Source organism: Pempheris klunzingeri, chromosome 5, assembly GCF_042242105.1.
Source record: "Pempheris klunzingeri isolate RE-2024b chromosome 5, fPemKlu1.hap1, whole genome shotgun sequence".
Taxonomy (NCBI): Eukaryota; Metazoa; Chordata; class Actinopteri; order Acropomatiformes; family Pempheridae; genus Pempheris; species Pempheris klunzingeri.
In genome coordinates this window covers 17,639,304-17,711,392 of record NC_092016.1, presented here as the reverse complement: position 1 = coordinate 17,711,392, position 72,089 = coordinate 17,639,304, and positions in this window count along the sequence as shown.

Genomic DNA, 72,089 nt, shown 5'->3' with positions numbered 1-72,089 from the left:
TAAAATTTGAATAATCTCTTTTTTGTATATATATATATATATATATATATATATATATTGTCTTGATGTAATAAACTTCTCTTGTTAGAGAGCATACGAGAATACAAAAACACAAAGAAAAACCATTTGTTTGTGTCAAATCGCTTGTGTTTGGTTAGAGGCAATAATACTTGAGATTCCAACCACTCATCAATTTTCTGCTCTTCATCGTTCCTCCAGGGTCACATTGGGGGTTGCAGTCAAACCCAGCATGCACTTCGTGAAAAGAATGGAAGCACATCTGGTTGCTACGCTATCACAGGGTTCATATGTGAACAAGCACATTCACACTTATACCTGTGGGCAAATTCAAGTTCACAGCTTTTCACCTGACTTAGCTACATGTCTTGGACTGTGGGAGGAAACTGAGAGTTTATCTAACCCTAAAAGAGGACATCACACATATAACATGTTCAATGTTTGACCAGCATCAACACATCTGCACAGCACCAAGGATATTTTGGCAATTTATTGATTTAAAATTTAAAATTTAATTAAAAAGTAGATAATACTTGCACTGTAGGAATCGCTATGGAGAGCAATGTGTACAAATGGAACCAAACACTTCAAAAGGCCGTTCGAATTATTATGTAACTCGCTGTAATATAATTTAATGTATGACTCACTGCATTAAATTAAGAACGATGTCTAGGTGCATACAGAATAAGAAAGATTCCCACTGTTTGCTGTTTTGATGATGCCGACAATCTGCTCATTCCTCGAGAGCATTGGCAGCATTTTCTTGCTTGAAAAAAATGCAGTGCATGGTAAATTGTTTGGGTTATGCTCAAAAATAAATAAACACATCACAGCCTGTACCTCCAGAGCGGTGTTGAGGTGTTGAGGCCAATTCAATTACAGGCAAGCTTGTCCACTGGAGCCGAATAAAGCTCTTACCCCTGTGTCTGGAGGTGAAGTCTATGGAGAGTTGAGCTCATTTTGGTAGGTACCCTGAGGAGACCAGGTACTGAAAGGCATAGCTTTTCTTTTAGAAGAAGCCTAAAAACTTTTGCAAACAGTTTTCTTCCCTGTAGTTTATTGAAGCTATGATTTCTTCCAGAGGATGTACGGCCTCCAATAAAGGGGTTTCAGAAGATACAAAATATGAGGAATGACAGTTGTATTCTGTATTCTGTGGCTGTGTCTACTTTTTCCACATTTAACAAGTTGAACAAGATGGACACATCAGGAAGGATAGTATTGTAGAAACATTAATATGTGTGATACTTTAAGAAATCACTCTAAACAAACTTGCCCCGCTCATCATCACGTGCTCTGTAAGCCACTCTCACATGGTCCTTAGAGGGCTGAAGTGGGTGGATCATGTATAGTTCTCATGTCTGAAAGGAAAGTGTATATCAGTTCTGTATCCACTTTAATACTCTATCTTCTAACTGTGTTTCTGTGTCCAGCGGTTGTACTGCTGTGGAAACAGCCTCATTGATGATAGTACTGCAGCTCCTAAAAAGACACAGATGCATTTCCAAACACAGTTCCCAAACACTGAATCACGTTTGAAGCTCATACGAGTGTCACCTTGATAGGTCCAGCATTGACTGTAGGTGTGGATGATGAGTTTAAAGCAATTAATGAAATAAAATTGGGGTAAATCTTTTGCATAGTAGTAGTTGTATAGTGAAAATTTGAAACATATGAAGAAATGCAAAACCAAATGAATAAAGAAATAAATGACTGCTCACTGTTCTTTCATACAAGGTACTACCTTACAATTCCAAGTAATATATGAGTTTTCAGTATCAGATCAGAAAGTTCTATGACCTGGTCTAAGACCATTTACAATGTGATTGTGTTTTAATTCTGTAGAGCACTTTTAGAGTGGTGTAGAGAATTTTACTGAATAATAAAGCTTTATAACTCAATATTACAAAACCATTCAGATCCTTGTATTATAGAACCTTATAATTACAAGGTCACAAATTTTACTAGCATCTCAATAGACGTAATACTGCAGAATGTTGAATTACCTGGTATTGCACTGGAAAATGACTGCTTTTAGGGGATAACACATACTGTGTAGATGGATTATTGCCTTATTGGTAAATGTGCTATGTTATCAGGTATTGCAACAAAGTAATTTGTCATGACATTGATAAATGAAAGTTCTGACACACACAAGGGTAGCACATGGCGTCATACTTTACATGTAAACCTTGGGCCCCGATACTTCAGGGAACATTTAAACGATCTTTACATCAGTTTTATCACCATTAGGTTGAATTTATCTTTGATATTTACTGTAAGTTGGGTTAGAAGATGTACAAAAAACACGAAAAGTGCGGAAAAAGCTAAGGAAGCAGGTAAACACAACAAAAACAAATGTTCTGAACAAGTCACAATGCCTAAATGACTAAACATGATACGCCCAACAACCCATTGTGATCTCCCTTTTTTAATGGGATAATATTGCTACACTACTTCCACCTTTTCTACTTAGACTGAGTGGTCATTATTCACGCAACTGCAAGTTTGTCAGATGTGAACATAAATAATTATTATTCTGATGAAAACAGTCTTGTTTAAATGGAACATTTCAAGACACCCTTTGACACTGAGAGCTAGTGTTGAAAGCAACGAGATGTGGTTGCTAAAGTGAAAAGAAAATACAGTCCCACTAAAATCTGAGTTTGTGAACTTGTGTGACGTTTGCCTTTCACCCAGTTGTTGCTTGGATAGCCCTTGGGAGCAAAGACCAGTTATGAATTATGAATAGATGGATGAGTTAATGGCTTGATGATTATATGGGTCTTGTATGTCTTCTATTGTTGACGATTTAAACATTGCTAATGGCATTCTTTCCAGAGCCTTCACACCTAGTCCATATTCTTATGTGTTATGTCCTCTACTGTGTTCTAGTGACTAATCAATGAACTCCAGCGTTTAATTACTTTCCAATCTATAAACAAATAGAAGCAATTGCACCAATGGAATATTGGCATTTGCCTCTGTGTGACCTAATTGATCACAAGGTTGCAAAATTTTGCAAAAGCTTCAATAAACAATCACAAAAACATAGCTTTTATTGGAAAGATGTGACCTCTTAGCTTGATTAATGACTTCATTATGATGGGAGGCTTTAGTGATGACAATCCTGATTACATTACTGTGTCCTGTACATCATCATTTTCATCATTTGTTTTAATTAAAGTGAGTATGATTGCCTCTCATTTTCATTGGAGGGGGGAGGCGTTTTTACAGGGATGTTTTAACTTAAGTTTGATGTATGCCACAGACATTCTGCTGTTTGTTGAGTTTATGTGTTGCTTTAGTTAAGATTCAGGGATTTACCACACCCAACTGCCTCCTTAAGTTTATTTAAGTGTTTCATGAAAACCTGTTCTCTTGTTATTCCTGTAATACAGGTTATTGGTTTAGTAAATATGCCTTTGTAGTAGCAATGTAGCATCATTTATTCATGAATTTGTGTGAGGTTATAACTTGGGCCAGCAATTTCTGTCCATCTGCAGTATCTATTATTGTATCTCCTTAACCTACTGTAGAGATTGTTACACTTGAACCTGACACAGGTGCACAGAGGTGACTTTGACAGAGATATCTCAGAGGTTGGGGAGAAATTGAGGCTGCAGAGAATGAGATGCCAGCTGCAGATTTACACGCCTCCACTGGCTCACTGCACATCATTAAAGCCAGAGGCCGCTTGCAGTGGCTTCATCTCTGTCCCAGCCCACACAGGCTACATCGGGCCCCACACGCTGATTTATCTCAGCTGTCTTCCTGAACGGCTTTTCCCGCCAAGAGAGAGAAATGGGGGCTGACGAGATTTACGCATGTATATGAGATGAAATTCATTTTGGGAAGAGCCCATGCTTCGGTTGACAGAAAAGAACCCTTTCCATTCTCCGTTCTATGTCTCCCACCATGTACATTGCCACCATTCCCACAGGTTATGGATATCCATGTGCACAATATCTCTAAAAATACCTCAGTCACACCAACATTAATACCTTCTATTTTTCCATGATTTCTCTGCTTGTTCTTAGCATATTTACCATGCTGTTGTGCTCATAGGCTCTCCTTTTTGTCACTATTTCTAGCATGAGAACTTGCTATTTAGTTTAAATGTCAATTTCATATGCTGCACCAATTGTGACTGCCAGTGAACTATCTGTGGTACCAGCTATATATATAGCCATCAGGACCCTAGCCAGTCCGTGGTGGTTGAGAACAGCAGGGCTAAGATCCTGTGGGACCTGCTGATCCAGACAGATAAACAAGTACTGGCCAAGCAAGCAGACATTGTGATAATGGAGAAGGAACAGAAAACAGCGATGATGGGATTGGTTGTCCCATGTGGCCCAGCTACATCAACAAGAAGGAATATGAGAAGTTGGAGAAATATCAGGGCCTGAAAGAGGATACGGAGCACAAGTGTTCCCAGTGGTTTTCCATCCACAGCTCTTGAAAACACCACCTTTTCCTCTACATTATCATTGTTGACAGTTTAACTTGTCACAAAGTGTTGTGGTGTCTTTTACTGACACCCCAAGACTTACAGTCCAATAGAAATTACCAGCATGCCATGACCACAGTTTAGGTAGATGCTATTATATACCTGAGGGCCAACAAACTTAACAAGGTGTGATTGGAAAAAAAAGGTTTCTGGGAAAGATTTAATATGAAAATTAAACTCGAAAAGTGAATCATTTTGCAAATTATTTACTTATATGTGATTCTCATTGTCACACGACTTGTGTCACACACAACTACATCTCTGTTGAAACAAATGGCATTAATGGATAAGGTCCATCTGTTATTATCAATTGATAATAGTTTCTTTTTAAGACGCTTAGAAATTTGTTCTCCCAAGTCAAAGCATAAGTAATCTGTGTGAATTCTGAGTTCAGGTGCAAATCCCCACAAGGTCACCATGAAAGCAAGATTTTATCATTGAAATATTGCTAATCTATGGCCATTCCTGTCCCAACAGGCAGAAAAACTAATCCATGTGTTTGTTTCACACAGACTGCAATCATCTTTTTAGGAGATCAATGACAGCAGCTTCATTTAATCCAAAATTCTGCTGCCATACCAACATAGCATAACAGGGTCTGCTCATAAGTCTGTTCATGCAGTCACATTGTGCGGACTCCCCTCCCTCTCTGGGGACAAAAAGCGGTGCCTACAATGTAAATCATTGCATTTTAGGCTTAAGACTAATGGGTTAAGAATTGGGGTTAAGGTTAAGCATGTAATGGTTCTTGTTCATTTTAGGTAAATCATCAGCAAATGACTGTAAGTCAGCAAAATGTCCTCCTTAGTGATGGAAGCAAGTTTGTGTGTACGCAATTGTTTTCATATGTGGGTGGGTGAAATGGCAGTGGGTTTAAGGCTATAGTTATTATGCTACTTTTATTATACTCAGTTTTGAACACCCATCTCATGCATTGATACACTGATGTTGCTGTAGTTGCATCAGTTGAAGTATAAGAGGATAAGAACTTAAATCAAACTGTAATTTCTACATACTTAGCATTATGGAAATACTAAACATGTTATTCTTTTTATGTTGTGTTCCGCAATATTTCTGCCCTTGAACTTCTGACCATTATCCACTTAAATTTTGTCACACCAAATGTGTCATCATCTAATCGGACTGATTGTTCCTCAGTAATTGCTGTTACTGAATTTCATCTCATTGTCCTTATTTAGTGTCTGGGATGGGCTGACAGTAAAATGAACAGCCAGGTAGCAGGCAGTGGCCAGCTGGCACTGCTTTTATAGCAAGGCTTGCTGGCTCTAATGACAGACAGTCAAATGAGTCAAGCGCGAGCAGCACTCCTGACCTTTCCATAACCTGATTATGATGGGACTTTTTATGTAAATGTAGTAAGTGTATATTAAACAAAAAGATCTTTCCTTGAGATATAGTGATGTCAAGCTTTATGTGGACTGTAACTTACAAAAAAAAATGTGTTTATTTTAGTGCTGTGTGGTTTCATTCTTCATCTGTCAAATTAATTTTGAGGTTTTACTGGGATGCAGGGTCAAATATTGCACATCCAGATTTAGATTCTTGCCTCGTTCTTGTTTGTTTCCAATAAGCAATTGTAAACTTAGCGTTGCTCTTGCTGACGGGGTGGCTGTGGCTCAGAGGTAGAGTGGGTCCTCCATCAATTGGAAGGTCGGCTGTTCGATGCCCAGCTCTTCTAAGTCAGCATGTCGAAGTGTCCTTGGGCAATACACTGAACCTCCTGATAGCATAGCATCATCGTGTGAATGTGTGTGAAAGGATTGTCTCCTCCAACTTCGATTCCTCCTGTATTAATGATGTACGAATGGGTGAATGAGGATGTGATGTAAAAGTGCTTTGAGTAGTCGAAATGACTAGAAAGGCGCTATACAAATACAGACCATTTACCAATTCAACAAGGCTCGCCCTTGAAACAATTCAAGCCAACACATTTTTCTCAGCATATGTTTGCCTCGGTTACTTTACGCTGGGGGAATATTACAGACATTGCTTATTCAACTTTATCACGCCTTCATCTTGTTGTCTTTAATTGGTAATTAGTCAACATGAAGCATGCAGCTATTGGTCGGACTGGCCTAGAAAGTTTTTACAGACCTTTCATATATCAGTCCCAAAGTTTTAATTTGTCCAATACTTTGGTTAATGGATGCCTGCAAAATGTTTGACTTTGACATCTGACTCACCTGTCCTTTGTCTTTGGTGGTAATTACCACATGTTGGCATGCTAACATGCTTAACTAGGACGCAGGGTACAGAAAACATTGCTATATTGAGATTTTCATTGTTGTTGCATGTTGACATTCTGACAATAGCATTTAGCTCATGGGGACATTGTGCCTAACTCTTATACTTGTTTGTATCTGGTTTGTGTGAGATTTGGAGCAAAATAGTTTGCTTTTGCAGTTGTTGTGCAGTATAGATCGCTGGTCAGAATCAAATCCAGTCACATACAGTACTATGTACGTTGGACCACTGGCCTATCAGTAAGACTTATCTTGTTTTGCTTTAATTCAAACTAAAGATGCCTCACATACAGTAAATATACTTTCACATACACAGTTAAATTTGACTCTGTCAATATCTTAATAAACCTAATGTTCTTAGTGTATTAGTGTGTAATAGTTTGTGGTTACTTATAGTAGTGAACAATGGGTCTCATGCATATATTTAGTCTGTGGCGTACTCCTGCTCAACATTTATCTATGTCATTTGATAAGTGAAGTCAAATAATTAGGTTAATCTTGACCAAATGTCAACTTGGATTCATTTACATACTAATATGGAAAGAGTTTGATCAGCATATCAGATTATGCATTATCAGATTCAGTTCCAACATATACAGATGCAGATTTTGTTTCCTGAACTACTGTGAGTGTTTCTAATGTTTAATCAACACATACTTGGACACTTACTATCTGGTACTTGTTCGGCTTTACATTGATTACTCTCAGAGTCTTGATACAGTTGACAAATGACTTTTTCCTGTTACTGCTAGTGACATTCTGTATTCATGGTCGGATAATACTACTCTCAGGGAAGTGTCCCATGCAGTCTTTTTTCTCTACCGTGCCACTTTTTCTCATCCCTCAATTTCACTTTATCAACTCAAAGTACAAATTGGGGCTTAGTGGCTTTATGGTAAATTGAAATTCATTGAAGCATTTACATGACATTTAGCAATGGTTGCATAATGGGGAATAATAAAACATGTGTCAAACTGAACGGATTCGCTCTCTGCCTTGTGCCATCTCATCATTAGGCCAACGCATGCATGCAATAGCAAGAAAACATTTCTACATACGCTATGTATGTATATGTGTATTTTGTGTGGCTATGTTTTTGAGTACATAAATACATAATGTAGAGATGTGCTTGGGAAAATGTTAATGCTCCCGTGATGCACTGCATGCACATACATTATGATGCTGGAATAGTTGACATTTGAGAGAGCTGACGTTACACAGAGCTGGTGCACAGATCTGGTGGTTCCATGATAACTGCTGTTGCACAGTCCAGTTCATTTGTATTCTGCCGTGCCTGTAAAGAGTAGACAGCCTTAATAATGATGGCAGATTGGCAACTAGAGCTGGTAATCGAGTGAAAAAAAATCTATTGGCCGGTCCCAAAGGCCTGGGATGTCAATAGTCTCCACTGCATGTCTTTAAACATCCTTATTACTGCCAATTTCCAGCCAGACCAGCAAAAAAAAACTATCACTGCCTTGATTGCATCAAGGCTTAATGTGGCCTCAGTTTGCCTAATTCTCATCAGATTTCAATTGTGCAAAACCAATTTAGCCGTAAGAAGTTTTTGTTGTGTCGTGACTTGTCATTTCTGTAAATGAGGTAGACATGAATGTGTGATGATGAATCAATGCTCCATATGAAAGCTTTTCTTCTGTCAGTATGTTTCGATGTCAACCCCATCCAGTCACACAGACAATATCCCACAATTGTCCACTAAAATCCAAATAGAATTGAATAGCCTACAGCTATAATTCATACCCCTGCAATGATGAGAGGGTAAAAGGATATATTCATGTGGTTTTCATTTCTGTAATATAATTCTTGTATTAGTAGATGTTGTCATTTCATTCTATTTTCTGGAAGTATGACTTCCTCTATGTTTTTCATTTAATTTCATTTAAAATATTAATTGTACCCTACATGAGTATTTATACCATAGACGCTGGGTCATTATATCCAAAGAAATATTGGATATACACTGTTGCCCATAAAGTTGGAATAATTGTTCAGTACCCCCAATTTTGTTAAAGCCTGAATACACAGTTTGCAGAGGTTAATTGTGGTTTAAGTTTCACTGTGATATGTTTGGAAGAGTTTGATCAATAAAGTTGAGAAGATATACACTTTATTTATCAAGAATAAATCACATTGTCACAATCATTTCATGAGAAGAGGTAAAAAACATTTTATTCCAACTTTAAGGGTATAACAGTGTATTTGACCATTTACAAAACTTAAACTTAATGTAAAGTAAAGGTGTATTTGTATGTGCATTTGTTATATACAGTAATATGAGACATTTTTTTTCTGTTTTTGTAGGTCCCTGAAGTGGAAGGATCAGATGCATTGATTGATTTGGACTATCAATGACAACCACAACATCTGAAGTTTTGAAGAGTGAGTTGACCCATTTTTAATTGATTGAGGTTTAAGTATCAAAAAACTGAATGGAAGAACTGTCAATTTTAATGAATTGCTAATAAAATTTAATCTTTAGGTCAGTCTCTTTTTCAGTGAATAGTATATACACTATACAATAACACTCTTGTTAGTATTAAAGTGAATAACTTCCACATTAGTCATGTCTGATACAGCCCTTGATCTCCTCCTGCAGTTACTTTGGCTACAAAATTGAAAACATTTGCTATTTGTCCAATGTATTTATCTTTTTTTTGTGTGGCACAAAATCAAAGCCAATAAGCACAGTTTTTATTTGAAGAGTGAAATTATAAAAGACGAGAGAAGCCTTACATGCATTACATTTCCCATCAGTTCAACAGACATCTGTGGCATTGTTGAACATTTATTTTGGGAACAGTTTTGTATTCATCAATCACGAGACTCATTTCACCTCCCCTTCAAACGGCCTTCAGAGATTGCTGAGAACTGAGTATTTGCACCTCATGAATTGTGAATTTCTCTGCTGTGGTGGTCGACCTATAGAACGAAACAGAACATATGACAGTAGCTTTTACCATTTCAGAAGTCAGAGATGTACGAGAACACACACACACACATCCACTCAAAGGCACAAAAAGATGCACAAGACAGAAAAAATAAAGGACAAGAGGACACATGAAAAACTTGGTACATAAACTCAAAGCAATTTTTACACAGTGTTTGCAAAGCTTTTCAGTCCTTTGTGCAACAAATTGTTGAAAATTATTACACATCAGTATGAGGAAAAAAAGACGTGGAGAGGATTTGGAAATGCAGTGAAAAACAAGGAGATTAAAACTTATATTTCAGTAAATCAATCCAAAGCCAATATAAAGGGCTCTCCAACCTGCATGCCTGCAGAGCAAGCAGGTGTTTGTGCTCTTATCAGGCTGGAGTCATGCCATATCAACCACAGCCTTTGAAATATGAGATAACATTGCGCGATAAAGAACACTTGATGTCGAAATAGACTGATAGATGCAAACTGAGTGAAGCAAAGGAAGAGTCTTCAAATTTGCATGTCATATTCTGGAGATTAGGTTTTAAGGCCTTCAACCACCTGTGATAATTCTATGCGGAGGATGCCGAGCACTGTTATCTCTGGAAGCGGATGCTGCAAGTAGATTACTTTATGAATTATTTGGATTGGCATGCTTCAATTATACATTACAGTATGTCTGCTTGATAAGTCTTCAATAGAGTGTCAGTTGCAGTTTTTTTTTTTTTCTGAATTGTATAGTCATGACAGTAGCGACATAACTAGCACTTTAAGAGCACACATTTACATTTAAGAGTATAAATTAATGATACCTGCTGTAGGAAAGTAATGTTACACTTTTTCACATATTATTCTATATCTTAAAATTAAGGTCTAATTTTCTTTTGTGTAATACGCAACTTAACCTAACTTAGAATGATATAAAACACTAGTACATCAACATTTTCTTAAAGTGACCTTCAGTTCACCTTCAGGCTACATGTGCTAACACGTGTCTACAGTTACCAGTTGGATGAAATACATTTGTGACACAAACTGTGCACTATTGATGTTATGTTTGATGATACACATATTTAAAGCATCTTATGAGACAGGAAGTCAAATAACATGCTGCTGAATCAAACAGAGGAGCGTTCTATAACTCTATTTGGATCAGTTCTGCAACTGTCATTCCCCATCTGCTAAACTCTTTCAGTCAGCGTGCCTCCTCCGCTCTGTCTCTCCAACTCTATGTATGTTGCATCAGTGTGCATTGAGTACATTGAGATCTCAAGTATCATAAATCAAAAAAGAAATAGAAAATGAGGATCAGTGATACCGTTTTCTGTTACGGATTTCTGCATCCAACTTTATGTAGTTTCTTTGTGTATATACTAGTCAATGCATACTGAACAGACTTTTACATATAGCACCTTAATTACAGTGCTCATTTCTGTATGAATCAAAGGCACAAAACTCTACAAAAAAAGCCTCATATTATGTGCAACATATGCGCACATGAGAGGATCCAGGTGTTTGGTGTGTGTGCTTGTGTGTGAGCATGTGTGTCAATGTAAGCTCTGTTTGCTGCAGCTGTCTCACTGCTGTATGCTCCTCTACACTGAGGCACTCGGACAGACCCCTTCAGCATTAATTACTGCGACCATTAATCAGACCAGCACAGATAGCTGTGTAATCCCTCTACAATGCAGTTTTCTGGAGGGGGGCACAAGTGTTAATTGGATTTGATTGGATACTGGTATGATGCTGCACACAGAACATCTTAAGGTAATAATTAGAAGATATATCAATTGGTCCTTTGTGGCATTGAACTTATAGTGCTGGCTGCACTGCAGTTCTAAGGAAATAACGAAGTACAGGTATGATATAGAGTATGGGATGATTTTGGAGATACTACTCATTTTAAATGTTTAATTTCTCAGTTTACTGAAATACATTACTACCTGTTGGAACTCCAATATTTAGTCGAGACGGGATCTTTATTGTTATCTTAATAAATAATGGCACACTTTCAGCTTTGTTGTACAGATGTTACAGCAGAATGATTAGCAACGCTCTTTTTTTTCTGTTATTCCTCAATGTCCTACCCTATCCTGTTTTACAGACCTGAATTTAGGGCAGACGTGAGAGGCATTTCAGACATAGATGGTATGTTACCAGTGTCTGTGTTATTTCAGTCAGCCCAACCCAAAAATATTCAGTTTCCTGCATTGACGTTGCTCTCTGTGCATAATTTGCACCATATGACATAATATGGGGTTTTACACTGTGACTGCAAAAATGCAAATAAACAAACCTGATTCAATTTTGTGAAATATTTCATTTATTCATACATAGATGTCACAGTTTAATATTTGGCTCAATAAGTTATCCCGTCCATCCATCTATTGTCTACACCGCTTATCCTTCAGGGTCGCGGGGGGACTGGAGCCAATCCCAGCTGACTTTGGGCGAGTGGTACACCCTGGACTGGTCACCAGTCAGTCACAGGGCTGACACATAGAGACAGACTACCATTCACACTCACACTCACACCTACAGGCAATTTTAGAGTGACCAATTAACCTAACCTTCATGTCGTTGGAGTGTGGGAGGAAGCCGGAGTAGAGAACCCAAGCAAGCACGGGGGGAACGACGGGCAACCGCGCTAACCACTGTGCTGCCCACTTTAAGTTATTTTCCTCTTATTCTTCCTATGCTTTTATCCCAACTCTTTTTTTTCTTAACCAATTTCCAAATTAAGCATCAATCAGATGACACTGTGAAAAAACCTTGGAAGTCATTTTCAAAATAGGTGTTATAAATAAATCCACTATAAATGCAAAAAGACATGCAGTGAATATTTTCAACCCCAGAGGCACAACCTCCAAAACAGCTTTTTAGCTGATTTTGTTGGTAGACGTCCAGACTTTTTAGTCTCATGACGAAGATTTATCCTGTGCTGTCCTTCATCATCTCAAGAAAAGGCTCTCAACGAAAAAGAGCTCAAACTTTCACAATTGTCAAGTTTAACCTTGACTCCTTCATACAGTTCTTTTTTTGTAAGCCACTACCACAGGAGTTGTTTTTATTTGTGCCAAATTTCTGTATATTGAGTTTGGCAATTCTTGAGCCAATCGCAAGTGAATTTGGTTGCTTCACTGGTTCTCTTGGCTGTCAAGTCAGAGCTCGTACTCCTCCTGCACATCTCCGTCTGCCTCCTAGCAGAAAGAACAAACCAAATAAATGTCTGCTTTCTTTCAATAAACTACAGTCTAAACACAGTTGTTTTTTACCTTGTGTTAGGGTTCTTTCAGTCAGCTCAGGCAATGTGGAGAGACTGGCTAATTATCACTTCACCTCAACTGGAGCCACTGCAGCTTTCCTGCAAGGAAAAAAACCAAAAGACATGGCATGGATTTGTATGGAGGACCATGTAGTTCTACTGCAGAGTGACTCCATATAATATCTGTGCGAGGGGTCACAAGTTCGTCATATTTCATGAGGCAATATGACTATTTTTTATGACTTTCATATGAGCTGGCAATGATGAGCTGATGAATAAGTTGACTTAAAGGTTTCCTGGGGAGTTTTTGACCTTTAGTAGCACTATGGAGCTGTTTTTCTTTGTGTTGGTCCCCGTTTTGTTTATTTTGCGCATGTGCACAAAGATGCACATGCAGGCAACCACAAGCCAATGGTTTCACGCTATTTCAATGATCTACAGGTGGAAGTAATGCACCAATAAATGCTACAACTCGCCAGCTGAGGCACTTATGAAGAAGACTAGTGAACACGGATGTAAGCAATGCAGGATTTACAATGTTTTTAAAACAATTGACTTTGTAAATGTTTCACGAGGATACATTTGTCAGACCTCAAGGATACATACAAGACATCTAGTGTGGAACACTTAAATGTAAATGTATTGTATTTGTTCACAAGAAAACTTCACAGAGCACCTTTAACACATTAATGTGAAGTTGCCTTTAAGGTACTGTTTGAAATACCAAAAGGTGACAAATATCATAATGTTTTTGACAGCCTGAGTCATAAAGGCTGTTCACAAGATAAACCAAATGTTTGAGTTACAATATAATCCATACTGTAGGTGCTGTGTGTGAATATTGAATTGATTTTCAGTTTAAATGTGTCGTCAGAGAGCATTTTACAAATATATCCCATTTGAATGTTATGTCTGGTCATACAGGGGGGTTCTCAAATTTGTTTAGAGCCTCAGTCTAAGCCAACATACAAAAACTAAGGCTCCTTCACTTTTAAATGTTCCCATTTTCATCGAATACATTGGAGAACAATTGCATTGAAGCTCTCTCTCTGTCTGTGTGTGTGTGCATCGAATTATTTATATTGTAAGGTAGTCTGTGACTCAAACTTATGAAGCATTTATGAATATCAGCAACTCTCCAGAGACCAGATGATGACTAACACAAAAAATCCAAAGTTATTATCACCAGACAGCACCCAAGGGGCTCTCGCAGTCACCTTCACCAGACAACAGAGAACTGAACTTATATTGTTTTAAAGACTAAGCAGATGTTCTACTGAGCTACTGCACTGCACTACAAATGCCACATTTCTTCTCATTGAACTGTGCCACTTCATTTACAGGTTCAGGTTACAGTGTTGTCTGTAGTAGTGGGATACTGTTATTCACGTTGACAGATAACACATTAAAATGTTCTTTGACAAAAGCACCATAATAAATTTTTACAAGCAGTAATGTTACTCCTAATCAAATTATAGGGCTCTTTGACTTTCACCAATATATCTGCCTTAACAAGGTGACGTTTAGAATTTCAAAAAATAGTTTGCAGGGCAAAGTAGATTATTTGAAATTTTCATCATAGAATTCACATGTACATATAGATTTTAAATCTATTTTTGTTTTGGGAGCAGGAAAGGGATCACTAGTGGCACAATATGCTCTTCTTTATCCTAAGCCACTAAGTCCCCAGCAGCATCAATCAATGTGGAACACTTTCTCCAACAAACCCACTCGCATTAATGCGCGTGTAACCCTGCGTGAGCACACTGTGCACTGACACTGCATCAGAAACAGAACGCATTAACCGGCTATTTGTCTCCATCTTCCTCTTCCATATTGATTAATTATGATTAAGGATTAAGGATAGGATAGGATAGGAACAATCCTCACATACATGTACAGTAAAGAATAAGTTGTTATTCTTTTATTATGCTGTATTTAACTCTCTTCTTTTATTCTGTTTAGAAAAAATTAATTCTTGGCTAAAGGTGGGATTTGAAAACACCAAAGTACAAAAGTACAAATTAAAAAATGTTAAGACTCTTCTGTCACATACAACTGACAACAGAGCAGCCATTGAAAATAAACACGAGTATACTGTGCATACAATATGAGAGAATAAAGAAAGAAAAGTGTAATTATAACAGCTGCCTCACTGAAGTTAAAAAATATCTTGTGTTCGAGATACACTGAACTACACATGACCTACTCATAACTACATGTAGAGAAATACTGCAAAATAGTACCAGTGCAGAAGTCATCTCATGTATTAGCAGAAAAGTGAGTCATATGCAGCCCATGTCATTAGGTGTAGTGATGAGACCGTCCTTTTTAAATTTTAATCTAAAGCACTCAGTGATGGGCAGTGAATTATGAATTCAGAGGCTACAGGTGCTTCAGCCCTCAATCGGTTTCACAGAGCTTGAGATGTATTGTCTTTATTAGGCTACAACGTGCCTCTATGATTCCCCTCTTCCCCTTTAGCCTAACAAGGTCATCAAGCAGTCATGAAACTTTACAGGTGTGTAGTTGAGATCGCAATGAAGGCCAAGTTTGAAAATGTCTGTGGTCCTAGCAGGTGTAGGGGTAGATAAGGGGGTAGAAAATATAGAAGGGACCAAACGAACCTGGTCAACATCATTCAATCAATCATTCTCGTACATTGATCCAAAAAAATCTAACATTCAACTTTTATTATAAGCTTTAACAACAGCAACTAACTTGATGCATGATATAAAGTTTACACATACTAACATAGTATTTTGTGCCAAAGTCTGTTTACAGTGACCGTTACATTCTTAATGATTAATGACTATTAACTTTTTCACTGGCATAATTGGGGAGTATGATTTTTGGAAGCTTCCTCAAAAATAACTTTTGGCATACTGACTGAATTTGCAACAGTTTCACCTGTGTTCAAAGGCACCATATATGCCGATTTGGTGATGCGAATGGTGTGGTCCTTTTTTCTTTTTTAACACCAGCACACCATTACACAGAGCAGTGCACTTGCTACACAGGCTGATTGAACAAGTAGAAAACTGTGTTGCTTACACTGAAGGACATGAACCTCCTACCCTGCTGCTCTATCTTTATGTCCTCTCTCTGGAAGGTGACAGGTGTCACTGACTACAAGCTTTGTTGGAAACCTTCTACAAGATCTTTTATCTCCCTAATGTGGATTGGTCTTGTGGCTCTTGAGCCCCCACTACCTATTCCCCTCACTGATGTGTGTGTGCCACAATGGGCAATAGACAACTCATCCAAGAACTTCTGAAGTTGGCAGGATTTAGAGTTGAATCTGAAGTCAGAGCTTTACAGAACAAACAGCAATAGTGACATGGCCATTACTAAGGGAGTACCAGTCTTACTCTGCAGCATGTTGGACAGAGTGCTCTGCAACTCAGCAAGGTGAAACTGTTTGTAAGGTTTACAAGTTTAGTTTTACATTGCACAGTCTATAAGATGTTTTGAAATGGTCTCCAGTCACTTTTATTTTGAAATGCATTGATTGCAATTATGACTTTTTTTTTTTCAACCTCAACCTCATGCAGTTGTATGACTTCACAAGAGCACCAAGTAGAGTAGTTTTTTTCTTTCAGAAAATTATTATGATTATAGACCTACTCTGTCATTGTGTTTTATACTTGTAATTCCTCTTCTTCTTCTTATTATTATTATTGTACTGTGCTGTACTCCAACCCAAGTAGCTCCTCTAATGTTCCTCTACGTAAAAACTGAAGCTAGCTAAGTGAATTATAGGGAAATCCAAGCCAAATCATTGTACTTTCTGAATGCTCACCCGTAAGCCCTGAGAGTGAGAAGTTAAGTGAATATCTTCTGCAGGGTTTGACTGAAAAGTATTAAAATAACTGAGAGGGATCGATGGCTTTCCGTACCACATATTGCAGTTTCTCAAAAAGTGGAACACAAATGAAATGGTGAGATCCTCTTTTATCATAGAGGTTTTGATAGGTTCATACCACAAGCATTTGTGTACTCTGGCTCGTATGATATAAAAAGGGTTTGCACATTTATTTCCCAAGAGCGTATTGATCATAGACACACTATTAATTCAAGGCTGTTTAAGTGTAAAAATAAATGGTGTGCCATGTCGTACAGAGCCCATAATTCATCTTAGAAACTTTGATGATTGATATTAAAGTATATTGTTTTCATGATGCCATGCATTTTACCTCAAGTAGGAAATAAGCAACTGTGAATGTTCTTTATTATTACAGTGCAGTGTAGCCCTCAAGTGTACTCATCTCTCTCATATGCTAAGGACAGCTGGACTTGCATATTTATAATTTATTTCCATTACTGGAGCAGAGCTTGAGCAGTAATGTTGAGTGTAATTTCAATACCATTGAGTAAATAGAAATCAGATACAGAAATCCAGCAGAATAGAAAGTGACATCCAGTAAGTCTGATGTTAATCCCATTTGTCATTTACGCTTTTCGTCCAATTGTCTAAAGACTACAGCATTTGAGAACCTGTATAGTTATATTGAGCATCTATGTACGGCTGCTCTGTCTCAGGTGTGATTTACTCCCTCCGTATTAGATCATCCAGGCCTTAGGGGAATCTGATTGAGGTCTGATTGCCTCTTATCGAAACATGAAATGCTTAAACTCTTCTACATCTTTATCCTATGTACAAGTTACGGCACAATGATGAAGACATTAGTGTGATGTGCATGGCTCTACAGATTGCCATGCCATAGATATAATTATTTATCGAGCTATGTTTTTTTCTTCCAGTGTATTCATATATTTGTCAAATTATGTCATCATCAGACAATTCTGCTTACATGCTAAAACAAATAACTGGAAGCAAAATAAAATTTGTTACATGAGACATGGGTGCACTGATTTTTTTCCTCCCATGTGATGCCATTTATGAGGATTTTGAGAGACCGAAGTACAGCGTGCATAAGAGAGCAGTGTACAGACACAGCGTTAGTGATGTTGGTGATGTCAAGGGAGAAATTGCTTTTCTGGAACCCCTGCTGTACTTCAAGGGTCTTGCTAAGGGCTTATGTGATGACTGTTTTGAGAGGATTGCCTCCTGTTTGCCTGGAATTTGGGAAAATCTTTCAGTTTCGTAAGAGAAATTTTACTTAATGCAATTTATTTACTAAAAAATTAAAATGTGCTGAGGGTGCTTACTGTTGCCTAATGTAGGTCATATGATAAACACAGCAATGCTGCATTTAGTCTCTGAATGGGATGACTGAAGTTGATTTTTCAGAGGTTGGCTCATAGGATCCATATTTCAAAGTGACCCAGGTTAAGATATAGACCTTATCTTCTGCCATACTACTGCAAAGGCTAGTCTGAATCTAATTAGTCCATGCAGCAGCTTGAACTTTGTGATAAGAGTGATGATCATGTGGGATAGCTCATCTCTGTGCCAACTCGCTGGTTTCAAACAGTGGGGTTCCTGCTCTGCCTCCAGGACTGAGGATAAAGCAATGTGAGGAAAAGTGTCTGAAAAGTCACCTGTTTTTACAAAATGTGCCACTGTAGCAATTCTGCAACAGTTATTTCAATAACTCTTCTATTTGGCTGTCTCTCTCTCTCTCTCTCTCTCATGGCTAAGTTTGTTAGCCATCTGAATGTTTGCCCCTGTTAATTTTGATGCTAATCCATAATTCTACTGAAAAAAAGCGATGCTCTCTAGAGTCCAGAGTCCAGATCAAAGGCTCAGCTGTTCTCGGCAGTGCCCAGGTGTTTAGAAGGCACTGCAAAGGCAGGTAGAACACCCATCTCTTTTCCCCATTATGAAAGCCCCCTCCTGGCTTATCATAGGATGAAACGGTGATTGTGGTTGCGGTTATACAAATGGATAATGAAGTGCTGATGTTGAACAGGACAACACGGTTCTTCGAGGTGACCGTGGGCCTTGTTTTGTCAGCCAGACTCATACTTTATTAGTCGCTCTATACGCAGAAATGTTTGCACACTAATACATGCAGGAGCAAATAGCTTTTTGATGTATTCTCCATGTACACCTATTTCTGTTGCATGTTTTTAGCGCAGCGTGTATTTGTTGAACATAGAGGCAAATAAAAACAGGCAAGAAAAACATGTGTTCCCCCATCAAATAGAATTCATAATTTATTGGACCAACATATCCCCAACCCCAACTACTTAAGCTAACCCTGAAACCGAGTATGTATATGAGCTTTAAATCCTTCACAAGATTTGGTATTGTAATGTTACAGATATCTTCAGCGTTCTGGGTTGGGCTGGATTTGTGCCAGGGACATTTAAGCTGTATTTAAGTTTCTCGTGTCCAGGGTTAATTGTGTTTCTAAATCAGTAGATGAGGTATTGTTCTCATATCAAATTCACTGAATGGAACATCCTCAGCATAACTAGGTTGAATCTCAGCCCCACCACGGTATACACCTTAGTGTGTGAAATGTACTAATCTCTTATGTCATCAGTCACTGTCTGAAATATTCTCTTCTCAGAGGACATGGATTAAAATCCACACATTGGTTATCCAGCTTAATTTTCTCAGTACCACCAGCTGGGTACAAATTGTTTTAAATCCACCTAATATGTGTATGACTCAACCTCTTCTATCCATTAGCTAACACCTAAAAATCAATTCCCTCAATTAATGCATATGATGGAGGAAATGTGCATCTTTGTGTTGCAATTCTGAGTAACAATGAAACAACAGAGAGAAGAGAACAGCAGAGATTGTTATCTACAATCTATGCAGATTCACACTGTTAAGTTACCGACATCTTCGCTCAAATTGCTTGTTTGCTCAAATTACTATGGTGGCTGTGGTCTCACAGGGCTACTTATCTCTACTGGAACTGCATATCTGCTCATGATTACAGGTTTCAATCACAGTTTACAGATTCACTACAAAACATGAAAAAAGGAAAATAAGAAGACGCAAAAACGGAAGCACATCTTAAGCTTATCTTTGATGTTGAATAATTCTGTCTTGTTGCTAGTTAGACGTTGTTTCCCCAGATAAAAACCCATATAAAAATGAAATATGAAATGTTCTTACGCCAATAGCCACTTTGCTTTTGGCTGGACAGTGTATGTATTTATTTTTAGAGGTCCCATGAACTGCTTTTCATTTAACCACACAATATTGTAGAGGAATGTTGGGGGATCACATTTGAGAGATTGTACCTGGGGACGGAAATCGACACCTGTCTTTCCTTTGGACCACATGCAGATATTATATACAAGAAGGCTCAACAGCGACTCCACCTGCTCAGGAAGCTCAGGTCTTTTAATATCAACAAGGACATTTTAACTCTCGTTTACAAATGACTCATTGAATCCATCCTCACCTATAACATATCAACCTGGTTCAATTTCCTCACCATCAAACACAAAACAAATCTCTCCCGAATAATAAACCAGGCCAGTAAAATCACCCAAATAGCCCAACCCCCTCTGTCTGAACTGTATGGACGCTCAGTGATGATGAAAGCCACCCTCATCACTGAGGACCCCTCCCATCCCCTCCACCACTCCTTCATGCTGCTGCCATCAGGCAGACGCTATAGAACCCCACTGGCCAGGAAAAACATTTACAGAAAATCCTTCATCCCCCTCTGCAATAGCTGCCCTCAATAGCACAGGATAGACTGCACTGTGTTTTTAGTCTATTTTATGTGTTTTATTCATTTTACCTGCTGTGCTGTGTATTTTGATGCCTTTTAATGCCTGAATGTGGGTTTTTAAACCTTGTTTTTATAGCCGTGACAAAAGAAAAATTTCTGTTTTTACCTGAACAGACAATAAAGTTGAATTGAATTGAATTTGTAGTGTTGGGGCGAGACTTGTAAGCAGTGGTTTGAACTGATCAGTTATGCTGAGATGGATAAGTAGAACTGGGGACCTTAAACAACAACTGACTACATGACCACAGTGCAGTTAATACTGGGCTTTGCTTTGCTATGCTCCAGTTCATAAGGCATGGGTCTGCATGCTTAATTTAGCTGAAGACACCTTTCATGTATGAGTGAGTCATGAGTCTGATTCATTTCCCTTTTTTCTTTTTCAAATTTAAGCTTCTATAGTCTTGTATTTATAGCAGCCTGGGCCATCTGTTAAGACAAACTCTGTTGGTAAAAGCAATGTGCAGTGTGTGTACATCCTTATTTTCTATGATTGACTTTTCCTTTCTGTACAAATCAATAGTGATTTCATAACAGGCATACTCGAGCATTAACCAGCTGAAATTAACTTTTTAGTTTTTCTGCTTTGTCAGTCATTTCCTCTGTGAATAATATATCCTTCCATTTTTGAGGGAAAACAAATCCCTACCCATAAGCAATACACCTTTTTTTTTTAAATGTTTGGTTTCATGATCACATCCAAAATACCTGTGACATTCCATTTGCTATTAGAGTATGCAGATGAAGAATGTCTTTGCAAATATCTTATTGAAACATATCATTTTGAACAATGTATTAGGATTAGGCACTAGACCAGGAAGGACCCAAAAGCATGACACTGGACACTCTCAGACAGATGAACACTTTACTGAGGACTGGCAGGCAAACAACATTTACAGACTTTGACAATGACAAAATACGTAGCAATATACAATGAACTCCAAGGGCTTGACAAGATAGTTGGCAACTTGAACGCATGACAGGACAAGACGATCTGGCACAGGACACAGGGAGACGCAGACAATTTATACACCAGGTAATGGGGAACAGGTGGAAACAATCAGGGCGGGGCAGACAATCACACAGGCGGGAAACACACAAGGGCAGGAAGTCAACAGCCTGAAACGAGAGGAGAGTTTAGTTTTCACAATAAAACAGGAAGTGAGAGACAAGACTAAACGCAAGTGAACACAGACAATTTAACAAACACGACGAGACATAACACAATGTCTGCATAAAGCAGTGACTGTAATTAGTTAAGTGTAGTGTTATCCAATGCAACAACTATATAACAATTTACTTTTTTGTGGAGCTTAAAATACACATAATCCAGTATCAGTGGATATCAGTAGTTATTTTTGACACTATATACAGTGGGGCAAAAAAGTATTTAGTCATCCACCAATTGTGCAAGTTCTCCCACTTAAAAAGATGAGGCCTGTAATTTTCATCATAGGTATACCTCAACTATGAGAGACAAAATGAGAAAAAAAAAATCCAGAAAATCAGTCTGATTTTTAAAGAAGTTATTTGCAAATTATGGTGGAAAATAAGTATTTGGTCAATAACAAAAGTTAATCTCAATACTTTGTTATACCCTTTGTTGGCAATGACAGAGGTCAAACGTTTTCTGTAAGTCTTCACAAGGTTTTCACACACTGTTGCTGGTATTTTGGCCCATTCCTCCATGCAGATCTCCTCTAGAGCAGTGATGTTTTGGGGCTGTCGCTGGGCAACACGGACTTTCAACTCCCTCCAAAGATTTTCTATGGGGTTGAGATCTGGAGACTGGCTAGGCCACTCCAGGACCTTGAAATGCTTCTTACGAAGCCACTCCTTCGTTGCCCGGGCAGTGTGTTTGGGATCATTGTCATGCTGAAAGACCCAGCCACGTTTCATCTTCAATGCCCTTGCTGATGGAAGGAGGTTTTCACTCAAAATCTCACAATACATGGCCCCATTCATTCTTTCCTTTACACGGATCAGTCGTCCTGGTCCCTTTGCAGAAAAACAGCCCCAAAGCATGATGTTTCCACCCCCATGCTTCACAGTAGGTATGGTGTTCTTTGGATGCAACTCAGCATTCTTTCTCCTCCAAACACGACCAGTTGAGATTTTACCAAAAAGTTCTATTTTGGTTTCATCTGACCATATGACATTCTCCCAATCCTCTTCTGGATCGTCGAAATGCTCTCTAGCAAACTTCAGACGGGCCTGGACATGTACTGGTTTAAGCAGGGGGACACGTCTGGCACTGCAGGATTTGAGTCCCTGGCGGCGTAGTGTGTTACTGATGGTAGCCTTTGTTACTTTGGTCCCAGCTCTCTGCAGGTCATTCACTAGGTCCCCCTGTGTGGTTCTGGGACTTTTGCTCACCGTTCTTGTGATCATTTTGACGGGGTGAGATCTTGCGTGGAGCCCCAGATCGAGGGAGATTATCAGTGGTCTTGTATGTCTTCCATTTTCTAATAATTGCTCCCACAGTTGATTTCTTCACACCAAGCTGCTTACCTATTGCAGATTCAGTCTTCCCAGCCTGGTGCAGGTCTATAATTTTGTTTCTGGTGTCCTTTGACAGCTCTTTGGTCTTGGCCATAGTGGAGTTTGGAGTGTGACTGTTTGAGGTTGTGGACAGGTGTCTTTTATACTGATAACGAGTTCAAACAGGTGCCATTAATACAGGTAAAGAGTGGAGGACAGAGGAGCCTCTTAAAGAAGAAGTTACAGGTCTGTGAGAGCCAGAAATCTTGCTTGTTTGTAGGTGACCAAATACTTATTTTACCGAGGAATTTACCAATTAATTCATTAAAAATCCCACAATGTGATTTCCTGGATTCTTTCCCCCCATTCTGTCTCTCATAGTTGAAGTGTACCTATAATGAAAATTACAGGCCTCTCTCATCTTTTTAAGTGGGAGAACTTGCACAATTGGTGGCTGACTAAATACTTTTTTGCCCCACTGTACATAGTTGTGTTACTGTTCTAGGTTACAGTACAGAACATTACATCGTCATTATGTTACTGTGTCCAACCCTTGTGTGTTATAATGTACACAACAAGGACAGAAAAGTTAAGTGACCGGCTCTAGTTCTAACAACAAAAAAGAGAATTCAATATGTGCTTAAATTAATTTGTTACAATCTGTTGGAGAAAATATGCAGAGTACTGTAGAAGGGTAGTGGAATTAAACTGAAAATGGTTAAAGTGAACATTTGCACATACTTTACGCTACCTTTCAGATAAAATGTCACCAGAGGTGTTAGAAACTACAATGTCATTGTGTCTGTCAGCTCAGCGGCTTATATGGAAGAGATGGCGGCTTAGTGAGACATTCAAGGTACATTATTAATTAACATATTTATAGTCACTGGTACATTCACGAAAGCTGCGCACAGAAGCCTTAGAGTCTAATTTTGTTTAAAATTAGGGTCTTATGGTGCTTTTTTTTTTTCTTTTTTCTTTGTTTAACAGTTTTAGGGGACATAAAATCTGGTCTGCAGCATTGCAATTATCAGTATTGAGTCTAATTTAATTTATCCAACTGTCTATCATCAAGTATCCCATACCTCATCCAAGATTATTTCATTAATAGATCTGAGCATAGCCTATTCAGAGACTAAAATAACTTTTGGTCTCTCTGAGAAGAAGTGATGAAATGTAACAACATTCCCTTTAGTTTCCCCTTCTCCTACTGGTCTCTTTTGCCCTCATCCTTGAAGTCATTGTTAATCATTCCCCCCTCCTGTGATTTAAAGAGCTCAAATGCAGATGATCACATCATGCGCATTAGAACAGGGCCTCTCTCTTTTCAGATATCACGGAACATTTGTTGTGATGACAAATCCTAATGCAGTGAAAAAAAGTAATTGTTTCCTTTACAACAGCGTAAATTAGCTGTGTCAGGCTTTCATTAAGTCCAATTTTGGAGTTTTTCCTCTTAGAAATTCCCCCTTGAAAGTCACAATGCTATCAAGTTTTACATCAAGAGCAACAGAAGGGTAAACATTGTAATGAACCAAAAGAAAATGCCTCAGGGGAGCTATGACTTTATGATTTTCAAATTATTCATTTGACAATGATTAGAGTAAATCTTTGTTCGGTTAACTTTGACATCGGTCATTTAGGCAACTGATTACAGCTCAGTCATGGAAAAGTACAAACAAGCCAAAACAGACACCAGAGGGATAAAGACTTTTATTTTATTTTAGGAGTGAGACTAAAATTGCTTTGGTACAGTTCAGAATCAGAATCAGCTTTGTTGGCCAAGTATGTGAACACATACAAGGAATTTGACTTTGGTTTTTCCACTGCTCTTGTGTACTTACACACACTCAGACAAAAAGGGAGACAAGAGCAACAAAGCTGAACAAAGTAACCAGTATTTATGGTTTATATACAATGTAAATATGTGAATATATGCACGAGTATATGTGTAAAAAACTATGACAAAGAGTGTGAAAAGATAATTCTGCAATGATGATGCTGGAATATATATGGAATTACTGTGTACAGGTTCCATTATATACATAACATAGATAGGATATGGATGTATTCAGTATAGTAGATTAAAATATTCAATACTGCGATGAGGCTGTCATCCGTGGTCTTCTAGTTTCATGCGTCTATTTATCCGCTATACAATTATTTCACTTAAGTATCTATAGTGATGTGATGTGAAATAAAATATATTACACGAAATTGGGTAAATTTCTAATAAGTAAGTAGGGATGTCAGTTAAGGCCTATCTTTAAGAGGGTAATACCTCAATTTGTTAGTTTGACTGGCTTGTTTTAAAAAAAACTAATGCCTGTATAAATCTGTTATGTTGTGTCTACTTGTGTGACTCTCCAATCTGAATCTATTAACAGTAATTTACCACTTAACACATGCAATTTTCCTACTTTAAACGTTCAACTCAATGTTGGGTCAATTCAGGCCAGCAATATTTATTTCAACCCCTTTTTGTATGTTTGGCTCTTCAAAGGTACTTTGTATGGGCTCCTGCTCGCTGAAACAGACAGACAGAAGAGGAAATCAACACTCAGTCTGCCAATCACATACAATTAAAACAAAATGTCTCCTGCTCCCCGGGGTGATCTCCTACATCCATCGCTGAAAGATCAACAAGGCAAAGAGGAAAAAAAAACAGAACTAGGAATTGTTTGGAATTCAAATATGAGCCTTGGATGGTGCTGGATAACACATTGGCTGTCCATTTCCATTTAACTCTGATGCCATTCATCTGTTCTGCTCCTCTGTGAACTTGGGTTTTTCCATAGCAGCATTTGATGCCTAATAAATATTTATGCCCCAAGGTAGCTGATGAAAAGATGAGTAGCTTTGAACTGTTAAGAAAGAAGAATAGAAGGGGAAAAAGTATACATGTCTTTAAAATATACTTCCATCCATCCATCTTCAACCGCTTATCCGGAGTCGGGTCGCGGGGGCAGCAGTTTCAGCAGAGATGCCCAGACTTCCCCGGCCCCAGTCACCTCCTCCAGCTCGTCCGGTGGGACCCAGAGGCGTTCCCAGGCGAGCGGAGAGACGTAGTCCCTCCAGCGTGTCCTGGGTCTTCCCCGGGACCTCCTTCCGGTGGGATATGCCCGGAAAACCTCCCCAGGGAGGCGTCCGGGAGGCATCCGAAACAGATGCCCGAGCCACCTCAGCTGGCTCCTCTCGATGTGGAGGAGCAGCAGCTCTACTCCGAGCTCCTCACCCTATCTCTAAGGGTGCGCCCAGCCACTCTGCGGAGGAAACTCATTTCGTCCGCTTGTATCCGTGATCTCGTTCTTTCAGTCATGACCCAAAGCTCATGACCATAGGTGAGGGTAGGACAATACTTAAATAAGTATATTTGTATGTATTGAGAAGCATTATACAAGACTTGTATTAAATTAAATCCAGTATGACTTCAAACTAGTGATGGCATCAAAGCATTAAGACACAAACAAAGGGGAAGAGTAAAGCACCTGTAGTTGCTACAAAGATTTTCCTGAGTATTTTTGGAAGAATGCTTCTTTTGTATTTGTTTACATTTGTTCTGATTCTTCCTATTAATAGAAGGTCGATAAGGCCATCGGCCCATCAGAATTTGCCCCAATATGCCAAATGGCCAGTGCACCAACGCATAGCTCCAAACGATCATGCTACAGTATACCACAATATGACCCTTGCTATAGCTTTGCATCACTATGCGTTACATCTACAATAGATACCTGCTCTCTAAGTTATCAGCAAATGTGTTTTTGACAGTTAAAAGTCACAGCCAGGCTGTCTCTTTGTTGTGCCAAATTACAACCTCGAGCAAGAACCCGGAAGCTCAGAGACCAGAACTAAAGACCAGACATACAAAATGAAAATGCTTTTAAGTGGAAACTGTAGTCATAAAGTGACTGTAGCAATGGAAAAGTGCTCAGTGGGGACAATGTAGACTGCTGCACACAGGCCATGGCTCTGCTACAGCTCACACAGGGAGTAATTAACTATGAAATTCTTCTGGTTACATTATTCCTGGAAGAGGTTCACAGCCTTGTCATACATCCTCCAGGTGTCCATAATAAAACAATAGACTTTTTAAATTGCACTTCAGCCAAATAAACAGACTTTGTTTTCTAAAATCCGTGCACATAAGAAATTGCTCTTCATTCTGGCAGGTGTACATTATCCAGCAAAAACATTGCAAAGTATTGGAAAAGAATAACCTCTACCTCATATGGTTTGTATGCATGACGAGAATCATGTACCTGCTGGGTGCTGCCTTGTTCAGGCTCTGTTTTTTTTTTTTTATTGTAAAGCCCCAAGGTCTGGATGAAATCAGAAGAGTTCCACACAGGTCAGTATAAGCTGTTGGCCATGATGTGATTCAAAGAGTCCCCTACTGTGGTGTGTAGATCCATGCTGTGAGCGGCTATAAGTACGTGTCAAATGAAGAATAACACGGGAAAGATGGAAGCTGCAGCAGGGCACTTATCCTGGCCATGGCAAGCACTTCAACACAAACACTCGCATTTTATGAACTGTCACACACTCTTTTACATAAAAAAAAAAATCACATGCTGCATGTATATTACTGCTTGACAGGAAAAAAAAAAAATAAAGTGCAGCACTAACATATTTGTATGTGACGCTGACACCACCCGATTCCATCAGTTCAGACAGTGAAATTGGGCCACTTTTTTTTTTATTGCATTCCTGTGCCATATCTATTTAAATTAAACTTGTCACGCTCCAAATAAGGAGGCTGTCAAAATACCAGAGTGGACCAGCGATGACTTGACAAGGAAATAAATAAATAATAGCTTAGCAGGTTGTGGTCAGCAAAAGTCCCTGCTAGCACTTCTGCTCCCCTTTCCTGCAGCCTCTAAAAAAAAGTTAATACTTGCATGGACTCAGCACTGCCAGGCTTAAGTTTTAGAATTAGGTTGTCAAACACTTTTTTTTCTCCCCTCAGGGATAGTCATGTGTAAAGTGTAACTTATGGAGGCAGCTTGTATGGTAGCTTTGTACAGGTGTGAAAAGAATATGTTATGTGATTAGAGCTGTGATGACTGGTGAACATCCTCTGGCTCTGGGCAGCTGCAAAGTTATCGCAGTGCTAATTTCCCCTCCGGAGCAAGCATTGGTATCAGATTTGGCAGAGATTCAGCCCTGAAATATGGGAAGCAAGGGAACAGAGAGCACAGAAGACAACAAAGCACAAAGACTCCTTCTACCTTCAGTGAAGCCATTATATTCAAATCTATTAGCTGTTTTATCCATTTTTCATATTCATAATATGATCGGCCCGGGGATTAAAGCGCTGATTCCTGAATTAAAGTACTTTGGGTAATTTCTTACAAAATGGATTTTCAATGCCACATTTTAGAGTTTGAATATGAATTAAACATATTTTCGATTTTCGGAATGGCTGAGACAGTTCTGCTCTCTGTAAGATGCAGGTATTTAATGCAACTTTACAATTTATGGTCCTTCCTGTCATCCAACGCAAGATGCATTGATCGACTCAAGGATAAAACTTTCCCATTAGAACAAGCCTTTCTCAGAATATTTTATTTTGTACCGTCCACGGAGGGTAGAGATATAAAAGTCATGAACACAAAGTACACAAACCACAGAAGCGTAGATCAGAGCCATCAAAATTATGCAATTAGGCTGGAAGCGACCCTTGACGAATTTCCCTTTTATCATAGACAAAGTAAAAGGCTGGAGATTTTCAGACTTTCATGAAAAGGCAACACATGGAAAGGTTATGCTACAGCTGCATGCTGTCAAATGATATCTCATGAATCAATTTTTGCCATTTTACTCTTCTTCTTACTATTATTATTATTATTGATGGAAAACATTTGAGGCCAACAGTGATTTCTCATGCATCCCTTTTCCCTTCTAGCTTTCGTGCTTTTTCTCAAGTCTCGGACAATACCCCGGCTCCTGCAGGATTACAGGGTCTATTATAGCCTGCAGCCAGATACAGTTGTGCCTTAAAAATAATCTCTAGAATATGTAAAATCACTTCATGAACTTAAAAACCAGTGCAGCAGGGCCGTTGAAAAGAAAAGGAGGTTATGTAATCACATCTCCAAGTTGTGGTAAAAATATTGTTGCTGCAGAAAATAGAAAAGGGACAACTAAAGTAGAGAGGGGAGTCAAAAAACTAAATACATAGTACTGAGTATAAAGTATATTGTTCATAGATTAGGTCTCCTATTTTCACATGTAAGTGTCAATTTTCACCTGAAATTATTTGTCATGCAGTTTTCAAACTGTGAAAGATCTTCTGATCTCTGTCTCTTTTCAACAGAGATAGGTAGGTGTAAATTGTGTAACAATAATAGGTACTGCATTGTATTTTACAACAATCGGATTAAATGGAAAGACCAATGCAGTGCACTGCAAGGGATTAGATGATAATGGAGACTTTCTCAGGGTTAGAAAGTTTTGCTGCTGAATTGGGACATAAACAATTTAAGTGTTCTGCTGGTCCCATCCTCCCATGTTTTGAGGCAAAATGGCAGAGTTTATTGTATTGATTGCCACAGAGGTTTGAAATTATTAAATTATTGTCTAGCAGTTACTTATCTTAAAAGAAGACACGGCGATCAGGGCTGCCTGCAGGACTGTCTCAGAGACTTTAGATTTTCTCTAAAATATAGTGGCGGATCATAAAAGGTATTACTGTAGTTTTTTAAAGATTATTTTTTCCTCTAAAAATGTGATAGGAATGGGGATTAGGAGGTAGGCCCGTAGCTACTCTCCAAGGTTCAAGGGACAAATACTAGATTTATTAAATGTTTGAAGCAAAAAGGCATCAGGCCAGTGTTCAGAAAACCAAATGATGGAAAGAAAACATTGTGTAAGGCACAAATGCACTGTTTGCGTACATTCTTATTCAATAAGAGTGTAAAAATACCTCTCTGTTTGTATGTAACTTGATAACATATTTAATTTAAATGTCCAGGGATACAAAAAACTTTGCAATTCCATATATAGTATATTATATTGCTCTGCCTCATTTGAATGGCAAGCAACATTGGCCCCTGTTGGAGCCATATGTGTCATATTTGGAAATAATGTCACAGATGGTTGGAAAAATGTTGGATCTTTCTGTTTAATTTAGGAGTACTAAATATATAGAGCTTATGAGCTTTATTATTAATTAAGGCCAAAGTCAATTGTGAATCAAATGTTGAGAATGCTGTAGTAATACCTAAACAGAACAATTTTATTCATTGTATTCCTTCTGAAACATTTTTATTGTACAGTATCAGTGCAATGGTGCAAGTTTCTGTACTGGTTGATATAATGGAAATGTCCCCACATTGTCTGTCTTTGTTTTTTAAAAAAAGTAACAACTGTACATGGACTTCGTATGGTCGCAGACCTGTGAAACAGTGATACAGAGATATCTATCAATGCCGCCCCTTGTCACCTTTGGTTGTTTATTTTCACCTCAGTGAATTCTGCTGTAGAGAAAAAAAAGCCACTTCCCTTTTCACCTTCATAGTTGGGTGCAGAGATGGTTTTGGGGGTCTGCTTTCTCTCCTGCAGTCAGCACTGGTGTTTATACTTTGGCCCACTGGCGCCAAAGCTTCTAACTATCTAACTTTTACCTGAGAGAGCCTGAGGTTTGTGGCTGTTGTTGTGGCTGTGGTGTGAGACACAGAGTGAGTCAGACTCAAACTACAAGGGCTTTGCAAGGCCACTTTCCCAGTGGCAGGTCCTGGGGCATGAAGTCACATCACTTCTCTCCGGAGGCTGTAGGGTACTGAAGGAGAAACAAACAAAGGGAACAGGTGGTTTTTGGATCATTGATGTGTGTGTGTGGGTGGGTGGGTGGGTGGGTGTGCGAGCGTATGATATGTCTGAATTTGTGCTAGCCACATGATATTGCATGTTAGTCATGGTTACAAAATGGATCTGAAGCACTACTTGAACCCTGATGCTTTATCATATCAGAATCTACTTCGTTTTACAGCTACAGTTCCAGTTTGCGGAAACGCTTTTATCTTTGTAGACTGTGGCTTCTGGCCTAAGGGCATTCTCTCAAAGATGTTGTAACTGAGGCGAGGATAGATCATGGTCATCCCTGGACAATTCCTGATTCTGAGGCATGTAGAGCAAACAAACTGCAGCCAGTCACCTTCTCTGCAGACCAGATGATTGTATGAAGTCTGTACTAAGTGGTGGGTGTATATAATTGTTATTTTTAACTACTATTTTCTGAAGCAGTTTGAATTTCTTCAACTGACACAGGAGGGATATCCTCTGTTGATCTTTCTCAATGACAAAGCTGGTCTTCTCTGGGCTGAAGGCCGTAGGTGAGGCTTGGAGGCTAGTCAGTGGAAGTTTGGAAAACTACAGGAGCTCACAGATGGAGCACATATAGTCAGGTGCCAATTCAAATGTGAATTCAAATGTGATCCATCCATCCATTCATTCCCAACCACAGAACTGGAGTCTGTGTTGAAGTGACAGCAAACTAAACCAGAAATCCTTTACCTCATAGCCATATCCACTCATGGGGAATTCAGAGGGATTTCCGAGCCAGACTGCCTCTGCTGGAATGCCTCCATTGGGAGGTGCCTGGAAGGCATCCTAATCAATGCCTGATTCGCCCCTACTGGCTCTTTTCAATGCAAATGAGCAAAATCTCTTCTCTGGCTATTTCAGGATGTTTGAGCTCCTCACGTTACTTCTAAGCGTGAACTTACATAACCTGTGTAGAAAACCATAGGAGCTTGTCTCCACGTTCTTGAGCTTCTGTTCTCTACTGGAAAAAGGTTGCGCAAATTGGCAAGGGTAAGGACATACAGAAGATGAACATGGATGGTGTGGAAATATAATATGGTGTGGGATTTGTTTTTATGCACAGCTTCCTTCACCACAGTGGCTTGGCTTGCATGGCTGCAGCTGGTGCACTGATTTGTCTATTATTATGCTTCATCTTAACTGTTCTTATGATACTCAAAAGATAATTGTACACCAAGCAGAGATGTAATCCCGCAACCCCAAAACCGGACAATTTCTAATTCCTTACTGATGCTTGAAATTCTGCACGTGTAAGGCACAACGAGAACAGGTGACAAAGCACAACCTTGGCAGAGTCCTAGTCCCACTGAAAGTAGGCACGATCTATATGCCAATGAAGCAGTCACAGCAAAGATTCCACTATTGTAGCTCCTTGTCACAGCAAGAAACGCCAACTTAACCTGCTGTAAGTGATGCAGTGAATTTGAAACAGAGACAGTGATTGGAGCAGACAGCCATCTTCCCATTTTGACACATCAGTCAAGGTACATGCCGTGCCATTTAGCTGCCACGTAGAGTTAGGTAGACAAAAGGGCACTGCATCCTCCTAGAAAAGTTAAATAGCACACTCAAACACATATTCACAAACACAAAGGCCAGAGACAATATTCCAGGAGATTCTTTTCAATTATGTCCCAATTAAGACTCTAACAGTCAGTGAAATTTGACCTCCAAATGTTTTTCAAGCTGTTGGACGCTGACTGCTTTAAAATGATTCGTTTTTCGACAGTGATGAATTCACTGGTGATATTTTTTCTGATTTCCTATAACTAACTGCATGATGTTATACACTGAAACACATACACAAACATGGTCCAGTGGCATGGCACTAGTGATTGAATGTGGTTACAGTGGAGACTCAACCTTTATATTTGTATGGCAAGTGCTGCTGCTTATTGATTTTCTCTCGTAACAAAAGCCCTGTAAAAGGTGAAAGCAACATATCAGTGATTACTGATTAGGCCGAGTCAGATCTGGAGCTCCCAGCTACTGAGAGGCTGTCAGTTTTCCTTCTCTACTCCATCCTTTTATTCCTGCCTGTCGGCCAGCAGACTGGACAGAAGGTCAGAGAGTTGATCCGTGCCAAAACTCTGAGGATTTTACCCCCCCTCCCCCCTTTCTCTCGTTTTCCCTTTCAGATATGCAGATTCTGGACCTCCTAATGAGAATATGTTACTCCCAGATACCATCTGTTCTGCTTGCACTCTGTATGAGAAAATAAAGAACATGTGACATCATTCCAATGAGACTGATTAATCAAAGTCATGGGGTAGTTGCCCTTTGGAGAAGTGTGTCACAGTCTGTCTTCAATACGTTTCCTGTGTTCAACCAAACATACATGCGAATATGGATTATGAGTATGGAAAATGGAACATCTTAAAAATGTTCATGTTTAGTGGTGAACATTCCTGACACTGTAGGGTTTGTGTATGTAGTCCAGACTCAGACAAGCTGTCGGTACAAATGTCTAAAAACACACCGAAGAGGCACTCAAGTGACCACTACATTCCACAGAGTGAAAAGAGATTAGAAAACCCCAGAAATAATGAGTTTATCTTCAGATAGAGGGAGAATATTGTTTGAATGACGATAGACATTTATCAAGGGATCAGACTAACATTACAGACAGGGTTCAGTTGCTGGCCTCCGTCTTTTAATGCTGGTCATGCTATAAATATGCAAAACTTTTTCATTTCTTTCCCTTTGTTATCCAGTGATCACACACATTCACTCATGCACACACACAAATAGTCTCCACCATAGCTGGAATCCCTCTATTGAAAACCTACAAATTAATACGATGGAAACTAGGTTCCAGCAGAGAAAGCCATGCTTTGGGGGATGTGTTAGATTGTGTTTATTTTCTCATCTTTAATTCTCATCCTGTGTCTGAGTTTACATGATCCATATTGGTATTTATGTGTACATTCTCTGCCACAAATTCATCTAAAAAACCAGTAGAAGTCGATTTCTCCATGTGGCTGGCTTCTGTTGCGGCTGCATCTCCGGAAGCATTCTGCAGTCGCTGTCAAGATGGACATTTCTGCCTGCTCGGTGCACACCAGTGTTATTCCAATCAAATCTAGTCCTGTCTGTGGGCATGAACATCCTCTCTTTCCTAAATAAGAAATGACAGCTGAGAGTGCTGCTCTGGTAGGCCAATCAAAGAACAGCTCCAGGATGTTTTACAGTGATTACCAGGACAACCCATGCTGGACCAGAAACAGGCCAGGAGCATCAGAAAGAGAAAGGTAACTTAATAACACAGTAACTTAATAACAGCCAGCAGTCATACCTCTTAGTGCACAGCAGACACAATTGGGAAACAAATTACAGAGTTGGAGTTGGAGTAAGTTTCTACACTCATAGCTGGTACCTGTTGAAAACTGCTACATAGGAAAGACATTAACCAATATTTATGCCAGCGGGTGGAGTAATGTGGTTAAGGACAGATGTTGAGAAATTCAGTTCATCTTGCCCAAAGTCAGGTGAGACGACTGATAACAATTAAATCTCCATACATTTGGTAGACAGGTCTAGGATCCTAGCCAAGCTTAGAGGGAAAGCACGGAGAGAGGCAGCTGCCATTTGAAGAGAGAGAGAGAGAGAGGAAAAAAAAAACATGTCTTCTAACAGCTACAAAACTGTTCTACAAAGTTAGCTTACACATTAAAGTTATTTCTCGATCAAAGCCAGCTTGGTGCAGTGATTTCACAGCATTTTAAAGCCCAATGCTCACACTAAAGCTTCAACAAAATAGCTGACTCTTTGATGTTGACTCTCTAGTCTACATGAAATTAAACGTAATTAAAATACAATGTCATCTAATTGAAATATACAGTGTGTAAGGAACAAGGCGTTGGGGTTGTTGGCAAGCATTTTGCTTGGCTAGCAGTTTCTTTTTGCTTCCTTTTGTTTTAAGCTCACCAAGATCCGTCTGCTGATTGAACAGAAAGTGATATTGATCGTCTTATCTACAGTAAGACAGCAAGTGTATTTTCAAAATTACCACAGTGTTTGCTTAAAAGACATCGTTGAATGCAAATTATTGGATACACTCCCTAAATTGAGCTTTGGAGATTCCTTGTGCATCATCTGCAGGGGCTGCAAAAAATGACACATCTTCTGTGCCAGTTTATTTAATGTCATCACAGTAAATGTGAATGTAATAATATGACTACATTATGTCTTTGAAGTATTAGTGTGAATTGTGTGTTTCTTACTGTCAATGAATTCTATGGAAAGACAAAAACCAACAATATTTTCAGGCCTCAGTAAAACCAACTTCCCCTGACCCCTTTTCATCAGAATCAGAAGTGTGTGTGTGTGTGTGTGTGTCAGTTATCTATTAGGATAAAAAAAGCTAAAGAATCAAAGAAATGTTTTCACAGAACAATGGTGGGACACTGCTGTTCAGTCAATGTGCTTAGCCAAAGTTACTTGACATACTATCCAGATAAGTTTGAAAGGGTTAAAGTGAATTTAATGTGGTGTCAAATGCCAAGAGCAAGAACATTACAGGGCTGCAGCTAATGAAGCCCATGCCATTCATTTGGACAGTCCCATTTGTATTGCCATTTGGATTTGGATTCCATCCCACATTGGAGTAAACATCGGACAGTTCCAAACCAGTAAGCCAGTGTTGACACTAGACAACGTGTGTGGTGAATTGGAGAAAGAAAACCCAGAAATATAGACATTCAGAAATAGGCCCATTCACTGACTGCTGAGAATTTATTTGCTTGGGTAAGTCTTTGGATCTCACGTTTGTGGTTTTGGCAACATATCCATAAATAACCTTTTTTTTTTTTTAAAGATCCCTCCCCCATAACAAAGGCATTTTTATTCAGACTAGAAACGAAACACCCTCCGGCAAGCTACTCCTGTCTGTCTTGAAACATCTTTTCTGATGTTAGCATCTGATGAACTTTTTTTTTTTCTTTTTTTTATTACATGTACAAAAAATGTCTTGCAGTTCTAAAATGCCAACCATATCTTTAACCTTTTATTCTTAGTGTGTGCCTGCTGATAACGAATACTCCACCTTCACAGACAGTGATTAGCGAGTACCACCAACATTCTTGAAGAATTAAGCTAAGGAACTAACGACACAAGGTGATAACTTTTGAGAGTGGCTCAGCAACACACAGAAACAGGGACCTGGACTAGAACCGCCTGGCTTAGTGTGCAATTGGGCAATTTTATTTTTTTTTTTTGTCTCAGCAACCTGCAGTGGTTGTGTGTTTTCAACACTCTTCAAACCATTAGTCACAATAATGTTTCACATTCTCTGTTTCAAAACATTTTAGTGATTTTGCTGTGGTGCAGTTTGCTGTTTTGAAGAGCTGCATTTGCTGTTTCAGTACAGGAGAAAAGATAAGCATCAGTTTTAATGTGAAATATGTGTCAATCCTCTGCTGTGGTAAGGCAATTTGCTTTTTCTCCTGCATAACTCCTGTCAGGGTGAGGAAAATCCTCCAAAACCTCTATGAGTGCTGTGGTAGTTTCACATGATGGACTGCAAAGATGCCATTTTCAGTCTTCATATTGTTGTGACATGCTGGTGTGCTCCGGGCTGTGTCCTGCACAACTAAATTCATGATGTGCCCAAACACTGACAAGACTCACAGCTGTTGTTGTGCATCAGCCAGTATGTCTCAGACACATTAGCAGCACTATCAGGACATTGTCCTTGGCATTTTTGAATGAGGAGTGCATCAAAAGTACATCCGCAGTGATGTTTGTTAAATGCTATAAATGGCCTCCCTATATATACACATACACACACAAAGCAAATGGCGTTACTCCCTGATTGTAATGTCCACATTTACATTCATGATTCCAGTAATTCACATCAAGTCCTAGCCAAACCCTGTCATGTCACAAGGTAAAGCATTACAGTAGTCCCTCGCTATAACGCGGTTCACCTTTCGCGGCCTCGCTGTTTCGCAGATTTTTTTAGTGCGATTTTGCATGCTTTTTTTTTTTACAGTGTATGAACGCGCATTGTGTTCTGCGTCCTGATTGGCTAAGGGACTGTAGACCAATGTCAATCAATCTCCTCCGTGCTGTGTCTCTGTACAGTACAGAATGTGTTCGGCTTGCCAAATTTACATAAATGTTCAATCGCTAGCAGTGTGACTTTTAAGTGCTGCCTGTTTGCAAGACAAACAAACAAGTCAAACAAGAGATAAATGTGAAAAAATGTTAATGCCTGTCTGAGAAAAGTGTATAAACTGTATGGTGAGGGGTTTTACAGCCTTAAAATATATAGAATAATTGTAAAAAATAAAGCTGACTACTTCGCGGATTTCGCCTATTGCGGGTTATTTTTAGAACGTACCCCCCGCAATAAACAAGGGACCACTGTATACAAGCATAACAGGTTTGAACCTGTAGCAGTTTATTCATATTAGAACCGTTTGTTACTATGATTCCTGCCCGCTTCAGTCTCAGAGTTGTGTTACGGTATGCCTGTGCTCATTCGATTGATACACAGATTAATCTACTAACTACAGTTGTTTTTGACCATGAAACTTCAAACATTACAAAAAAACAGAAAAAACTGAAAACTTGACATTAGAAATATCTTCGAAACAGCACCTTGTTCGTGTGTGTGTGTGTGTGTGTGTCTGGTAGTGGAACAATCTATTTGAATTCTCTTTAAAGAACCTTTGAGTGCCACTTTACAGCAATGCCTCTCTCAGTCTTTTATCTCAGTGAGAATGTCTGGTTGAATGAAAATTACATGATGAGAATAAAACGCTCATGAATAGTACATATATTCATACTAGAAGTGTTATGTAGAAGCCTTGTCTTGTGAAGAGTTGCAGCATCTGTTGAGGAACTCAGACACTGTTGGTGTACAGATCTGTTCCGCTGTAAAATATTCATCTTGTATCAATAGCTCCTCTGTTGTCACCTTTGAAGGCTATATAACATAATGCACTCCTTGAATTCTCGAGATGATGCAATCCATAAGCAAGTTCAAAAGTGGGGAAAAAAGTAATGCTTAGGTTGCTTAAGCTATATTGTTCACTGCATATGCCAGTAGTACATCACAAGCTTAAGAAAATGAAAGCATTGTGTTGTTAAGGGTTTAGATATTCATGACTCATAACATGCTTCATATTTGAACTTTGCCATACACTGGGGGCCCAGTTTCTCGTTTGTACCGTTGAGTATGAACCTGCTGCAGCAGCCCTGGAGTAAAGACAAACAATTCACTTTTTATAGTGTGTCCTCAGCTTTTACTGCTTAGTCTCCATGGGGCAGCTATTCTTATATACACAAAGCTAGAAAAATACAGAGTGGGGGGAAAGGGGTGTTTTTCATTGGATTGGATTTTATGGTATGGTAACAACAGAAAGAAAAGGCTCAGTATGACCTTTGTTTGGCTTTATCTTTTGAGTCAAAAAGTCCCTTGTTAATCCAACAAGAAAATTCTGCAGGAATCCAATCAGAATCCAGCCTACTTGAAAACAAAACTTTATTACACTTTTTATTAAGTCCTTCACCATTTCAGAAGACATCCTGGAAAGCTTGCAGTATCTCTTTGGATTAGTCATATGCAGTATCTTTGACTCAGTTATTCAGTGAATGAAGTATAACACAGAAGGAAGCTCTATAATAGGTGTCATGTTTAAGTAGCATTTAATTTAATTTAACCATTTAATTCAACACACTCATCCTCTACTTTGCAAATTAAAAAAAAAAAAAAATCCTAATTTCTGGAAACATTCACATTCTGCATTGGCTTCCACAGTGGCAACCTTGGCAGCTACTTGGTTTGCACACAGACTTTCTCATATTCTTACAACCCACACCTAGACACAAGCTCATCACACACACACAACTTGAATCTTAAAGTAATCATTGAAACAGATGGCACTACTCGCATGCAAGGAGATGCCAAGAAATTGTTTGAACATGCAGAGTTTAACAGACATCTTGGGGACAGGGACCTGATCATTGAGCTGTGCTGTTTTTTAGTACTGACTTGCATGGTCAAACCACACAGCCACAATGCATCCCCTGCTACTTCAGATAACACCTGGCAATAACATATCTCGAGAACATGCACTGCATCACGTTGAGCATCTCAGACTGCACTCTCACACTATGATTTGATGCTGATTGTGTGAATCTCAGTAATTTAACAGAATATGTTTATGTTTTCTGTTTTCCGCTACATTGATGTAATACCTTTGTATCATTGCCACTGTGTTGCTGTGATTTATAATGTGACTTCCATTGCAAATTAATAGTAGTAAAGGAGTTTCAAGCATTTTAGTAATACCAACATACTATATGAAACTGGATTCATATTCTTACTTCTGCCAGCATTTCCTTTCATTTTTCATTTTTTGACACTGCATGGTGTATGATTAAAGGATAAAGGGACAGCAAACTATTCTCCCTTTATGTGCTTTTACTGTATTCTGAGATAGCGAAAGGACCTTTGTTATCAACAAAAATCAAGGAGTGTCCTTTGTGAGTGAGAATGGAGGTAATAATACAAGAGAGAATAATCCATGCATTAGCTGGAAACGTGCTTGTCACATTTGAAACATGAAGGTTATTTACTCAAAAGGGTAATATTGTAATGGGAGATGAAAGTGTTATGAGTGTAAGCCTGGCCTGCTTCTCTTGTATGCTTTAGCAAAGAAAGATTTATATCCTTCTCAAGCCTCTCGGAGAGTGTTTTGTTTTTTTTCTTCACAGACATGAGCATAACAGTATGCTCATGTCTGTCTGTCTATCTGTACATGCATTTACAGTATATGGTTCATTAAGTTGTTTATTGATGCCTTTCAAATGGTCTTATTGAAAAACAGAAGCAGGTATATGTATGGTGATAATGTAAGGTGAGCGCACCACCACTATATGCACTCATGTAGCCAAGGTGACCAAGACCAACCACTAACTGACACAGCACTCTTATGCACAACTAATCAATAAACTGACTCATGCATCCTGTTTTCTACATCACCGGCCAAATCTGCAGCTCCAGCAGAATGTGCAGAATGAATGTGTTGTTCACAAATTCTAGAAAGAGCTACTTAGCTTCTTTTTTTTTTTTTTTTTTGTCCAGTAAAGCCAGGACAATTCCAGTCCTATGATGTACAGTAAACATGTAATTACAGTTTTTTTTTGATTGCTTCGTTGTGTAGTTAGTTTGATTCACATTTCTCCAATTTGAACAAAACATTCCCTCCATTCACAAAAAGGCTGGCAGACACTTAGAAAACAACAACCAAATGACACTCTAAACAGAAATAAATTGTTAGCTGTCCAAAGGTATTTGATATAATTAAACCGACAACTGACTGGTGGCAGCTGTTCTATTGTTTGTGTGAGCCTAGGGAAAAAAAAAAAACTTGAACCCGGAGCCCTAAGGGTTAGGTTTTGTTTTGCTTCGTTTTTCCTGATTGTTAAGGTCTCCTTAAGCGATTTGCAAGGAATGAAAATACAGAAAGTCCCTATGATGACTGGTTGAAGCCCCACATAGATGCAACATGAATGGTGTAGAGGAAGAGCCTTGTTTCCAGATGAATATACACTGTTTCAGCATACATATAAATGCACATTGCAGTGATAAAAGCTTTCTGTGTTCCCAATTCTTACCAATCATTTCATCCAAAGCTGTGTAGCAGCAAGTTTATATCTAGCGACGTGGGAACCTCACGCATGACTTGCTGTGATCCAAGGATGGCAGGAGAATGTGCTTACAGCATTGACAACTGTTTTTCAAGTAGAGCAGCTATTGAAAACCTGATGACGCCAAATGATTATCATATATGAATCTGAATTTACATACCAGAGCATTTTCCACAGCCTCTGCTCTCAATAGGAGGACTGCTACAAAGTGTATGGAAAGCAGTGAGATCATCAGAAGACCTAGATTTGACATGAAACAGAACAAATCTGCATTTGCTGCACAGATTGGTCTCCAAATACACACCCTTCAAAACCTGAATGGTTTTACTCCATGGTCAAAAATAACCACTTTCTGTCAATTTGTTGAATGTTTTCATGTTATAAAGATGCCACTGTCTAAAGACGTAGAGAAGGCATCAAATACTCATAAATTGATTATAAAAGAGAGAATTTTGGCTATACCGTGCTTTGGCAAGTGTATTGCATCTTTTCTTTTTTCCCCATGGGCTATTTTACCAGCTATGATGACATGACGGTTTAAACACAAGCAAAATCTTTCACTCCAAAATGCTAACTGATACTGCCCACATAATCAGGGGTGCAGGGGCACACAAATGACCCCACATGTCATTTGTGCCATCATGTCAGCAGTTACAACCCCCAGCAGAAGGACAGAGTAAACCAAAGCAGCACCAGAAGACACTGAGATGTAGAGCTCGCTCCTGTTGTCAAACACACACAATGAAATGCCCAGAACGCCAGGTAAACTAATTTGTTGCCATGTCAATATTTGAACAGGAAGGGCTTCCCTGCAGTTTCAAAGACCACATGCACACTGGGGTCGGACGGATGGGTGGTTGGACAATAACATAACAGACAATGTGCAAGAGAGATCTGATCACTCACACTGAAAAAAAAAAAATCTGTTGAACTAACATAATAAAAATATTGAAAGTGGTTCCACAAAATAAAGTTATATTTTGGCAACTAATAAAAATCATGTGCATGTTTCATGATCTGCATATGTTACACTCACATAATTTTTTCATGTTCTTTTAACATGTTACATTTTTTCTTTCCTTATGTTAATTGAACAGAGATCTATCATATTGAACAATAAAGATTTAATAATTTTAATTTGATTAAATTTTAAAATGATTAACTAAAATAATTATTTCATGTTACTTTAAAAGTTACCTCTTTTTCAACCACTAAATACTAGTTTCGCAGACTGCAATCAAACCCACATCTTTCTCGTGCCACCTAAACACTGCACATCTTTCAGAGAATAAAGTGAAGAAAACAAAATATCTTGAACCACTTTTAATCCAAAAATGGATTACAGAATGCAAAACAGTCAAAAACACTTTGGTGCTACACACTAAAGCATTACAAAGATGCTGTAGTGGACAACATTTTTCATGTACCTCCCAAAAAATTGCACAGCAAAAAATTGCAATACTTTGCAAACAGGTCTTTAAGTAAAAATAAACAATAAAAAAAATGCAGATCACAAATTTTGCAATTTTGCAATCAGACACATCTTTCAGTACATAAACAATAAAACTGCACATCAAAAATATGCAGCACTGTGCAAACACAAATCACAGCACATGACATGGGATATTTAAAGCATTTCCAACACTCAGGAAAACCAAAGTTTGAAATCATCAACCGTACTGTTCTTGAATTCTTGAGCTGTCTTGCAGAGCATGGTGCCCTCCAGCTCTGAGACCATTTTACACAAAACATTACAATCCAGAGGTGGAAAAACACTCAAAAATGTGTAGTAATATGTAAGTGCAATCTTTCAAACACTGATGAAAGCCTAGATTTTCTCTGTAAACACTTTGAAAAATGCCAATCAGCCTTGTCAGATAAAACACTCATTCATAGTCTGTTCTTGAGCACTTGAGCTTTTTTGGAAAGAGTGGTGCCCTCCAGCTCCATGATGATTTTTTGGAGCACCTCAAAGGTATATTTGTGGCCACGAGGGTAGTCGAGGTTCAATGTGTATATCAAGCCAAACAACATGGCAACAGCTAACGGAAAGTTGTCCAGCTCCTGCAAGACCACCTGACCTTCAACCACTATGCCGATGTCATCTGGTTTTGAGTTGAAGTCTGCTTTCAGGACGTAAATGCCAACAGTGGTCTCCTCGATGGATCTTTCATTGGTTTCGTCTGCGCCCTTAGAAACACATATTGCCAAAAATCTGTTTCAACATACCCTTGAACAATCCTCAAGTAACATTAGTAAAAACAACTACAGTAACTTACAAAAGTGTTCGTCCCTTCAAGGATTTTTCACCTTCTCACGTTATAGCCTTATCCTAACATCAGTTATATAATTTTCCTTGTTAATCCACACTCGTAATTATAAGAGCAATTCATTAGTTTTTTTTATCTGTGTGCCCCTCCGACCAGCAGGTGGCCTTTTTTGTTTGGTATTCAATTGATTGACTATTTAAAGAAAGTAAAGGTGAGCAGACAGGTGCTGCTGATGAGAAGGAAATCACAGTTTTCATACAGTGTGTGTGTGTAAATGTGTTCCGGAGAGCTCTGGAGAAGCCTTTAAAAATAAAATGAATAAAAACATCTGCTGGACTTTAATTTTCCATGTGCACAGTGGCCTGCATCATTCTTAAGTGTAAAAACAAACAAAACGTAACACTTAAATACTCACCACTTACTCTTTGACTAAATTTCCTGGTTCCTCATTGAGGTACACACATAGTCCTTTGATGATACAACCTCGACTGAGGTCAACATCGTCACCCTGGCCAAAGGCGACAAGATTACCAAGTTACTTTTAAAAAGTACAACATACTGAATTAAAATTGATAATGCATTTATTTTTGTTTCTTACCTGAGCCAAGGGTGCCACAGTATCCTTAAGCATTCTCCCCATCTGTTCACCTCTTCGCTCAAACAGCTTCAGGAGTTTGTCGGAGAGCACGTCTATCTGAGATATAAACCTCGGCTGTAGTGGTATGGTGGTGATGTGCTTGAACTCTAAATTTATCTGTTTTAAAAATAAGAATAGTAAAATAGAGACATATTACAGAAAAGCACATCATAATGACACTAAATTATTCTTTTGCAAGCATCTTTCAGTGACTTAACTTCGACATGCACAGCTGCATTGTGTACACTTTATAAGATGTGTTTGACTATTAATCAGATCCTATCCTGACCCTATCCTGCACGGTTGTGATATGACCCATTTAAATGAATACGATGAATGTAACCGTGTTCACGGTAATTCACCGTGTTCCCCAGTGAACACGGTGAATTACATTCCGGACAATTTGAACGGGTCATATCGCAACGGTGCAGGATATTCACGCGGCTTGAGTTGGCTGACAAAAGATAGGGGAGACAAAAAACACGAGCAGAGTACACTCTTCAAAAGTGCGTCAAAGGACATAATTTGCGACGTATACGGTCGACATCCGCATATGAAGTAAATGCAAACCAGGAAAATATATTTCACAACTTAGAGTCGCTGCTTAACATAAGAATAGCGGACAGTTGGTCCTCAACAATTAGCCCGTTGTACGCCACAGCTAGCTAGCAATTCTAGTTGGCTAGTGAAGGCAAATCGACAAAAAAAATATAAAATTAAAACCACACAGAACCAACCATAAGGACAAAATGTATGTAAACGCAGAAACAATATGTTGGATCAAGTGTACAAATCTCCAATTCCCATAAACGTTTATAACATTTGAGAGACGCTTACCTTTTCAAAACAGCCCGGGGGTTACAGCCACAACGCGGAAATGGAAGTAAAATGGCGGCGAACTTGGCTGAGGAGTTGAAAATTTCACGGGCAGGGGGCATGGCTTCTGAGAGAAAGCATGACTGTTGTTTGTCACAAGGACATGACATTTTCCTAAAAAGTGAAAATCCTCCAAAAATGTGTAAAAGTCAAATGACCAAATCATGTTTACTCCTCAAACATAAAACGATCATGTCAAATGTAAAAGCTAAATTCATAAAAAGTGAACAACCCCCATGAGGCCTTTTTTTCAGTGCAGTGGCTCTCCCTCACCTCCTCTACTGTTTCATCGGTCCACACATTCATCCACTTTTCAATACACAACAAAAATAACCATGTGAAGATGTCATTCTCTCTCTATTGAGTCCTAAAAGATTATTTCCTTCAAGCAAGCAAAGATAACTGCCAGTGGGGGGAGATAATTTCACCTGTTTCCAATATAAATTATCTTTTTTTCCCAGGATTTCCTATGGCATCAAGTGCAATTTTCTTGATACCTGTGGAGCAATTGGCATGATTTGAAAATAAATTACAGTATTTTATTTTTTTTTCACATGACACCTGCAAATCTAGGAAACTACCATAGGAACATGTGGGTATCTTCACTACACTGCCAGATTCTGTCTGCTGTATGAGATTGTTATGTTGAATCCTAAGGTTGGAACAGAGTGGTGTGTTACACAAGCAGTTTTGGCAACACGCACATTTTAGTGTATATGAATGGTGCTAGGTCAGCAGATTGGCAACATTCCCTCCAGTGTGGAAGAGTGGGAGGAAAAGAAGTGAAATTGACATAAGAGGGATTCTTAGGGAGAGAGATAGAAATTTCTCATTGCTAAGGGTGAGGCCTTTGGTCCAAACATATCACTGGTACATTTTCCAAATTCCATGAGACATGAGTTTGCTTATACCACAATTATACTTAAACTCTATAAAGAGCAAAGTGAAGCAACAACTTTGCTTCTACTTTATTATTATTACTTTTTTTTTTGGCAGTTTCTAGGGGTTAGAAAAGTGGAAAAAACGCAAAGTTGTTGACATGCAGTTGTCTGAGCCTCCTGTATGCACAGAAATTCTTAATCACTTCACGCAGATAAAAGTAGCGAGAGAAATAGACGATAGCATTCATTAACATTCCATGCTGCACATCTGCTGTCTTTTAGCTGCTTTGTTTAGGTATACTTTGGATCTCCTCCAATTACCGGTCCATACCTTGGGTGAGAGAAGTTTTGCCAGTTGATAGGAAGGCAATGCATGTTCATGAAACACGGTAAGAGGCAGGCTGAAAACACTTGTTTAATGTTCATCCGTCTGGGCGAGCAGAGCTCTCTTCTTTGCCCGTGTCTCTGTCTAATTATGTGAGATCTGCACGCTGCCATTTGGTGGTATTGATTTGTACTACCTGTTACACACAAGGCTCTGGCCCCTCAGGATGATGTCTGTGAAATGTTTGCCCACGCCATGTAGTGATTATCGGCTCGCCAACCTTGTTGTTTAGGATATGAATAAGTGTCTACACTACAGGCAAGCCATTGTCATTCATGATGTGTCTCTGTTGAGGTTTTTGTGCGTGAGCGATGGAGCAGCAGAGGGAGAGAGAAAGACTCGTGGTCACTTCACGTATCTCTGTGAGAAGCGGTTGAAAGAGAAGGTACGGCGCAGTGAAGCGCATCAATTCAACATCAGGATGTTTTCAAAGGGTTTATGTGTAAGGGAGAGACAGAGGCACATGGTGAGGTGAAGTGAGAAATTAAGAAGTAATGTAGCACGTAATTCAGACATATGTTGATGTTCACCTTGGGGAAGAGGCGATATCAGAGGAACATATGTATTTAGAACCTCAAACTGTGAGTGATGTTTCAAAGGGCACAGTCAGCTGTGCCTTGCATCCTTGCAGTCAGGTATGACTCCTCAGAAAAATATCACGTGTCCCTCCAGTTCCCCTCAGCTCTACAGAGATGTTTTACTGTCTTTCATGTAATTGTTTTGGTTTTAAAGGCCACAGTTTTAGTCTGTTAGTTGAATGTCATAGGCTGTTTATGGTGATATCTTCTTCTTTCCATGTAGTAGTCATGTCGTGACTGATGTCAGAGGTGTCCGTATAGTTATGCTGATGACTAAATTAGCCTACAGTTGTTAACGGTGCTGTTTCTTACTGTCATGTAGTTATAGCTAGGAAATGTCATCTGGTGCTGTCAAATGTTTTAGGGCATTATGAAAGTGTCATTAATAAACTGTACTGCATTGAAGTGAAAACGTTTTGTGAATCTTGCTCTGGCAAATATGGAGTACACTACCAGCTCAACGCCAAGCAGAAGACAGACGAAGCTAGCGACCAGCCGGTGGACATAGTAAAGTAGTTAGCAGATAAAGATATTACCCTCAAGAGTTGATGGAGACCAAAATAGAGCTAAAGGAAAAGTGAATATTGTACTTGAATCTGAAGTCTGACTCCAAATTAATATTTTTCTAACATGTTCACCTGTTGTTTTTAGATATCTATCTATCTAACAATATATCATTGTTGTGTGTACATGTTGTTGCATATCCTGAGATACCAAAAATCAGTTAGTGCTAGTTTGAGAAAAACGACTCTGCAATGTATATTCAGTAATTTGCTATATTCTGTAAAGGTTTCGTACACAGTGATATAGGAATTTGCTATGTTTGTGTGTAAGCTAGTGTATTTGGAATTTCAGAAAATAATCTACCCACCTGTCTAGTTGAAAAGCTCAGATGTCATTAAGAAAGCCTTGTTGAAGTTGTTTTCAGGCAGGCAAGCATGAAATATGTTTGCTAAAAAATTGTTTAAATCTCGTGCATGCAGACAACTCATTAGATTAACATGATGTATCGTCAAAGCTAGTATTATTATTCCATAGTCTTGAAAGCATGATAAGACGTCAAAGAAGTAGAATAAGTAAGGGGAATAGAAAACATTTAGTTTGTCTTTTGAGTAACATCAACCTCAATGACAACCTACACAAACTATTCCCCAACATCAATGGCCAATTTTCCCTTTTTAGCTGGAAGCTGAGGCATTAAAATGTAAGTAATTATGACCATTGTGGTCATACATTGTGTTAAATATATGACTGAAACAATAATATGTGAAATTATACATTATTAAAGACATGATTAAAATTCAACTACTGATTACTAAATGTTATTTCATGATAATTTATGAAATACCATGAAACACACACAGCATGTTATTTTAAAATGCTCTATTGAACACTTTTAGGTCCCATACTCGTCTGATGTCTGATCTCAGCCTGAAACTACACAAGGGGTTTAGGATTTTATGTGAGGTCACCTCGTGGCATCTAGTGATACTAATTACGTTACATTTACATTTGTTTGATGTTGCAAAACATATGATTTAAATATAATGGTAGTCTATATGGAGCTCCCACCAGGCATAGAATAAAAACTAAGTACTGGTACTGGTACTGGTCGGACCAGAGGACTTTTTAGACCCACAAACAGGGGAGGACTGAGAAACCCTGAAACACTGTACATATTCCACTTATGAAAATAAATCAATCTGCTCAATTAAGTTAGTAGTTAGTTCCTAAGTAATAACTTTATTATATCAAGCACATACACTAAACTAAAAGCCAAAAATTGCCCATGCATATTGGAGCATACTGAGGCTGTGTTGTTATTGCAGAGCTACTAGATTCTAGCGAGGGAAAAGCCATGGGGCTGCTGTTGCAAAGTGATTCAGCTTGTGACTTAACAAATCTGAGTTCATTGCTTCTTTATATGTGAAAGTCCTACATGGTTGCAGCTGTGGCTGTGGGACAACAGCTAGTATTAAACAAATCTGCTTTCTTAAGTATACAATACTTAATGAGACGCGTGTGTGTGTGTGTGTGTGTGTGTGTGTGTGTGTGTGTGTGTGTGTGTGTGTGTGTGTGTGTGTGTGTGTGTGTGTGTGTGTGTGTGAGAGAGAGTCACTGTAAGAGAGAGTCAGAGGTTTGACTCACCTGCGAAACTGTCTGTGTTTATTAATGTGTGATTTTCTGCTTGCACTTAATGCGTTTCAGCCTGAGAATGATGGGAAAAAGATGACCAAATGGCCTAACTGTACGTTGAATATAGATGAATATAGATCATAATTGTATATTACTGTTGTGTTTTTGTAAATAGTATTACTATTAGACTTGTATAACCATTGTACTTTGTGTAATGTGTTTAATTAATAATGAAATACAATATTTTCATACTAAGCAGTTTCCGCTGCTGACCTTGCTGTTCAGGTTGTCCAGTAAGGTCAAAGGTAAAACACAAAACAGCAGCAGATAATGTCCTATAATTAGTCCTGTCCACCCACCCCAGCAGTAACATTGTACAGTATGAGAAAGAGAAAATATGATGCAAAGAAGATAAAAAACAATAATTCCAGTAGAAATGTAGAGAAAGTAGATCTATTATAAGTTCCTCAGTGGTTGTATGATATGTTTGACATTCAATCAAAACACGTAATGCCATGAGATGATTAAATACCATGAATCAGTACAAAGACTTTCAGTCAGGCACTATCAACAAATAACAATGATTTATACTGTATTGACGCCAGAGACTGGGTTTTGCACCACAGTGTTGGTTTTTGTCATAAACTCTATTTTCATCTGTATTTCCACTGGCTCTAGGTATCAACGTACCCAATCCCCAGACTATCTCGAGTTATCAGCATTATATTTGAAGTGATAGTACTCCGGGTGTATGAAGTCACTGCTTTTCATTGTTTTTCAAATCTCCTGCGTTATATCCTGCTCACCTATTTATTTGGTTGTGTGTAAACACGTGTGTAACCTGTGATCGCATGTGCATACACTCCTGCATTTAAGTTAGGGAAAGTGCTGCATCACTCAACATGTTAAAGGGTTTATAAATAATCCATAAGAGGCTTATACTGTAATTCTAATAGATTTGGCAGACAACGGCGGTAACATATTCAAGCTATGTGTCTAAGATGTGTTCTCTATCTTGTGGGGCACAGACAAGAGTGCAAGACTTGCAATCCACTGGAGATGAGTGCAGCATCTCATGCCTTTTTATAATGTCTTTTTCCAGGGCTTTCCTCAACTCAGTGAAACGTAATACCTGCGAAATGTTAATGTGAATGTGGTTTGCTCCTCTGGTCATTTCCTGAACATGGCTGAATTGTGAAATTGAAGTGGAAAGTGAGAAAAAGTGTAAGTCCTTGACAGAGATGCTGTCACTTACAGCCTGATTAAGTGGACAGAGTAGATGCTTGGATTGGCACTTATGCTTCACATGCAAACAGCTCTTGCCTGATGATGTTTATACAACGGCTACACGGCTTTTTTTTAGGATGCATATTACGCTTTACTCAGTGGAGTCACCAGGCCATCAATATGCAGACAAAGAAAAAAGATATCAAAAAAGATGTCCTGTGACACGTAGTCCAAAGGGCTTTTTAAAAAAGAACTTCAAAGACTGAGCTAAATATTTCCAGGATGGTAGACCTCTGCATATCATGGTTTACTCTTGCGTTGCATATTTGTTTTGGAGTTTTGGTTCAGAACATAGCTGACATTTCCCATAAAACATGGAAAGAGAATTGCACCTTACAGTGATTAATAAAATGTATCTATGTATTATATGTGCATTTGTGTGTGTGTGTAGTTGTGTGTGTACAGGTGCCTCGTAATACTGCCTAGTAGAACTGAAAAGATTAGTTAAAGATTAGACAATCTTTTGAGTTCTACTATCGTAATAATGTAATGTATATATTTTGGTTTTTGGTCAAACAACAACAAAATATTTCATTCACATTAGACTTTTTTTCACAATTTTTCATTTTCATTGACCAAACCCTTGTCTTCCTCTGTTGTGTGTGTTAAAAGAAAATCAGGTTGCATTGTGGTTTCAAATGTTTCTTTTAGCGAGACGCTGTTTGCTGATACTCGTATTGACTGACTGCAAGATCTCCACCCATTCATTACTCCTCACTCACAAGAGTAAAACCCACACCACTTTATGTCAAAATATCTATACTGCCTCTCAGGGACTCTAGTCAAAATGCTGTAAGCTTGAAATCAGAGAAACAATAACCACCGAACAACAGAGCTGAATTATACATCAGTCTGTCAAAATCCACCGTGTATAAAACCTAATTCCTAAACATTCTGTCTGGGTTTTCAGTTCATGCATGCACCATCTCTGTGCCTCCACTTCACTCTGGGGGTGAAGTGGTGGTAAATGGTAAGGAGGTGTTTCCATACACGAGTAGCAGCATATCTGCTTGTCTTTACTGGGAGCGCCAGTAAAAACACTTAGACCTCTGATTTTCCTTATTGTACTTTGTGTGCTGTTGCTGTTAGCTATTGCATATTATTCTGTATGTTAACCAAATCATTATACAAGCCACGCAAAATCACATGATATAGAAATTTTCTTTTCTGTAAACAATAAAAATGCTTCAAAATGTGAAAATAACATCTTAAATCTGTTTTTTGAAGTAATTGGGTTTGTGTAAATGTAAATATACTGATTGCAGAGCGTGCATGCAGGCGTTGTCATCAGATATATAGTAATGGTAAAGGCGGGTGTTGGAAGAGCTCTACTTTTGGACTTTGGAAGTGTTTTGTCAGTGTTCTGTAATATTTTAATGATTTCATGGAAATGTCAGGATTTATATTGCATACATACAATTATGGAACAGCAATATCTCAGGAGTTACATTTCATTTGTTTGGCATTTGGCTTCCAGAACATTATCATCAGGGCACAGTTTGGGAACTTGAGTTAGGGCAAATACTCTTCTGCATGTCAGCCAGTAGTGAGTCTGGGAGAGATTATGGCAAAGGCCATGGCTTAAATTGCTGGCAGAGTTTGAAAAAAAAAAGCTTATCACTGGTGTCTGTGGGCTTTTGCACAATGCTATCCTCACAGGGTCAGTCTGAGCTCCTCAACTTAGATTAACTGTAGATCAGAAAGTAGCCTCTAGTATGTGGTTTTGTTTATTATTACATAATGCTGAGCTTCATAATTAAGCAAAACTCTCACGAAAGAGAAGAAGATCTTTCTTTCTGTGAATTTCACTGGGCCTGTCTGATTCAGTCTCTCTCTGTTGCTTTATAGTCTCTTTTCTTTATTTCTGTGCCTTGTGCAAACAGGCATAATATGAAAATTTACTAACTTGTATTGTGTACATGCAGCCACATCCAGTGCAGTCTAATACACACAGCCCTTTACTATATCCTACAGCAATGCAACTTTGTATATCTAGTTTTATTGTGAGAGGCGCTGATACATTGTGGCATTGTTGGAATATAAGTATTATGTGCTAAATAACAATACTGGCTGTACATGAACTGCTTGCGATTCTGTTTTAAATAGTTATTCAATTTGATGCAAATACTGTCGAACAGTTTCACAAAAGTTACTCAAAGCAGCTCCAAGTTTTGGAAGGCAACTTTGCATTTCTTGGGGAGCACTATACAAAATACCCACCACATTTCTGGCCACAGCCTTTAAGTACTCGCTCCAGTTCATCATATTGATTGTCCATTTGCAGAAGTAATGTATACTCAGAGCGAAAGGCGAGTGTGCCTTGAAATGCCCTGAAATACTCGATTGAATGTGTGCTTAGATTAAGTGTGGACATGTATTGCAGGACGCTTGGAATATATTGGACTGCAAGAAGGATATCAGTAAAATATATTTTCCTTGTACCCATCTAGCCTGAGATGAAAAATTGTTTTGATGACAGAACAATAATGGATCAGTACAATTGAATTTTATTGTAATGTGTAGAGAAGATTGATTGGTGAGTGGGTGTTTTGTGTGCGTGTGTGTGTGTGTGTGTGTGTGTGTGAATGCACTAAGCACAAGTTTTGCTCAAAGTGAAAAACTAATGATACAAGCCTTTTCCTAATATTGGTTACATTTAGAGTAACACATATACATGCACATAACACATGCAGGAGCATACACATTATACAAAAACTGCAAATTAAAGCTGGTAATTAAGTACATGGGGGGGGTACATGGACTTCCTCACCCATCACACTGTAATCACTTCTTTCATTGTGTCCCACAATTATTCATATCAAAGAGGCATAGCCTGTGTCACACATGTTCATATCAATTATGAAACCTTAATAAAATCCTTTAATAATAAGAGCAAAATCAAAAGTCATTTGGCAAATCTTATGACCACAAAGGTACAAATATTTGTTGCCTGCTCGAATGAGAGATTATTTACAAATGTAGTAAATGGATTGCTGGTGGGTGAAATAATACATCATTAATGATGAAAATAATAATAATAACATAACGGTAACCGATCTTAAGCTTCATCCCTCTGCAGCAGAAACAGCAGTCAGCAGTGTAACTTCTCTGATTATCTAAATCTCCAGACACACAAACAGAATCAGTCAGAATCTTATGTTAATTTAAGGGTAACTCTGGTATCTTTATACCTGTGCCCTACTTTTACATAGTTTGAATTCTGGCAACATTACAGAAAAGATCCCTACAGAGAATGACCTTTTTGTTAAAGATACACTCAAACAATAGAGTATTGGTCTTTTCAAAGCCGCCAGACTCCACTGACAAAACTGTAATTTTACCCTGCAGAACATGGGAGTTGCTGGTCTCCTGCTGCTTCGATCATTTACTTTGTTTGTGTCATTGTGTTACATAAACATTTTGTTGGATTCAATCCAACCTCTTAAATCACACAGTAACAGAAACACACTAACAGAAGAAGGCAGCGGTAGACCAGCATCTCCTGTGTTCTGCCAGGTAAAATTGCCTTTTTTGAAAATGGAGTTCGGCAGCTTTGAAGAGAGCTTCAGACTGCACACAATGTGTGAACTTGACATCGTGAGACAGGTTTATAATTTTTGACAATCATATCATCACGCTATGAAAGCACCTATGTCACTGTTTCAAACAAAATGTATGACTCATCCAGATTGTCCAGACTTAATTAGTAGGCACCATCAAATTTGTCAGATTTATTAGAATGGTTAAAAAGGTTAAAAAGTAATCATGAAGTGACCATTTAGTAACTACAGCAAGAGCAGAGGTGGTGAATTACTTTCCAGTTATTCCCTGTGTTTAATGGTCACCGTTTTTCATGCCATGTCACATCTGGCTCCGTATTCTATTCCTCATCTAGCTAATCTCTTTAAAATAGTGTTAGCTTGCCCATTAGACATTACCACAAGCAGCTCCTGTGAATGTCATCATTTACCAGTCATTGATTCTTTTTGTCCATAGTTAACCTGACTGTAAAATGACCTTTCTAGGAGAAAGATGATTAAGGTAATCAGGAGTGAGCCTCACAGTGTTCAATTATTTCCAGCCTTTCAAGGTGATACCTGGCAGTGGCCAAATAAAGCTCTGACTGGACTTTTTATCCATCTTTAAAGTTGCATGTTGCTTCTTCCAAAAGATAAGAGTATCTGACCTTATTTTTTATTGAACTTTTCCTCTGTGCATTCATAAGTAAAGGCTGGAGAGTAAACAGGATAAGTAACTGTGGCGAACACATTTGTAATAATATGTTGTCATAGTGGAACTTATAATTGTTGACAAGTACATTAATTAATAATTAAAGATGTCATTGTGTCCGCATATATGCAATTATACAACTAAGTACATTATAAGCCATTTATTAATTGCTAAATATGGGGACTTAAAGTAAAGTGTCACCAATATTCTTCTGAAAGACCTGATGCCATTTAAAAGCATACCACATAATCAGCGGTGTTTTAGTATCTCAAGTAGTGCACGTATGAGTCGCGTCATACAACTAAAGCGAAACCACTGCAAAAAGACACATGTATTCATAACTCATCATGAACTCTCGTGCTCCCACGCATTTTGCCATTTTTGTAAAACCAGCCTGAAGAGACACTTAATTTAAGAGCTAATCATCCTCCGTCCCACAAAATGTGAGCAGTTTTTTTTTTTTTTTTTGCCAGAAAACAAAATGCAAGCACAGGCAATGAAATGTGCAGTTCCTTATAATGTTTCTTATTGATTACATAGCCATTTACTCTGTTTTCCTCTGTTTATCTGCCCTATGGCAGGCAGGATGTGAATGGATGGCCCACTCGATCCCCTACGTGTCTGAGCAGAAAGACAACCACACGGAGGATTAGCGCGAGAGAGGGGATCGGCCGTCACATCCAGATGCTGCAAATCTGCTCCCTGCCTCACATGTGAATAGGTACGCCATTGTCTGGAGCACTGCTTGTTTTGCATGAACAGAGACACAGCCAAGGAGATAAACAAACTGAGGTTACACCAAGTCTAAATCTGCTATGATACAGGATTACAAGGTTTATGTCATGCTTAAAGCTTTATCCTCTGATTGTCAGTCAAGATTTTCTCGGTGGCAAACTTAGTAAGCCTTTAATGGTTGTGCATTAATAGACAATTCTGCCAGGAATATGAGAGTTGTTAAAAGACGTACAAGAAAAGATGAATACTGATGCTTTCAGTAGGAAGAGACAAATACGAAACTACATGTGGTCACATAAGAATAAGAATGGGCTCTGTGTTGTAAAATCTCATAAAAACTCTGCACTGCATGTTGCCTTTTATTCAGAACAATGGCATGCTTGTATACTATCCTGATTAAACATGAAATAGACAGTCACCCATTTCAAAAGCCTCACATCAAGAGCTGTACCCATGTATCCTTGGCTTGTCAAGCATAGCATAATTCTGTGGGCTTTTGTACACCTGCAGAGGATACAGCCAGTCATGCTTGACTTTATTGTGGTAAAGCATTTCTACAGAGAACATACTACTGAGGTTAGATTATCTCTAAAAATAGTTCTGTCACTGTGATAAGAAACAGATATTTAAGGCATCAACGTTCGTGTCAGTTATCCATGTCTACAACTATTTGGGTGTGATATTTTACACTTTAATGGGTGAATGAACAGCAGATAAAAGCAATATACGAATGCAGGGAGGGAGGGCTCTACAATTTTGAGATGAGGAGATTAGAAATATTCATTGGGGATATAAAAAGTGTAATGAATGATTGAGGAAAGCGCTAATGACTAATAAATTCAAGCTTAATTCCTGAAATAAAAGCGTTGGGGATAGCTCCTGCTTCTGCATGATAATCTCTCAAATGCTCAATACTTTCTTCATTTACAGTAAATAGCATGGGAGGATGTTTCTGTGCAATATGCATTTCATTATGGTGAGGAATGTGGAGCTTCTGGCACGTGTTCACTTCTTTCATCTTTAGATTTGTGGCAGAAGAACTGAACTCTTTTTTTTGTAAGGATCTCATCTTCCTCTCTTCCTCTCACCTAAAATGCTCTGCAAATCTGCAAAGTACAACATTTATCAGATTTGGTTTCGCATGTCTTCATATGTCAACATTAATTGGTCAAATTGTGCATTACAATGAGGAAGTCTTAGAAATTAGTTCTAAAGTTAAGATATATTTTGTGTTTTTGCATACACTTAACACGACATGCAATTTTTTCTTAGAGAGTTGGAAAACAAAATCTTTGGACCATGGTACACGAGTGAAGTAAAACAAAACTACCAAGCTTGCAAGAGCGACTGACCCTCAGATAAATATTTTGGATAGACCCCAAATATTACTAAACCACATCCCATCATTCTGTGTGGTGCCAATATCGTTTTCTTTCCTATCAAGTCCCTCTCCATCAAATTTTACACATCGTATTTCAACTGCCTACATCATCTTTGCATCACAAACTTTTGATACTAGCGCTTAGTCATGACCCACAAAAGAAGTTGCACACAGTCTGAAAGGAATGCATAACTTCTTAATGCCCACACATTTCAGCAACCGAACCTCGACACAAATATGAGCAAACTCCTGAAAGTTTGTCTCACCGTCTTTGATTTGGCTGTATTTTACCATATGGCCAAACAGTGGCAAAGTTTCAAATAGCAATTTGTCTGGAAACATGTCATCTGTAGTCACAGAGCTTCTGCTGAAATGCTCTCACTTTGAGAAATGGGGCTCTTTCAAAATCATGAATCAAACTTTTATTTTCTGCTGTCAAATCATTTGGGCCATGGGCTTGGAGCCTTCTCACGGTCAAATTACTTTATGTCTTCTTTTTCTCTTTTTTGAGGAACAGGGGTGCTGGTAGGCCTACATGGACGAAAGAAAGCAGCATATTTTGTCCATTAATATGACATACAATATTCAATATCCACCAAAACTATAATTACAAATGATCCTGGTGAAAATGACTGACTTATGACTGTAAATTCCTCCAAATCAAAACAGGATGATGTTTCGTATTTTTCTTTTTGCCTGTAAATTAGAGTAGTGCTAATCTAAAATTTGATTAAAACAGCTTGACTTTAATCATTTACAGCTTCACTCACAAATCTCCCTCCAAAGATTTATTTTTTTCATATCCAAAGATTTGAGAGATGCATAATTAGATTTTCTTTTTCATTTTATTTTATTTATCTATTTTTGGGTGGTATTTTTCAAAGCATAGTAGGATTTTCTATGCCAAGTGTTTGCTGTTGAATCTTCATTTATAGCTATGATATACACTAACATATGTATGTGTTAAGTGAAATCTCTGTCCTCTCAAGTCCACTCAAGTCACTGGCGCAGTGGGAGAGAACCCTCTATTCGTATGTGGACCTTCCTCATTGGAAGTCTGCTTGAATAGATATTCAAGATTACAACTGTGAGGTTGTGTTCAGTGTCTTCAAAAATACAGGAGGCCGTCAGAAGTGCTTATCACATACTGTAAAATGTTTTTTTAAAGAATGTGATATAGGCCGCACATCTAGTTGGAAATGATACTTTTGTGTGCTCGTGTTAGTGTCATGACTGCTAATTTGAGTTTACACCACCGACAGATGATGATGATCCATGATACCACTAGTAATATACTGATTATACAATGATCATCAACTGATTCATCCTTCAGTGAGTGTGGGCCTTCTCATCTCTTGATACTGCTTTGAGCTGCAGCCAATATCCAATAAGTAAACTAGTCATCCAGTCTCCTTCACCATTATATCATGGAGATGATGCAGCCTAGAGAATGTTATTAGGGGGAAGCATGCTTTGAATTATTTTAATTTACCCCAGATTCATTGGTGAATCAAGAACCTAAGCCAAAAGTGGCCCAGAATGGAAACTATGACTTCATTCTTCAATCACGAGCCCTGTGGGCCATTGGAAGCCTTGGATAAGAAGTACAGTTAGAGATTAGTGTGGATCAAAGTGGAGATTAAATAGGATGGCAAACACATTGATGCACCTAATTATCAAGTCTGTGAAATTTGATGAATTGCTTTAAATCTCGTCGTCACTGAGGTGTTTGTGGAATTTCTCTCACTGACTCTGCGTGGTAAACTAATTCTGTGCCTGAAATATGTGATTACAGCGAGTACAGTGGAAACAAGGGGAAAGCAGAGAGGGGATATCAAACATTAGACATAGAAAGACAAGCTTCCTACACTACACAACCTGAGGTGGCACTAAGACTGATGGCGCGGAATGGAAACGAGCGACGTGTGACACATTCGCGGGCCCACAGACTTGCATCGTCGTTGCCTCTCACAACACACCTGACTACATTATTCCATTGCCTCTGAGCCTTGCAGGATATCAGTAGTGATGTCTCATACCCTCTGAAACAACATCATGAATTATGAATGCCAGATCTCAAAATAAATAACACACATTATTAATGCATTCAGAGCATCTTTTAAAGGGGGCAGCTGTAGGTACCACTGTACCTCCTTCTCACTCGGTGTCTGTACAGTTAGATTTAACTATTTTTGTGGAAAACATCAGATGGCGGTGGGGTTTGGTACTTGTGTTCCTAACTGTTTATGTTTAGATGAACCTACACTGTGCATATATGTATTTGGTTTGATCACTTGGTGAAACTTCCCCTGGATGGCATACCCGGCATGATTATTACATTATCTAATTGCATCCCAACACATGTAATATTAAAACGCTGACAACTTAATACTCTCAGGGAAATGAAGAGATCTGCGTGCCTTAAGCCGCCTCTTGATGGCACTTTACTGCATTTTCCTCTCTTGTGTCAAAACACCGGCTTTTTCGCGGTGGTAGAGTGATGATAAAGAGCGCGGTGAGGTAAAAATAAGCATTTTGAAGCCTACACTACCACTGTATCTATAATTCACGTTGTTAATGTCAAGCAATGTTCAATTTTATGAGGGTCTTGAAAGCATGACCAATAATCTATTCTAGGACATTCCCTTAAGTAAGGTTTCTTTACTCGACCTTGCCACTCCAGGAGTAACTGGCCCCGCGAGTCTTGTATGTGTCTTGCCCTCCAAGGGAACAAGGTCACATTGTTTACAATGGTGGCACAACACCTCTTTAACACTCTCCAAGGACAGACGGATATTTACTATAATATTTCAGTAGTGTTCAGGACCCCTGCTCCCAACAGTAAAACGTAAATTCATACGTCACATTAGCTGAAAGGATGCTGACTAATGCATTCTATAATTAGAGCATGATTATAGTGTTTAAGGTGATGGCTGTGAACAATATCTGAGCTTTACTTTGGGGAAGCGAGTCCACTGGTGAAGACTGTGGTTTCAAAGCAACATAAATCTCGATAAAGGGGGTGGCCTCCAGTGATGGTTCCCACAGAGCAAATAAGAGCTAAAGTAGTGAGGAATGATCACGAGAAAGATCCACTGACTCCCAACTGGTGGAGAGGTAAAAGCTTTAAATCAAAACCTTTAGGCAAGGCTGTCAGACGGCAACATTACACAAATTATAGAAAAGTGCACTCAAAAGTGACCTCGGCAATTGCATGTAAATGACATGGAAATGCTGTAGATTCAAAGGGTATTATACAAAAACACTGCACCGCCAACATAAAGAGCAAAGTGGGTTCGCACATTAATAGGTTTCATCTGCTCGCTTGGCAGCACTGAGGAAAATGTGAGGCGAGAAGAATGGAGTGAAAAAACGGAGTTATTTAATGATGTCTCCTTCAAGTGGAAAGCAAGAGGGCGGTGCTCTTTACTACCATATGCCAGACACACGGACAGACAGGTCGACAGTTATGAAGACAGATGAATGATGCAACGCCTTCAGCACTGAGGGAAATGAGTTCAGATGTTGACAGTTAGATGGACAGATCCCTGGTCTGGCATTCAAATGTTTTCTCACATCTCCTATCACATGGTCTGTGAATGCTACTCTCCCCAGATGGGACATGTTCTCACTCCGCTATCTGTAAATTCATCCTTTTTTTAGCTCCATTATGCATGTTATATAATATGACTGAGTTTAGCATAATATGTGCCATACAGCAGGTTGCCTGAGATAAACGTTTCACAAGTAATAATCTCTCTGAGGAGACCTGAAGTCTCCTGTGTCAGCTGCCATGCTTAAAAATGTGCTATGTGCCTTTCATAATTCATAGCACAGAGCTAGCATTCATAAATGGGGTCCAAAGTGCTGAAGCCAGAGAGAGATTATAACACATATTAAACTATATTCAGGATTGCCAAACTTGTCACAGTGCTCCCCTCGTGTGCTTTACATTTATTCCCACTCTGTGACTGTGTGGTTACTGTTAACTATTATGAAGGCCTATGTCTCATATTGCACCCTGCGGCGTATTCAAAATACAAATACATATCATATATAACCCTATCTAAACAAAACGCAGGCTGTCATGGGAGAGCAATCCTATGCGACAATCAGCCTCAGGCCATCGTCACACTATCATACAGCAAGCAGGCGAGGGGAGTCGGTAGGTGGCAGTCGTGTCCCATTTGCAAGAGACACATGGGAGGAATCTCTCTCTCTCTCTCTCTCTCTCTCTCTCTCTCTCTCTCTCTCTCTCTCTCTCTTTCTGTCTCCCCTGTCTAATCCAAACCTCACTTTCTCCATCGTCCTCTTTCCTTCTCTCTCTCGCGTACGCACACACTCCTCCACGTTGCCTTTAAACAATAATTTGCATCTGCTTGCCCCTATTAAAACTGACCAATGGATGAGAGAGACAAAGGTCGAGAATCAATTAATTAATGCCGTTCAGATTCGTGCAGTAGAGACATTTTGGAACCCCTAGAAGTTCAAATAGAGAAATGTGAAGACTGAAAGAAGAAGGGGAGGGGAGGGGAGGGGGCAAGATTTCCTGCCCTCTCTGCTACAGTCCTGCGACTGCTGATCCACCAGCAGTGATTGGTGAAGCAGTCTCACTCGGAGAGAACAGCTTGTCAGTGGGAGGTAACCTACATGATGCCCCACTCGTGCACTAATCAATTCATTGTCGCGCGTTTTATTCGGGTACGCCAATGCCGGGCGCACTGAGGTGCTGTGAAGCGCGTGGATGGACGCAGCCGTCGTGCGCGTATTGGAACGGGGTAATTTGTGATCACATTTGAAGCAGCTTAAAACACACTGCACTCGACAGAGGAGAAGAAGACGGGGCTTGGACGCTCAGCACTGTGTGGATAATAACCCCTTAAGCCATTTCTTACCCCCCGTGTGTGTGTGTGTCTCATCAATGGATAGGCGAGGCTTGAACAGGCGAATTGCACGCACAGATGGAACGAGGGCGCAGAAGTGATGTCTGCCTTTGGTGAACTATAACTCCCGTCCAGACAGGGTGAATCGGGGCTCGGCGCGGAAAACATGTAAGAATTGAGCTTTTGGCGTCCAACGAAGGGGTCCTCACACTTGAAGCCCGAATTTCTGATGGGGGTTTGAAGGCTTCTTGAGGATACCTGCTGGATTTTGTTTTGCTTTCGATGTTGCATCCCAGATTTACGCATTTCTCCTCTCGAAAATGGAGAACGGAGCAACCTGAAGAGAAGAGAGCGATATTTTTTCATCTCGGCAACTTTATCTATTCTCTCATGTATAGGATACCCATCCAATCACTAAACTGCGGGACTTCTTTCATCGATATAACCAGGGGGGAACAGTAATAAGCACCTTGAAATCCGCACTGGGTTGTGAGGTGAAATCTAATCAGATTCTGGAGGGTTGATGACCAAGAAGTAATCGGGACTTGAAGAAAAGTTGCATTTGCAAACGATATCCAGCGGGACGTTAAAATAACCCCACCTCTGCCCCTCAGCGTTTGGATGATGGTCTGTCACACAGTTCAATGACGGGTTTTCCAGGATTTATCTACCTGGAGATTACCATTTGAGGTTCTCCGCGCTTCGTGTGTTGTGGAGAGGTTACTTTTTTTAATTATTCAATTTAGATCTACGAGCAAATAACAAGAACAGTGTTACTTCAGATTCACCTAACTCATCATTTGGAGCAAATCTGGGACCACAGTGGGCATCGCTTCGCATCAGGAGAGTAGTTTCAGCAATGGCACTTGTGGGTGCCTCCGTGTTATGCGCGTCCTGAAAAAAAAAGAGGAAATATCGGATGCATTATCATCACTGTGAGAGTTAATAGCATGTCACCCAGACTGATGTGTGGATTACAGACCACGTCGTCTTGAGAGTGGGGAGCACAATGTGTCTGACAAGAAAATATCACCATGGATTCTGCAAAATCGCCTGAGAATTGCGGATGTTTTTTCGATGCAGTTTTTGGGGAGGGAGCGGAAGAGGGACCGTTCTGCGTCTAAAGCAGAGATCCTGCAGACCTCGGCGTCTTTGTGAACAAGTAAGTTAATGTCAGTGGTGTAAAAATGTTGCTCACATTGCCTCACACGTCCCCATGGCATAACTACCCCATTCAGCTCCTTCTTCCTGTTGGATGCCCAAATGTGGTAGTTCCTTTTCTTTTGGCGACTGCAGTGATATGAACTAAATCAAGGCACCGCACTCCCAAGGTTTTACCTTCACTGGTGCTGCGGCCTCTAACTAAAAGATCTATAATCATGCGCTGATTTGGCAGATAAGAGGAGAATGCGCGCGCTCGATTGGGTATGCTTGTGATTCACCTTGAGTTGAGTGCGCGAGCATCCAGCACGGATATCATGAACAGTAAAAAAAAAAAAAGAGTTGAGATTTTTCTACAAAACTGAGCAAGACAAGTGTGTGCTAAGGGAGGGACGGTACATGTGTGTGGCTCTTTTAACATGCTTAATACTGACAAGGCCACTGAAATCTATCCATCCATCCATCCATCCATCCATCCATCCAGTCTTTACCTGCATGCTCTCAACCTACATTCAGCATCTGACAATCTGCCATATTTAGCACACACATCTGTACGCTATAGTAACCTTTGAGATGACATGTATGGCACATATATGAAATATTTAGTATTCAATGGTTCCATCTCAGGCATCTTCTTCTTCTTCTTCTTCTTCTTCTTCTTCCTCGTGGTTCACTCAGAAGGAGCTTGTTCACTGCCTGTGTGGTAGCCTGGGAGGGAGCTGTCCTCCTTACGTGGTGCTGAAATTAAAATCTGCCGTCTTCTCTCTGCCTCTGCTCAGCTGGAGAAGACATGCATGTTGTAGTTCATGGCTCCAAAATTTGAGCCACTAGTCTGCTGCACATAATCCTTTCCCCAGTATGCAACGAAGCAACAGATGACACGTTTGAGGGTTTGTGTATGTGACGTGCAAGAAGTATTGCAAAACATAATCAGAGCATCATTTTAAAGTTAAACTACTGTATAAAACAATGTGAGCAGTATATGTGACTGTTATATCTACATCTATCTATCTATCTATCTATCTATCTATGAACTGGGAACATTATGATGAGCACACCAATGGTTAACAAAGGTTACTAAACACATTCCATTTTTTCATATCAGTGCTTTTGAACTCGGTGGCAAGTGAGCTTAAAAACAGATGTCTGTCGTGTTTGTGATAAACCAGCGTTGGTGGTAAAAGCATAAATAGATGTGGCTGTCACTCTTCAGACAAAGAATGAATTGCATCTCTCACCTGTGAAAGTGAGAAACATGGCGAACATTATTCACCTACTGAAAGAAAAGCCCTCCATATGATGGAGTGACATCACCTTGGGGAGACAAATTAGACTGCTGATTTTATGTTTTTGCCCTGTCAGAGGCTCTACCATGATAAATCCTCCCTTCGTATTCCCAAGATTGCAGTTGTTTGTTGGCAACTGGTGCAGGGTGATTCATAGTAATAAACAGAGAGGCTATTCCTCCTCCCCATTTAACAATTAAAGACTCAAACATTTTCATCCCTTTGGGGATTTTCTTGGAAATGGATGCAGGCTGTATGTTTAGGATGTCATAGACCATGTAGATCCGGCCAGCATGAGGAGCAAATGGCTTTAAAATGGATTGATTCGCTGGGACACTCTGGATCAGTGTTTGATTATTTATCTATGCTAAAGTGACAACATCTGTATCTGCAGCGTGTCCCTATTAGCACCTGTGAGCAGTGGGAATCGGCCTCGGAGCAGGTGCAGCAGTGGGACCAAGAGGGACTTCCTGCTGCTCACACAAAGCCCGACTTCAGCTGATAATGTTGCTACCACAGACATCTGTTTTATGTCCAGTTTCTCCAGCCATTGTTGTCTGACTTATCTATTGAAAATCATTCCAAGCAGCCGTGTCAGAAAATTAATGAACTTGTCAGCCAGGAAAAGGGCACTACTGCAATGAGGTGCCAGGGTCTTGCAAAGCGACAGTCTGTATACCCATGTTCCCTTCTCACACTCCCTTTGTCATTTTTTTTCCTCCTCAGCCTGTGACTCAGTTCAGATCAGGGGCAGCACTTTGTGCCATATAATAAAATGTTCATTTCTCAAATCGGATTAATCTCTGTAAAGCCCAGCTTAGGACACCATTAGCATTCATTTCTTTCACTGGCAAGGACTTGTATCAATAATGGAGCTACCCCAACATTTTTCATCTTCTCTGGGTATAAAATCTCTCAGGGGGGTTTCATTCAGTGACAAGGGGAAACATTACAGTGATCCGTTATCTACTCCCTTGCCTAGTGTATTGGAGACCAGCAGCGCGATGTAGGGGGTCTGATTGCAGTCGACCAGATAGGAGCTGGAAGCTCTAATGCTGGAGGTAAAAGAAGCCTTTATATGATGAGCTTGCCAGCATCCATGTAATGGATTACAGACACCAAAATCAGAGCACAAAACAATATATTAGCATTAATTATGATATTACAAGTTTTTTTTTTTCATGATCCCACATTCACATATCCGATGTGTTGCATTTTACCTCCTACAATAGCATGACACATTTCTGTTATTTCTATTGGAATTAGAGAAGGTTAATGTAGACATGACTGCGTCTTTATCACTAGATATTAATACAAATCCCTTGAATATTTGTAGTGACACCAGGTTTAAGCACTGTGGCAAGCGCTTCACTAACAAGGGTATTAATACTGTATATGTTGCATAACTGATATTATGGATCTTACAATCAGCTTATGACGAGCCACATAATTATTGCAAGTTACTCAGTGGAGAAAAGTTGGAAGTTGCGTGGATTTTGAGGTCAGGGCAGAAGTGATGCGAGTAGAAACTTCGCGTCATGGCCGATGATTGCTGCTTTTATACATGAGGTCAGCCTCGTGGTGATTAATCATGCATAGTTGCAGAGGTAGGCAAGAAGAGAGTCACCTTAAAGGAATTGACGTTTGGAAGACGCTCTCATAAGCCAGCAGTGAGTAATCGCAGGCAGCTATTGTGAATGTGAGAAAAACCCACCTCAGTTTCTTTGAAACTGTGCTGCTGGTAGATGACGCATGCATTGCTTTGAAGAAAGCGTTGTGGTCACATTGGTTGGCTGTAAAAATGTAGCGATGTGTCACTGTTTTGTCACTGCAAGCTCACTCTCACAACAGCACCCCCATATACTCTTTAAAAAAAAAAAAGGGAGTTGTTTCCAAACTGCTATAAAGCTGTGGGTGACCACCTGCAACTGAGTCTGGATGTTGTTCATGCCTTTATAATATAATCTACTCTATCAACCAGATGCAAGCAAGAATCTCAGGCACAGTACACTTACACAGACAGACATGAACGGTGTCTGCAGTAGCCCTACTCATTAGTCATCCTCTCCAGCATGTCTGGCTGAATGTTCTGTCCAGGGAAAGAACAGCTGAGCAGAGGGACGGCCACAGCACATTCCGTCAGTCGATGGATTAATCAATTGCTGTTCCAACTCAGCCCATCCATCTCTGGGAATAATCTGGAAGACATCATAAAAGTGCCATTCTGTCATTCCAGAGGCCAGGGAGTATTGCTCCCTTTTTTTTTTTCTGCCTCTCTCTCTCTCTCCACTGCCACTCTTATTGCGGGAACAGCAGTGGATTAAATGGAATATAGATAAGCGTGTTCAGCGTAGCAGCGATGGCGAGGTGTTTGCTTGTGTTTTTGCTATTTTGAAACAATACAGCTTGAAATGTTTTTCGCTGTTGTGACTCAGGGCTAAAAATGAGTTCGTCTAGCTCCATCACTATCTCCCTGTTTCCTTGCTTCCTTCGTAAAATTCAGCTAAGAGCACTGACCTGAATTCAGGGTGCATCATTACTCGCCACTTGCCTTACATCACCCACCTTGCTAGTCGTGATGATGGTGTCTTTTTCGGATTAGCAATCCTCACCTTCCTCTCCGCTGCCAGTCTCACTTTTCTTGACCTCACTGTAATGTCACATTGTGCTAAAATAGGAGTGACAGCACCCAAGGTTGGACTGATGTGATGGCTCAGTTAAAAACAACTTGCATGAGTACAGCGCAAATACTAAAATAGATATTCTCTCTCTCTTACGCACACACACAAAAACACACACATTAACAGAAAAAAATATACATATGCACCACTGTCATTCTCCCTGCCTTTGGGGCACCTAGGCAGTGTCTGTTTAAAGTGATACTGGCCCTGGCCACCACATTAATACCTGCTGCTAATTTAAAAGGTTAAATGGACTTGGCGAAGGTGGCATGCTATCTCTCACTGCCTCTATGTATTCTTCAGGATTGTGCCTTTTGGAGATAAGATATTTAAGTCCTGCTTAGGAAAAAAAGCAAAAGAACAATAAAAAGGAAAATTGAAGACAGGGTGGGAAACAAGACCTTCCGCTGAAGCGCTGTCTTTTCAATCTTTTGTTGTCGACAGTAGAATTTAGAGTGAGCTGAGTGTGCTCGGTGCTCTAAACACTCAAAGTTAAAAACATTTGAACTAGAGAGATGCCCTTCAAACAGGTTTTTACTGGTCGCATAGCAACAGAGCCATGACTAGCGCATCCCCAGGCAGCTTATGAGCTGCCAGCTAAAACAGAGGTTGTCAATGGACACCAGCCTTCAGTGACAAAACTAGTAAAAATCTAGTTCTAATACCGTAAATTGTTTCAGAATACACAGACCGTTAGTCTGCTGGGAATTATGATTGTTAGCTAGATTTATTATTGTGAATTTTCACATGCAGCCAAATTAGTCACTTTGTCAGTCTGAGCGGAGTTATTAAAGGTAAAGAAAAACTGTGTTATACAGTAGTAGACACACAAATGTGCGTGTCTGTGCAAGAGGATGTGCTTACCTCAACTTGTAGCGTTGTTTTTGAGATGAAAAGAAAATACCCTGTGGCTGTAATAGATACTTGACCTGTTAGAAGTCATGGTCTTCTCCCAGTGGAGAAGAAGCACTTCTTTCACACAGTGTTTTGTCCATAACAAATTGCAAGCTTTATCGGCAGATGGGTTGCAAAGATTTTGTACTTTACTATTCCATAAAGCAGAAACAGCATCTCACAAGGATCCACTTAATTTTTAGTGCAGTTTCCTGAGGTGAAATAATGAAAATACAGGAAACCTGGAAGTAGGTTTTAGTGAAGGGCAAAAAATCTGCTGCAATGTTGCAGCTGTTGTAAAGTGCATGAATCAAATTGAGCAAAAAAAAAAAAAATGAAATGAAAAATTCAGCTGCCCTCACAAATATCTCACAAAGCTGTAATATTAAAATCCAATGCATTTCAGTTGCCTTCATCAGGGTTAGACCTTGAACCAGGCCGCCGCAAGAATAGTCTAGTCTCATCACACAGCCGCGTCTCACAGCATAGAATGATGAATAGCACGTCTTTTAAAACACATTTTCTGTGTCACATCTATGCATTTATTGCTCTCTGCATGTTTCACGCTTTCTACACGTTTCTACAGACCTTTATTGTGCAGAGAGTTGTGCAGAGAGAACTTCTCTTGCCTAACCAACATACTTAAATAAACCCAAGCCATCTTCATTTCCTAAACTTAACCACGTAGTTTTGGTGCCTAAGCCTAGAAATATTGTGTCTATCATCTGAAATGTTTCTTTTTGAAATTCCTAAAGTGTAACAAAATGTTGTTCCTCAGCAAGCTTAACTCTGAAAGTGTAACTGGACTGTGTGGAGAAAGTGAAATGCTCATAGTAATGTGTGCACAATATATTTAAATCACCTTCACATCAAGTATATCGTGAAAATTCAAATGGTAGATTTGGCCTTTATGATTGAGAATATGAATTCCATTTTTGATTATAACACCATGCACTTTGCAATAAAGCTTAAAATGAACCCTTATTTTTCCTGCAGATTTTTGCAACTGCAGTGTGTGTGTGTGTGTGTGTGTGTGTGCGTACGCGGGCATGTGTGTGCACATGCGCGTGCATAAAAGCGCATGTGTGTGCCCTCCTGAACCAGTGCCTTCTGCAGACCCAGGGGTGCAGAATGAGTGTCTGGGATCTGGACATCTGGGTCGAGCTTTGCCGTCTGTCTCCCAGATCTGCTTTTTAACTCATAAACCCAATCAGGCTGGCAATCAGATGGTAGCTCAGCTTCATAGCAGGAGTCTGCTCATCAGTCAAACCCCACAATACAACACAGCGTGGTCACACCCCAGCTAGCAGTCACACATTGTCTGGCTGTTGAGATTTACAGACATGGCATCTTTGATCATTCTGCGAAAAAAAAGCCCCCTGTGTCCATGACCACAGATTCTCACACCTATAAAGACACACCAGTGTGCCAAATCACAAGGAAACACACATACTGTTAAATATTTCACAAGAAAACTCACAGAAAAGATTCCATCAACTTTAGTAAACACTTTACACTCCATTCTGTGCCTACAGTTATTTATCTATTTTCACTCATGAGTGTATGTGCATGCATGTGTACATGATGTGCGTGTTTTTTTGAGCGTCTCTCTGTGTGAATGTCGGTATCTTTGTGTATTTTTCTCACTACCCACTTTCCCACTCACCCTGTTAGTCTCTGACCTTAATGTGTCACTCATCCTGGCACCTGCATGTAGGCAAGGCTGCCCTACTATGATAGTTTTGATCTGACAAGGATAGACTTACACTTGATTTAATCCAAGTTGTCTCTATGGAGTCTGCTGAGGTACCAGTCTGTTTCACTGCTCAGGTCAAGGCCCTGTGACAGGGGCTGTCAGTCTGCTCCTCTACTGCATGTGTGAGAGAGAAAAGAAACACTTTGAGCTTTCAAACGCTAGCTGCGGAAAGGCCTGGCTGAACTGAGAGAGTTCATGCTTGTCTGGTTAATGGGTCATCTCCCTCATACAGGACAAGAATTAATCCTGAACAGATGCCACCTCATATAATGAAACACTTGCACTTGTTTCCAAACAGGCAGTTTGTCAGGAATCAAGATAAAAGAAGAAAAAAAACAGCTTTATTTTCATCTTAGTGACAATTCAGTTCTAAGTTTGAATGTTAGTGTTTCTTGGTCTTTAATAGGTGCTCCACTCATTATAAGATGATGAAATGACTAATAAAATGTGTAAAAGCAAACCAAATAAATAACTAAGTATTTATTGTGTGAACCGCTGGAAGTCCTCAATCAATGACAAAAGTTGTCTGTAATCTGTATAACAGAAGAAAATATTTTCATGAATGAAAATTGATGGATATAAGAAGTCAAGAGAGGCAGTAGAGGGGTAGCCAATCGTGCTTGATGAGAAGAGGGAAACAAATGTGTGCATGCACGTGTGTGTGTGCGTGCGTGTGTGTGTGTGCATGCATACAACCCAATGGCTTGCCTCCTGCAGCCTGTGCCAGACTCCTCAGCATTTGGCTGCAGCCCGTCTGTCACTGAGAAGAAAATAGTCACACAACATTCAACGCCTTGTCATTTGTCATTGCAATTTAGTGATGCATTTACATAATTTAACCACTGGCAGATATCTTTCAGTGGAAACATACACAGGTATATTGTGTCAAATGTATGCACTGAAAGCCGATCCAAGCAAATAGGATAATATTACGCTGTGTGAAGATCATTTCAAATTCCTGTTGTTTTGTGTATAAAAGATATATGTAGAAGTGACTATGCAATATAAGATAAGATAAGATAAGATGGACTTTATTGATCCCCCATCGGTGGAAATTTACATGTTACAGCAGCAACAAAGGCAGGGGCAAGATAAGCAATAGTAGCAAATGGTAGAAAAGTTATGCAGGACAAAAAGACTGATAAAATACAATAACAATATTAATATCAATAATTATTATTATTTACACCATGTACCCCTTTAAAGCAAGAGGACATTACCACAAGAAGACAGAGTGAGAAAAATACAGTCGTAATGTCTGTGTTTTTCTTGTCTTAAGTGTATAGTTTCCAAAAGAAATCAACATTTTTCTCTCATTTACACACAATGAGGCAGATTGCCACACTGGCATCAAGAAATATCACACTTGATTCTACAAATACAGACCGGGGTTTAATTAGCAGCGATACCTCCAGCCTGGCCGTGAATTGTTTGTGCCAATATTTGTGATTGGGAAACCAGTGAGGAGTCATTGATGAGTAACTTCTCGATTAGGGTGACTGCACGGTGAAGAGTCAGGTCTGGCCAGGGGCAGTGTGCAAACCTCTTTGAAAGAGGTGGAGCGACTCATTTCAGATTCTTCTTTGCCCTTTTAAGATAATAACTCTTATAAATAGCTGAGCTGAATTTAAAATAATCAAAATGTGTGTATCATCTTGACTTCCTTTTAGGTGAAGTTTTATCGCTTTTTTCAGGATAGAAAGTTTGGAATCTTAGTCACTTAATATTTTCTGGTGGCTTGATTTTTATATTTGCAGGCATATCCCACTGGGAAGTATTTTGCTTACTGTCTGCAGGGGCATCACGCAAACAAGGCTTAGATTTCACGGCATAATACTTTGTTTGTTTATGGCAGAGGATTTCATACAGTGTGGAAGTCAGTCAATCAAGTGTACTTTTTCTAAATGCTGTGTGAATTTTCTCAAGCCGTGACCTCCTCATCTCGTCAACCTATCCGTAGATGAGTCCTTGATATATCTTGCATGTGATTGTGCATTTTGATCCTTCTCTGCTCTGGAGTCCGTCGCAGTGATATAGTGATTATGTATGGTAACAGGGGAACATTCCAGGCTCTATGTTGACTGCTAATTGGGCTCGAGTGTAACGACTGTGTCATATTAATGACCCAGATCCAGCTCATTGTAATATTCATGAGCTATGAGGATTGCCTTTTCTCTCTGGGACTGCATGGCGCAGAGGTTTATGAGTGTGTGTGAGAGAGAGCACGTGGGTGTAGGGAACAAAGGTTGATCACTGTGTACAGCTCTTCTTCAATTTATCCTTTTGTGTTCCTGAAAAGCGGTTACAGTTCTTGCAGCCTCGTTTCTATGATGTGGGTTTCCCCCTTTCCCAGTGCCATTGCTATGAAAAGGTGCGTGTTGATTTAAATCTGCATCTGCTTTGCAGACAAGTGTTGTTGGGTAATCGGCTGTCTTTGTGTCACATTATGTTGAAAAAGAGACTGGAAAACTCGAAAACCAGGTGGTCTGTGTTAAATCATCCTTTTCAAAAGCAAATCCAGAATGAGCTGTTGTTGCAGAGGATGACAAAGCCCTTTGGGAGTGTGCTTTTTTAGGGCAGTGTGGACAGGTTAAAAGGGTCCTCTCTGTCTGATGGAACAGGTGGGACCCCTACAGTCACTGGCATGCAATCCTTCCTCTTCCTCCCCCCACCGGTGTGGTGTGCTCTGCATTTGCATAACACTAATCGGAGCATAAAAGAGAGTCAGATTCTTTCTGTATTCATTAGCTTCATCTCTAGGTGTTTCTTTATTCTATGAAGACCCTATCATGTTCTGGCCATCGTGTTGCATATTTCTCTGCTCCAAGGCAAAATTCTGCTGTGCTATTTCTTTTTGCGATGCTTGAATTGGAATGTGGGGTTTTGTAGTTAAAAGAGGTCATGTGAATGTGAGGTGTCCCTTACGGCTAAAAACGCTAAACCACTTCAGTATGGAAGCAGAACAGCAATAAGCTCTTCCTTTTGTAGTCTGGACAAGATCACAAAGGACATGACTGGTCGACTGATAAGACAGGGCAAGGTCTTTTGAAGGACAAATGAGTGTCACGTCCTGATTGTGAGGTGTGCACACTAAGTTAGGAGCCGCTGCTGCACCATTTCCTTATCGCTGTGTGTACTGACGACGATCAATGACAAACTTCACCCTGCTCTGGACTTTCTGCGTGACTTTTTCCCTAATTGGAATTCTTCTTTTTGTTTCGTTTCAACATTCAGTTTTGAAAGATGAACCATGGTGGCAAATTTGTTTCCTTGTACAGAGTAAAATGATGCATAAAAAAACAGTGGGTGTTACACTGGCTTCTGTCTTCCAAAGACAAATTAGATTTTAACGAAGAATGAAAGTGGCTCTGTGGAGTCTCTGGCATAATGTCAGATCCA